Source organism: Oncorhynchus gorbuscha, linkage group LG01 (genome assembly GCF_021184085.1).
Source record: "Oncorhynchus gorbuscha isolate QuinsamMale2020 ecotype Even-year linkage group LG01, OgorEven_v1.0, whole genome shotgun sequence".
NCBI classification, from domain to species: Eukaryota; Metazoa; Chordata; class Actinopteri; order Salmoniformes; family Salmonidae; genus Oncorhynchus; species Oncorhynchus gorbuscha.
Genome location: NC_060173.1, coordinates 96,109,141 through 96,181,229, shown reverse-complemented (window position 1 = coordinate 96,181,229; position 72,089 = coordinate 96,109,141). Strand labels below are relative to the sequence as shown.

The window sequence follows — 72,089 nt, the reverse complement described above, 5'->3', positions numbered from 1 at the left end:
TTGTTTTATTGACGTGTCCCTTTCTGCGTATAGATAGTGGCATCCCCCTCTCCCTCTCACTCTCTCCTACACCCAGGTTCTGTTATCTCAGGCCATACATTCCTGGTGGAGATTCTCTCCTACACCCAGGTTGGGTGGAAGTAAACTGTTACAAATTTACGGTGCAGGTAACTAGTGCCAACGACCGGCAGTATTTCTGTTAGATTAATTTGATATAGGTATTTCAATACTTTCAATACCTATTTTTCAATTTGCATTTCACTGTCCTGAGCTGCAATACACTCCTATTTTGTAACAGTTAAATTTGAATAAATGTATCTCATATTTTCGAATACAAGTACAGTGGCTTGCGAAAGTATTCATCTCCCTTGGCATAAAATTGATTTTCTGGGGGTTTGCATCATTTGATTTACACAACATGCCTAACACTTTGAAGATTCAAAATATTGTTGTTGTGAAACAAACAAGAAAAAAAAACCCAGAAAACTTGAGTGTGCATAACTATTCAACCCCCCCCGCAAAGTCAATACTTTGTAGAGCTACCTTTTGCAACAATTACAGCCGCAAGTCTCTTGGGGTATGTCTCTATAAGCTTGGCACATCTAGCCACTGGGATTTTTGCCCATTCTTCAAGGCAAAACTGCTCCAGCTCTTTCAAGTGGATGGGTTCCGCTGGTGTACAGCAATCTTTAAGTCATACCAAAGATTCTCAATTGGATTGAGGTCTGGGCTTTGACTAGGCCATTCCAGGGCATTTAAATGTTTCCCCTTAAACCACTCGAGTGTTGCTTTAGGGTCATTGTCCTGCTGGAAGGTGAACCTCTGTCCCAGTCTCAAATCTCTGGAAGACTGAAACAGGTTTCCCTGAAGATTTTCCCTGTTTTTAGCGCCATCCATCGTTCCAATTCTGACCAGTTTCCCAGTCCCTGCTGATGGAAAAACATCCCCACGGCATGATGCTGCCACCACCATGCTTCTCTGTGGGGATGGTGTTCTTGGTGTGATGAGAGGTGTTGGGTTTGCGCCAGACATAGCATTTTCCTTGATGGCCAAAAAGTTAAATTTTAGTCTCATCTGACCAGAGTACCTTCTTCCATATGTTTGGGGAGTCTCCCACATGCCTTTTGCCAAACACCAAATAGTTTTGCTTATTTTTTTCTTTAAGCAATGGCTTTTTCTTTTCTTTTTTCTTATTTTACCCCCCTTTTCTCCCCAATTTCATGGTATCCAATTGGTAGTAGTTACTGTCTTGTCTCATCGCTGCAACTCCCGTACGGACTCGGGAGAGGCGAAGTTCGAGAGCCATGCGTCCTCCAAAACACAACCCAACCAAGCCGCACTGCTTCTTGACACAATGCACATCCAACCCGGAAGGCAGCCGCACCAATGTGTCGGAGGAAACACCGTTACACACACGACCTGGTCAGCGTGCACTGTGCCCGGCCCGCCACAGGAGTCGCTAGTGTGCGATGAGATAAGGATATCCCTACCGGCCAAACCCCCCCCTTACCCGGACGACGCTGGGCCAATTGTCCGCCGCCCCATGGGCCTCCCGGTCGCGGCTGGCTGCGTCAGAGCCTGGGCTCGAACCCAGAATCTCTGGTGGGCAATGGCTTTTTTTCTGGCCACTCTTCCTGTAAAGCCCAGCTCTGTGGAGTGTATGGCTTAAAGTGGTCTTATGGACAGATACGCCAATCTCCCCTTTGTAGCTCCTTCTGGGTTATCTTTGGTCTCTTTGTTTCCTCTCTGATTAATGCCCGCCTTGCCTGGTCCGTGAGTTTTGGTGGGCGGCCCACTCTTGGCAGGTTTGTTGTGGTGACATATTCTTTCCAATTTTTTATTTTTTATTTAACAGTGCTACTTGGGATGTTCAAAGTTTCTGACATTTTTTAAATAAACCAGCCCTGATCTGTCCTTCTCCACAACATTGTCCCTGACCTGTTTGGAGAGCTCCTTGGTCTTCATGGTGCCGATTGCTTGGTGGTGCCCCTTGCTTAGTGGTGTTGCAGACTCTGGGTGTAAGGGTTTCATAGGTGTGGTGGAGAGTCGGACCAAAATGCAGCGTGTAGATTGCGATCCATGTTTAATGGAAAAAACCACACGTAAACACGAATCAATACAAAACACTACAAAAACAATAAACGTAACAAAAACCGAAAACAGCCTATACTTGCGTCAACTAACACAGAACAAGGACATCAGGACACTAAGGACAATCATCCACGACAAACTCAAAGAATATGGCTGCCTAAATATGGTTCCCAATCAGAGACAACGATAAACACCTGCCTCTGATTGAGAACCACTCCAGACAGCTATAGACTTTGCTAGAACACCCCACTAGCTACAAATCCCAATATATACATACCAAAACCCCAAGACAAAACACACCACAATACAAAAACCCCATGCCACACCCTGGCCTGACCCAATACATAAAGATAAACACAAAATACTTCGACCAGGGCGTGACACTGGGGCCTTTCAGAACATGTGTATATATACTTATATCATGTGACAGATCATATAACACTTAGATTGCACACAGGTGGACTTTATTTAACAAATTATGTGACTTCTGAAGGTAATTGGTTGCGCCAGATCTTATTTAGGGGCTTCATAGCAAAGGGGGTGAATACATATGCACGCACCACTTTTCTGTTTTACATTTTCAAGTTATTTTTTTAAAATTAACTTCACAAATTTTGACTATTTTGTGTATGTCCATTACATGAAATCCAAATAAAAATCTATTTAAATTACAGGTTGTAATGCAACAAAATAGGAAAAACGCCAAGGGGGATGAATACTTTTGCAAGGCACTGTATATACTTGTAAGTAGCCCGCTTAACTACATCATTCTCGGTAACGGTAACATAATGTTTTTAGTTGCTATTGTGACGACCCTCCCACTCTGTCTGCCGTATTCTGTCTTTGTTCTTGTTTCCTTATTAGGATGCCGGTGGGCGGAGTTGAGAGGGTCGTCAGCTACATGGGAAACACCTGGGCCAGGTGTCTCCCAGGATAAATAGACCTCTTCCACATTCATGGAGAAGACTCTCTCCATGCAGACACCTTTTGTAGATTCTGTTGTGGTTCTTGGTGGCCTTTTGTTTGCTTGCTTTGGCACCTTTCATCACCCTGCATTATCACATTCATGCATGCAAAACACTCACTTACATTACTGATTACTGATTACACACACCATTGTATATTATACTTAGTTACTTATTTAATAAATATATATTTTGCTAATCCTTATCTCCACGTTGTCTCCCTTTGTTACGGGCTTTGAGCCGGTTCGTGACACTATGACTGTGGTATATTCTTGTTTACCTTTATTTTAATACACAATAAGTCACACTGGATAAGAGTGTCTGCTAAACGACTAAATGTTCATGTAAATGTCAAAATGAACACTTGCAAAACACACTGCTTGGATATTATTCTAATGACCTCTACCGCCAAACAAGCCCACATTTGATCAAAATATAAATCATTTGAGGGTGGAGCTCATTAGAATAATACCCAGCAATGTGCTTTGCAAATGTTAATTTTTAACATTTCCATTTTGGTAATTTAGCATATGTTCTTGTCCAGAGCAGCAGTCAGTGCCTTCATCAGAGCTTGATAGAAAAAACACATATCACAGGCATACCAAGTAAAACATTTCAATGTTTCAAACATTTCAAACAATATTGTTGTAGTTAAGGATACATTAATCTTCAAAATAACCTGAATTTGCAATAAAATACCTTTTGGATGTACTGTATTTTTAGCCAACTATTTTACTGTAATATTCGCAGAAACTTGTAATCAGCTTTCTGTAATTTGCTGGAAAATGCAGAGCAATGACACAATACTGTAAGAAACTGAATGCTACTGTAATCACATTATTATTTTTACTGTAATTGTACGGGATTATTGCAAGCAAATTGGCTGCTAGGTATTTGTATATTATAGCATATTTATTAATATTGGTGTTTTATGTCACTTGTACTTCTTTCTAGAGGCCTAAACAAAGGCTTCCAAACTGTCTGGGATTACAGGGCAAAACAGATCAAAAGGATATGGCTTAATATTAAACAATTAAAGGTTTAAGACTCAGTGTCACTTTGATATGTCCCTTATATACACAAATTTAAATAAGTTTTACCTCATTTCTACCAGCATGCCACATGGGCAACCAGAGGGAAAAAAACTCTAGAGCACCTTTACTCCGCACACAGATGCATATAAACCTTTCCCTCGCCTCCATTTGGAAAATCTGACCACAATTCTATCCTTCTGATTCCTGCTTACAAACAAAAACTAAAGCAGGAAGTACCAGTGACTGAAGTGGTCAGATGACACGGATGCTACGCTACAGGACTGTTTTGCTACTGTTTTTCTAGCACAGACTGGAATATGTTCTGGGATTCTTCGACGGAATTGAGTACACCACCTAAGTCAATGGCTCCATTAGTAAGTGCATTGACAATGACACCCCATAGTGACTGTACGTACATATCCCAAACTGAAGCAATGGTTTACAGACAACATTCGCACCGAGCTAGAGCTTCCGCTTTCAAGGAGTGGGTCACCAATCCAGACGCTTTTAACAATTCACGTTATGCCCACCGATAAACCATAAAACAGGCAAAGTGTCAATACAGGACTAAGATTGACTCCTACTACACCGGCTCTGACGCTCGTCGGATGTGGCAGGGCTTGCAAACTGTTACGGACTACAAAGGGAAACCCAGCCGCGAGCTGCTCAGTGATACGTGCCTACCAGATGGGCTAAAAAACTTTTACGCAAGCAACACTGAAGCATGCATGAGAGCACCAGCTGTTCCAGATGACTTTGTGATCATGCTCTCCATAGCCAATGTAAGAAAGACCTTTAAACAGGTCAACATTCACAAGGCCACGGGGCCAAACGGATTACCAGGACGTATACTCAGAGCATGCACGGGCCAACTGGCAAGTGTCTTCACTGACATTTTCAACCGATCGCCAACCGCGTCTGTAATACCTATATGTTTCAAGCAGACCACCATAGTCCCTGTGCCCAAGAAAGCGAAGGTAACCTGCCTAAATGACTACTGCCCCGTAGCATTCATGTCGTAGCCATAAAGTTATTTTAAAGACGGGTCATGGCTCACATCAACACCATCATCCCGGAAACCCTAGACCCACTCCAATTTGCATACCGCCCCAACAGATCCACAGATGACACAATCTCAATCGCACTCCATACTGCCCTTTTCCACCTAGACAAAAGCAACACCTATGTGGGAATGCTCTTCATTGACTACAGCTCAGCGTTCAACACCATAGTGCCCACAAAGCTCATCACTAACCTAAGGACCCTGGGACTAAACACTTCCCTCTGCAACTGGATCCTGAACTTCTTGACGGGCCGCCCCTAGGTTGTAAGGGTCGGCAACAACACATATTTTTATATATTTATTTATTTATTTAATATATTTAACCTTTATTTAACTAGGCAAGTCAGTTAAGAACAAATTCTTATTTATAATGATGGCCTACCAAAAGGCAAAAGGCTTCCTGCGGGGATGGGGGATGGTATTAATTGTTTTAAATAAATGAAATACAAATATAGGACAAAACACACATCACGACAAGAGAGACAACACAACTCTACATAAAGAGAGACCTAAGACAACAACATAGCATGGCAGCAACACTTAACAACACAGCATGGTAGCAGCATAACATGACATTACAACAACATTGTAGCAACACAACATGCTGATTCTCAACACTGGGTCCCCTCAGGGGTGCGTGCTTAGTTCCCTCCTGTACTCCTTGTTCACCCACGACTGCGTGGCCAAACAAAACTCCAACACCATCATTAAGTTTGCTGACGACACAACAGTGGTAGGCCTGATCACCAACAACGATGAGACAGCCTATAGGGAGGAGGTCAGAGACCTAGCAGTGTGGTGCCAGGACAACCTCGCCCTCAATGTGAACAGGACAAAGGAGCTGATCGTGGACAACAGGAAAATGTGGGCAGAACAGGCCCCCAGTAACATCGAGGGGGCTGTAGTGGAGCGTGTTGAGAGTTCCTTGGTGTCCACATCGACCAATGAACAATCATGGTCCAAAAACATCAAGACAATTGTGAAGAGGCCACGACAACACCTTTTACCCCTCAAGATATTCGGTATGGGTCCCCAGATCTTCAAAAAGTTCTACAGCTGCACCATCGAGAGCATTCTGACCGGTTACATCACCGCCTGGTATGGCAACTGCTCTGCATCTGACTGTAAGGTGCTACAGACGGTAGTGCGTACGGCCCAGTACATGGGGCCAAGCTTCCTGCCATCCAGGACCTATATACTAGGAGGTGTCAGGAAAGCCCAATACCCCCTGTATATAGCCTCGTTATTGTTATTTTATTGTGTTACTTTTTGGGATATTTTTTCTTTGGTTTATTTAGTAAATATTTTCTTAACTTGTACTGCACTGTTGGTTAAGGGCTTGTAAAGTAAGCATTTTGGCACATTTGACTAATAAAGTTTGATTTGATTTGAATTTGAGAGAAATAAGCTTTTTGTGCTGATAGAACATTTCTGGAATCTTTTATTTCAGCTCATGAAACATGGGACCAACACTTTACATATTATATTTTTGTTCAGTGTACATTAAATTGTCTGGGCACAACTACCACATATCACTTAAATTGGTACAGCACTCTCACTAATGGGTGCAACAAGTATAGCGTCTTACACCCCTTAAAATTTGTTAATGAGACATAATAATACCATGCACCCACAAAAGGTTTTTGACTCTCCAAAATTAAAGTATGGTACAGTATGTTTTGGGGCTGTACTGAATTGCAGTAAATTACTGGCATTACAGTAGCCATTAAGTTGCTGTAGATTTACAGGACAAAAATAAAATAAAATAATACAGTATGGTACTGTATTCTGAGGGGTACAGCATTCTCACTAATTGGTGCAACAAATATATCCTCTTACATGGCACGCCTCAAAATATGTTAATGAGCCAGAGATTATATCGCCACCCACAACATTTCCCCACAATGCACTATAATACACTGTACTTTACTGTAAAATGTTACAGCAGCATAGTGGAATGCCAGTGAGTCCCCATAATGCATTGCTCTTTATAATACTGTACAGTAATATAGAATGACGGTAGTACATTTACAGCAATTTCTTAGTGTAATGGTAAATGTCGGTCTGCTCCCAGAGCCCAGCGCTACTAAACTACCTGTCTGCTGTTTGTCAGGCCAGTTTATAATATATAATAATAATATATGCCATTTAGCAGACGCTTTTATCCAAAGCGACTTACAGTCATGTGTGCATACATTCTACATATGGGTGGTCCCGGGGATCGAACCCACTACCCTGGCGTTACAAGCGCCATGCTCTACCAACTGAGCTACAGAAGAAGTTTACAACATGATAGAGCAGCATTTAATCTGTTCTTATATAAAAACATGTTTATCCAAGAGACTCCAGGAGACCTGCATTGCATAAGCCAGTTAGCCCTCTCTCTCCAAATCTAGAGCTCAACTCTCATATTCATCAATGTCTATGGTCCCCAGTAAGCGAATGGGAAAGTCTTGATAGCAGCTGCGGGTTTTATAGTTATACTTTGGAAAAGGAGCTTGAAATCTGTTCCAACTCTGCTTGACTGTTGGTAAAAGCCTGTCTCACTCCTCTGCCAGGATCTAATGATAACAGTGAGAATATCTATATTGTAAACTCTGTACAGCCTGAGGCGGGTGGGCTTCCCAGAGCCTCATCTCTCGGCAACCCAGACTCACGCATATCCTAGAACAGCAAAGTGCCTCATTTTATGAAGTATGTTTGCTCACGCATAGAATATTTTATCGGTTTTATAACGATAACTCTCTTGCAGATTGGAGTGAAATAATGAACTACTTTAGCCATGATTGCTTTGGGAACCTCCACTGGATGCTAATAGAAGTAACAGTGGTGATAATAGAGGGTCCTAGCAACAGAGGTGATAATATCTCAGAGACAAGGTTTGATACTGGCAGGTGTCAAATCAAATCAAATTGCAATTGTCACATGCTTTGTAAAAAACAAGTGTGGACTAAGAGTGAAATGCTTACTTGTGGCCCTTCCCAACAATGCACAGAGACAGAAAGTAGATAAATAATATAAAAGTCAAACACATAATAATAAAGGTAATAACAGATACACAATGAGTAAGGATAACTTGATATTATACAAGCCGAACCATCCCCGAGTCAATGTGCAGGGGTTCGATGTTATTGAGGTAGATATGTACATATAACTAGGAATAAAGTGACACATAGTTAACAGTAGCAGCAGCATATGCGATGAGTCAAAAAAGTTTCTGCTAAAATGGTCAATGCAGATACAGTGCATTCGGAAAGTATTCAGACCCCTTGACAGTTTCCATATTTTGTTACATTACAGCCTTATTCTAAAATGATTTATTTTGATTTTTCAGACAATACCCCATAATGACAAACCAGAAAGCAGGTTTTTATAGATGTTTGCAAATGTATTAAACATTTTAAAAAACAGAAATACCTTATAAGTATTCAGACCATTTGTTATGAGACTCGGAAATGAGCACAGGTACATCCTGTTGCCATGAGGTCGAAGGAATTGTCCATAGAGTGCGGAGACAGGATTGTGTAGAGACATAGATCTGGGGAAGGGTACCAAAACATTTCTGCAGCTTTGAAGGTCCCCAAGAACACAGTGGCCTCCATCTTTCTTATACGGAAGAAGTGGTCACTCTGACAGAGCTCCAGAGTTCCTCTGTGGAGATGGGAGCACCTTCCTGTTAAAACGGCCAGCTTCAGTCAGCTGATTCTAGCCATCCTTTATGGTTATTTCCAGTCGTGCAGCTTAGTCTCCTATTCAGAGGACCCACAGTTTTGTTTGTGTCTTATTGGTCAAGGTCACGCCAAATAGTTACCATCACATCTTGTTCAGCCTATCAGCAGCCTTGATTCCCGGGATTTCAGTTTCAGTTGGTCTATGACCCCAGCATGCTGTGTGGTCTGAAACATGCTTTCCCCATCCTGATGAGCACTTCCACAGTTTTCCCTCCTGCTGAAGTTTTCCTCCTCGGCACTGAATCCCTGTATAACTGATGTTTTATTGTGCATGCATCTAAACGACCACATAGTCAATGTCAGTTCTCACTGGACATGATTCGCAGTTATCTAAACCATGAGTGTTCAGATGTGTGTGTAAATGTGGACATCTTCTTCCATTAAACTCCCATTAACCTGGACATTCTAAAGTGGTTGCTACCGGCCTTAAGTCAGCACCTAATGTTTCTTATTAAATTCATGGTTCTTCGATTCTCTACAACTCTACCACTATTTTTAACAACCATCTCTGTAGCACTCCACCAATCAGACCAGTAAAAGGCACATGACAGCCCACTTGGAGTTTTCTAAAAGGCACCTAAAGGCCCCAGATAATGAGAAACAAGATTATCTGGTCTGATGAAACCAAGATCGAACTCTTTGGCCTGTATGCCAAGATTAATGTCTGGACGAAGTCTGGCACCATCTTTACGGTGAAGCATAGTGGTGGCAGCATCATGCTGTGGGGATTCTTTTCAGCGGCAGGAACTGGGAGACTAGTCACAATTTAAGGAAAGATGAACGAAGTAAAGTACAGAGAGATCCTTGAAGAAAACCTGCTCCAGAGCGCTCCAGACCTCAGACTGGGGCGATGGTTCACCTTCCAACAGGAAAACAACCCTAAGCACACAGCCAAGACAACACAGGAGTGGCTTCGGGACAAGTTTCTGAATGTCCTTGAGTGGCCCAGCCAGAGCCCGGACTTGAACCCGATCTAACATCTCTGGAGAGACCTGTAAAATGCTGTACAGTAATACTCCCCATCCTACCTGACAGAGCTTGAGAGCATCTGCAGAAAAGAATAGGAGAAACTCCCTAAATACAGGTGTGCCAAGCTTGTAACGCAATAACCAAAGGAGACTGTAGTCTGTAATTGCTGCCAAAGGTGCTTCAACAAAGTACTAAGTAAAAGGTCTGAATACTTACGTAAATGTGATATTTCAATCAAATCAATCAATCAAATGTATTTATAAAGCCCTTCTTACATCAGCTGATGTCACAAATTGCTGTACAGAAACCCAGCCTAAAACCCCAAAGAAAAAGCATTGCAGATGTAGAAGCACCGTGGCTAGGAAAAACTTAGAGAGGAACCAGGCTCTGAGGGGTGGTCAGTCCTCTTCTGGCTCTGCCGAGTGGAGATTATAACAGAACATGGCCAAGATGTTCAAACGTTCATAGATGACCAGTAGGGTCAGACAATAATAATCACAGTGGTTGTAGAGGGTGTAACAGGTCAGCACGTCAGGAGAAAATGCCAGAGTTAGAGACAGCAGGTGCGGTAGAGAGAGTCTAAAACAGCAGGTCCGGGACAAGGTAGCACATCCAGTGAACAGGTTAGGGTTCCATAGCCGTAAGCAGAACAGTTGAAATTGGAGCAGCAGCATGACCAGGAGGACTGGGGACAGCAAGGAGTCATCAGGCCAGGTAGTCTGAGGCATGGTCCTAGGGATCAGGTCCTCCGAGAGAAGAGAGAGAGAAAGAGAGAGAAGGAGAAAGAGAGAAAGAGAGAGAGAATTAGAGGGAGCATACTTAAATTCACACAGGACACCGGATAAGACAGGAGAAATACTCCAGACTTAACATACTGACCCTAGGCCCCCCGACACAAACTATTGCAGCATAAATATTGGAGGCTGAGACAGGAGGGGTCGGGAGACACTGTGGCCCTGTCAGATGATACCCCGGACAGGGCCAAACAGGCAGAATATAACCCCACCCACTTTGCCAAAGCATAGGCCCCACACCACTAGAGGGGTATCTTCAACCACCAACCTACTACCCTGAGAAAAGGCAGAGTATAGCCCACGAAGATCTCCCCCACGGACCCGAGGGGAGCACCAACCCGGACAGGAAGATCACGTCAGTGACTCAACCATCTCAAGTGATGCACCCCTCCTAGGGACGGCATGGAAGAGCACCAGTAAGCCAGTGACTCAGCCCCCGTAGTAGGGTTACTTCATTAAAAAACATGTTTTGGGGGGGCTGTTTTAACTGTTTCATTATGGGGTACTGTGTGCAAATTGATGAGGGAAATCAATTTTAGAATAAGGCTGTAACGTAACAAAATGTGGAAAAATTCAAAGGGTCTGAATACTTTCCAAATACACTTTGGTCCGGGGAGCTACAGTATTTTATTTAACTATCTATTTAGCAGTCTTATGGCTTGCTTGGGGGTAGAAGTTGTTCAGTGTTCACCTCAGAGACACTATTTCAGTGTCCACCTCAAAGAACTGTCTGTGTTGGGTGAGTATGTATACGTTTTAGATTAGAGTCTGCAGCCTATAACCCAGAGAGGAAGTAGAGGTGGGACAAGGTCCAGGAGGAGAAAACAGAGGGATAGGCAGATCCTTCTATCATCCAACATCCAACCCACCTCACATACCCTCATCTATCTGGATGGTTTATCACTTACTGGAATTGCAGTAACAGCACTACTCTCCTAGAAAGATGCCTCGTATATTTTCTGCAGAGTCAAGTTAGCAGACCAATGATCTCTGAGACATTGTAAACTACTGAGGACAGTGTGCTAGATAGAGTATGATTCACTGACTGCAGAGGGAAATCATCAGTATGTGTTGAAATCTCCTGTACAGTATGAACACAAAAACATATGTTGGACGAATCAATCATCAGACAGTATCATTCCCATCTCTCCTCACTCCCTCTCATCTCTCCTCACTCCCTCTCATCTCCTCATTCCCTCTCCTACTTTCTCATTCCTCTCCTCTCCTGCCCCCCCTCTCTCTCAATGGGTCTGCTGTGTCTGCCAGAGAACTGAGCTGGTTTTACATCCAGTTGTAGGTGGGGCGCAACACACACACACACACACACACACACACACACACACACACGCAAGCATGCACACACTCACAAACACACATGCAAACACACACAGACAGAGTCAGCTGGTGTTCTGGTGTTAATTTAGTCAACAATAACTATAAAAATAAAATACCCGTCAACTACCGATTTTTCCTGAACCCCCCAAAATATGATGCTAACAAGACAAGATGAAAAAACGATAACTATTTCAAATAATTTCTCATTTTCAGTCAGGACAAATCAGGATTTGGACTTGTGGTTTTGACTTAACCCTTTTTAAAATTTTATTTTTATTTCACCTTTATTTCACCAGGTAGGCTAGTTGAGAACAAGTTCTCATTTACAACTGCGACCTGGCCAAGATAAAGCATAGCAGTGTGAACAGACAACAACACAGAGTTACACATGGAGTAAACAATAAACAAGTCAATAGCACAGAAAGAAAAAGTCTATATACATTGTGTGCAAAAGGCATGAGGAGGTAGGCGAATAATTACAATTTAGCAGATTAACACTAGAGTGATAAATTATCAGATGGTCATGTGCAGGTAGAGATACAGGTGTGCAAAAGAGCAGAAAAGTAAATAAATAAAAACAATATGGGGATGAGGTAGGTAAATTGGGTGGGCTATTTACCGATGGACTATGTACAGCTGCAGCGATCGGTTAGCTGCTCAGATAGCAGATGTTTAAAGTTGGTGAGGGAGATAAAAGTCTCCAACTTCAACGATTTTTGCAATTCGTTCCAGTCACTGGCAGCAGAGAACTGGAAGGAAAGGCGGCCAAATGAGGTGTTGGCTTTAGGGATGATCAGTGAGATACACCTGCTGGAGCGCGTGCTACGGGTGGGTGTTGCCATCGTGACCAGTGAACTGAGATAAGGCGGAGCTTTACCTAGCATGGACTTGTAGATGACCTGGAACCAGTGGGTCTGGCGACGAATATGTAGTGAGGGCCAGCCAACTAGAGCATGCAGGTGGGTGGCATAAGGTGCTAAAGTAACAAAACGGATGGCACTGTGATAAATTGCATCCAGTTTGCTGAGTAGAGTATTGGAAGCTATTTTGTAGATGACATCGTCAAAGTTAAGGATCGGTAGGATAGTCAGTTTTACTAGGGTAAGTTTGGCGGCGTGAGTGAAGGAGGCTTTGTTGCGGAATAGAAAGCCGATTCTAGATTTGATTTTAGATTGGAGATGTTTGATATGAGTCTGGAAGGAGAGTTTACAGTCTAGCCAGACACCCAGGTACTTATAGATGTCCACATATTCTAGGTCGGAACCATCCAGGGTGGTGATGCTAGTCGGGCGTGCGGGTGCAGGCAGCGAACGGTTGAAAAGCATGCATTTGGTTTTACTAGCATTTAAGAGTAGTTGGAGGCCACGGAAGGAGCGTTGTATGGCATTGAAGCTTGTTTGTAGGTTAGATAGCACAGTGAATAGTGTCGTCTGCGTAGAGGTGGATCAGGGAATCGCCCGCAGCAAGAGCAACATCATTGATATATACAGAGAAAAGAGTCGGTCCGAGAATTGAACCCTGTGGCACCCCCATAGAGACTGCCAGAGGACCGGACAACATGCCCTCCGATTTGACACACTGAACTCTGTCTGCAAAGTAGTTGGTGAACCAGGCAAGGCAGTCATTAGAAAAACCGAGCTACTGAGTCTGCCGATAAGAATATGGTGATTGACAGAGTCGTAAGCCTTGGCCAGGTCGAAGAAGACGGCTGCACAGTACTATCTTTTATCGATGGCGGTTATGATATCATTTAGTACCTTGAGCGTGGCTGAGGTGCACCCGTGACCGGCTCGGAAACCAGATTGCCTCAGCGGAGAAGGTACGGTGGGATTCGAGATGGTCAGTGATCTGTTTATTGACTTGGCTTTCTTGTGTTGTCTTAAGGGTATACATTACCCTCTACTATGTTTAACAGCAGAGAAAACTAGAGTTTTCATAACAATCGGGAATCAGTATTTTTGAACACCGATTTGGCCGTTTTAAATTCATTTATTCTTTACACCTCTTTTTAATCTTTATTTAACAAGGCAAGTCAGTTAAGAACACATTCTTATTTTCAATGACGGCCTAGAAATGGTGGGTTAACTGCCTCGTTCAGGGGCAGAACGACAGATTTGAACCTTGTCAGCTCGGGGGATTCAATCTTGCAACCTTACAGTTAACTAGTCCAATGCTCTAACCACCTGTTATGCCTGTTATGCGAATGCAGTAGAAGCCAAGGTAAGTTGATAGCTAGCATTAAACTTATCTTATATTAAACAATCAATCAGTCATAATCACTAGTTAACTACACATGGTTGGTGATAATACTAGTTGCATATAATCGATGCGGTGCGTACCGTTGCTCCAGTGTGTACATAACCATAAACATCAATGCCTTTCTTATTAAACTTCCTGACTGATGTCTTGAGATGTTGCTTCAATATAGCCACATCATTTTCCTTTCTGATGACGCCATCTATCTTGTAAAGTGCACCAGTCCCTCCTGTAGCAAAGCACCTCCACAACATGATGCTGCCACCCCCGTGCTCCATGGTTGGGATGGTGTTCTTCAGCTTGCAAGCCTACCATCATTTACAACTGCGACCTGGCCAAGATAAAGCAAAGCAGTGTGACACAAACAACAACCCAGAGTTACACATGGAGTAACCAAGCATACAGTCAATAACACAATAGGGAAACAAATCAAGTCTATATACAGTGTGTGCAAATGGCGCAAACATATTACCTGCAGCATGGTCAAGAGAGTTAATCGAGTTTTCGACAGTTTACTAAACATCTACTTATTTAGAACCACAGAGTTACAGGGCAAAATCAATCAACTCATAATTAGCACAGTATGCAAGTGTGTGTGCATGGACTTTGCAGATGTATTTCTCACATGTGCAGCACATAGTATTTGTTTTACAGTCCTTCTTTGGGGGGCAGAATTGGCATCTCCTCCTCTTGCCTGCCCCAGCTGCAGCCTCAGGTGGATCAGGACAAGATTCAACCCCCTGAACAGCTTTCACAAGCGCTGTAAAGGCTGCTGTGCGGGAGAGGCACTCCCTTCTTTGAATGTGTGGGGTTAGTGCCTTTCACAGCTGCTCCAGGAACACCCTCTTGTCCTCTTGTTCCACTTATCAGGCATCCAGATAGGGTTGATCTTGTTCCATATCACAAAGGATTTGTATGAGAATACATCAATGATGTTATGGAAGATGACCAGGGGCCAGCAGGCAGTCATCCTCCTGCAGCTGTAAATTCCAATCACCTTGTCCAGGTTGTCCACACCTCCTTTGTTTGTGCTTGTAGTCCAAGATGAAGGCTGGCTTCCTGTCCTCGCGATCACTGATCTTAGCCATTTTGTGCAGTGTGCTCAGGAGGACCACATTCTTGTTCCTCTTTGGGAGGTAAGAAACTCGAGTGGTGGTGGGGGCGAAGGCAAACTTTGATGAGAGGGCCTCTCTCCCCCTTGTTGCAAGGAGTGCAGGGGGGGAGCTCAGGCTTGTTCTTTCTAACTGTGCCAACCATGGTGATCCTCCTCTTCAGGAGCTGCTGGCTGAGTTCAATCAGTAGCACTCATAATCTCAATTTCTCAGTGTGTGTCTGTCTGTCTGTCTGTCTGTCTGTCTGTCTGTCTGTCTGTCTGTCTGTCTGTCTGTCTGTCTGTCTGTCTGTCTGTCTGTCTGTCTGTCTGTCTGTCTGTCTGTCTGTCTGTCTGTCTGTCTGTCTGTCTGTCTGTCTGTCTGTCTGTCTGTCTGTCTGTCTGTCTGTCTTTGTGGTTTTTGTGGTGTGTAAATTATTTTATAACTCCCGGGTAAAAAATGACCCTAAGACAATCTCTGTACCCTGGTGGTGTACAGCTTTCATGGAAATATGAACACAGGCGTTTCACTTTTTCTAATGTTCGGGTCACTCTAGGAAAAGTCGTCAAATTTAAAGTTGAAAAAATATCATTTAGGGGGTTTTCTATAGAGGTCGACCGAGTATGATTTTTCAACGGCGATATCGATACCGATTATTGGAGGACCAAAAAAATCCGATACCGATTAATCGTCCAATTTTTAAAATGTTTTTGTAATAATGACAATTACAACAATACTGAATGAACACTTATTTTAACTTAATATAATACATCAATAAAATCAATTTAGCCTCAAATAAATAATGAAACATGTTCAATTTGGTTGAAATAATGCAAAAACAAAGTGGAGAAGAAAGTAAAAGTACAATATATGCCATGTAAGAAAGCTAACGTTTCAGTTCCTTGCTCAGAACATGAGAACATATGAAAGCTGATGGTTCCTTTTAAAGCAACTAGATCCTATATGCACTTTGTAATCAAAATTCAAATCTTAACTGGAGCATTTCAAACTATCCTTTTGTGAGGCGCACCTGGGAACTAGTTCTATACGATGGAGAGTGGTGGGCTCGATAAACCAGAATTGGAGGATCCTGCATCATCTTTTAAATCTCCGGTTTGGGTCAATTTTGGCTTCACAGTAGACTGCACCAGCGATGGACAGAGATTTGGATACATTTTGGCTTCACAGTAGACTGCACCAGCGATGGACAGAGATTTGGGTACATTTTGGCTTCACAGTAGACTACACCAGCGATGGACAGAGGTTTGGGTACATTTTGGCTTCACAGTAGACTGCACCAGCGATGGACAGAGGTTTGGGTACATTTTGGCTTCACAGCAGACTGCACCAGCGATGGACAGAGATTTGGGTACATTTTGGCTTCACAGTAGACTGCACCAGCGATGGACAGAGGTTGGGGTACATTTGGATTCACAGCAGACTGCACCAGCGATGGACAGAGGTTTGGGTACATTTTGGCTTCACAGTAGACTGCACCAGCGATGGACAGAGATTTGTGGATAAAATGTTAACAGTATGTTCGCCACTGCTCAACGAGAAAGGCCTTTGTGTGGTGTGTGTAGTCATCAACTTGGCACTACAATCATAGAGCCTGCATGTGTGGCAAAGTAAAATAGGAAATGACTGGATTATCTAATCAATGGAAAATGAAAATAAATGAGAATGACGAAGAGCCAACAGGTATGATGTTACTTAACCATCTGAATGGAGGTGTTGTTTTTTTGGTACTGTATCACAGGGAGAAGGCACATGCAGCCTCGATTATCCTAGCTAGCTATTTTTTGTTAAAAAAAATGTTTACCCCGTTTTCGTGGTATCCAATTGTTTTTAGTAGCAACCAGCTTGTCTCATCGCTACAATTCCCGTACGGGCTCGGGACAGACGAAGGTTGAAAGTCATGCGTCCTCCGATACACAACCCAACCAAGCCGCACTGCTTCTTTAACACAGCACGCATCCAACCCGGAAGCCAGCCGCACCAATGTGTCGGGAGGAAACACACCTGGCAACCTTGGTTAGTGTGTTCTGTGCCCGGCCAGCCACAGGAGTCGCTGGTGCGCGATGAGACAAGGACATCCCTACCGGCCAAACCCTCCCTAACCCGGGCGACGCTAGGCCAATTGTGCGTCGCCCCTCGGACCTCCCGATCGCGGCCGGTTACGACAGAGCCAAGGCGACAGAGCCCATAGTCTCTGATGGCATAGCTGGCGCTGCAGTACAGCACCCTTAACCACTGCCTACCTAGCTAGCTATTTTAGTTAAACTGCTGCTCTCGGTTTGATGCGGTCAAGACAGGCACTACATCAGGAGTTCCTAAATGTTTTTCACCCACGACCCCATTTTGATATATATATTTTTTAAATCACAAAACAGGAGACCAACACCTGTCCAGTGAAGTCTACAAAGCAAATATTGCATGTAACAAACAGTTACAGTTGAAGTCGGAGGTTTACATACCCCTTACATACAGCCAAATACATTTAAACTCAGTTTTTCACAATTCCTGACATTTAATCCTCGTAAAAATTCCCTGTCTTAGGTCAGTTAGGATCACCACTTTATTTTAAGAATGTGAAATGTCAGAATAATAGTAAATAGAATGATTTATTTAATATTTTATTTCTTTCATCACATTTCCAGTGGGTCAGAAGTTGGCATACTCTCAATTAGCATTTGGTAGCATTGCCTTTAAATTGTTTAACTTGGGTCAAACGCTTCGGTTAGCCTCCCACAAGCTTCCCACAATAAGTTGGGTGATTTTTGGCCCATTCCTCCTGACAGAGCTGGGGTAACTGAGTCGGGTTTGTAGGCCTCCTTGCTCGCTTACGGTTTTTCAGTTCTGCCCACAAATTCTCTATAGGATTGAGGTCAGGGCTTTGTGATGGCCACTCCAATACTTTGACTTTGTTGTCCTTAAACCATTTTGCCACAACTTTGGAAGTATACTTGAGGTCATTGTCCATTTGGAAGACCCATTTGCATCCAAGCTTAATAAGGATTTAGCCCTTTTTTTCAAATTTCACCTAAAATTACATACCCAAATCGAACTGCCTGGAGCTCAGGCCCTGAAGCAAGGATATGCATATTCTTGGTACAATTTGAAAGGAAACACTTTTGAGTTTATGGAAATGTGAAAGGAATGTAGTATAATGTACCACAATAGATCTGGTAAAAGATAATACAAAGAAAAAAACAACAGTTATTTTGTTTTTCTTTAGCATTTTGTCTTTGAAATGCAAGAGAAAGGCCATAATGTATTATTCCAGCTCAGGTGCCATTTAGATTTTGGCCACTAGATGGCATCAGTGTATGTGCAAAGTTTTAGTTTGATCTAATAAATCGTTGGATTTCTGTTCAAAATTGTGTATCAAGACTGCCCAAATGTGCCAAATTTGTTTATTAATAACTTCTCATGTTCAAAATTGTGCACTCTCCTCAAACAATAGAATTGTATTTTTTCACTGTAATAGCTACTGTAAATTGGACAGTGCAGTTAGATTAACAAGAATTTAAGCTTTCTGCCCATATCAGATATGTCTATGTCCTTGGAAATTGTCTTGTTACTTACAACCCTATGCTAATCACATTAGCCTACGTTAGCTCAACCATCCCATGGAAGGGACACCAATCCCAAAGAAGTTAACAGAATAGCCTACAATGTTTTTTCAGCTCAAATTTACTCAAGAGGCAATGGCATACAACGTAGAAGAGTAGGCCAAGTGTTTTCTTTTATATACAGTATATATATATATATTTTACATATTCATTCGGGTTCACGGTGCGGACTGAACCGAGGTTCCCATACCGAACGGTTCATTACAAATACAAATACGTGTAAAGATACATCCCTACATAACCTTAATTGTAACCCTGACCCAAATTGTAACCCATACCCTAAACCTAACCCCTAAACTTAATATAGCTGTTGTCCTCATGGGGATTTCAGGTCCCCACAAGGATAGAAGAACAAGACCACCTAACCACACGCACACACACACACACACAGAAACTCTGCCTAATGGAACAGCTGGGTAAAGGTTGGAGAACCCACACCTGCTTATCCTTGGGATTGAAGCTCATTCTCACACTTCATATCTTCTCTGACGCCAACCTGCTGTTAGCCTGAACCTTGTATGGTTAGCCACATAGGGCTCTAGCCAAAAGTAATGCACTCTATAGAGGGAATGAGGTGCCATGTCGGTGTCTGCCTCTGCATGTTTACCCTGTAAGGTCCATTAGGGGTTTGGGGGTTAGGGTTTAAGGTTAGGGGTTAAGGTTAGATTCTGCTCCTTCATGCATCTTTGAGTGTTTTTGTCCATGGCAGCCTGCCATTAGCATGCAGAACCCACCTTTTTCTGCTTGCTAATGTGTTGCTGAACATGCCTCTCTGTGCTTGTTGCTTGTTACTGTGTTTACTATGTGTTTTTACTGTGTTCCACCTTTCAATCAGGCCAAGCCCTGGAGCCCTACCATGGCACCCTGATGTGACAGACGGAACATTACCTCCCCAGATCACTGCTTCACCTTGTCACACACACGCACGCATGCACACACACACGCACGCACGCACACACGCACACATACCCATGTAACATCTCCAACTCGTTACCCTAATCAACAAATAACCTTCAATTCATTGCATTTTCATCCCTTTTGAAAATGAAAAGGTACCAGTAAATACACTTACACAATAAAATTTTATTTTTCAAATTATCTTTCTCTAACATTTTGGAGACTCCACTGCAGTCTCATAGGGTTGCGACAACAACTTTGAATACCACTGGCCTAACCTTATCCTTGTCTCTGGAAAGCTGTGGCTGCGTTTGATATGTGTTTTCCACTCCACAGTGTTCCAGCTTTTACAGCCTCCTGGCTCCATGGAATAGACTTGTTATGCCCACTGACCAGTCTAATGGGATGGACAGTAGTATGCAAAGATCTAGAGCAGGAAGCACATTCAGACTGGAGAAATCATGTGCAGTTATAAGGAGTCGGTTAAGGAATCAACTGTATTTAACAGTCCCCTGGAGGAAGTTGAGCCTAAAGTATGACAGTATTGGTTCCTATTGCTTTGTTCTCCATATCTGTGATAGGCTGGCTGGTGTTTCCAACAGATCTCTTTGTGAGGCTTCCTGTTGTTCCTGGTGTAATGACGACCATGTGGAGTCATCAGTTCTGTCAGCAGCTCCATCTGGACACTAGCTGGGACCGGGACCGGGACTGGGACACATGGTGCCTGTCCCAATTACTGTTATTACTGTATTGTTACTATATTACTGCTATCACAATAGAGACAGAAGATGTTGTTTTGAAGCATCATGTAATAATTTCAGTAAGGCCATTAAACAGAACTTTAATAGGTTATTTATTAGACTGGAATAGCTTGACTAGAATCTCTTTCTCTCTCTGTCAGTGTTGTTGTCCTCTGTTGTCATTAAGTTCTTCCTCTCAGTGTTTCAGGGAGGACAGTCTCTGTTTCAGCCTCTGGGAAATCATTCCGCTGTTTCCCATTTTCCCAGAAGTCATAATTCTCTGTTTATAGAGCCACAATATAAAGGCCTCCAATTAGTTAATAGAGCTGGAATCCCTTTCATGTTAAAAAGGAAATACTTAGGAAATTCAATGTGTTTAATTATATCAAGACTGGAGCACAATGTGTCCGTGACAATGAACTTCTGTCCTATAGGCTGAATCCATGCTACAGACTACATTTGTAGGCTACTACAGAGCCCAGAATAACGTATTGGTTTGTTATTGCTCTTTAGACCGCGCTTCTGTCACGTGTCCTTGTTAGTAGCTTTACTGACTGGATCGCTAAACGACACACATTAAAGTAGCCTTATTCACAGCATTCTGTTCAAACTGATTAAATTGAAGTGTTGACTCACTGAATGTTAATGTTAATGTTCTTGAAACCTGGAAGGCAGGGCTGTAGTCAGGCATACCAACATAGACAGACAGCGGAGCCAACAGAGCTGCTCCCTAGTTGTTCTCCCTGCTGTATAACTGTGACCAATGGCGTACTGTCACAACAGTATTGTCAGTATAGAGCAATGTGTCTGCTGTAGCCCTGAAGCCTCTCTGTTATGTGTAACTAGTTGTTGTCATGCTGATTTAAGACTGTGTGAAGAGGGAGGTCATGGCTAAAGGAAGCCTGACATCCATGGAGGCAGCGGCCCCCAGGCAGACCTCCAACCTAACCCCCCTACTTCTACCCCTGTCCCAGTCTGGCCTCCCCTACTCCTAACCCAGGCCCAGCCTATTCCACCTACTTCTACCCCTGTCCCAGCCTGTCCCCCCTACTCCTAACCCAGGCCCAGCCTACCTCCCTACTTCTACCCCTGTCCCAGCCTGGTCCCCCCTTCTCCTAACCCAGGACCAGCCTAACCCACCTACTTATACCCCTGTCCCAGCCTGGTCCCCCCTTCTCCTAACCCAGGCCCAGCCTAACCCCCCTACTTCTACCCCTGTCCCAGCCTGGCCTCCCCTACTCCTAACCCAGGCCCAGCCTAACCCCCCTACTTCTACCCCTGTCCCAGCCTGGCCTCCCTACTCCTAACCCAGGCCCAGCCTACCTCCCTACTTCTACCCCTGTCCCAGCCTGGCCCCCCTACACCTAACCCAGGCCCAGCCTAACCCCCCATTCTCCTAACCCAGGCCCAGCCTAACCCCCCTACTCCTAACCCAGGCCCAGCCTACCTCCCTACTCCTAACCCAGGCCTGGCCCCCATACTCCTATCCCAGGCCCAGCCTAACCTCCCTACTCCTAACTCAGGCCCAGCCTGCCCCCCCCTACTCCTAACCCAGGCCCAGCCTACCTCCCTACTTCTACCCCTGTCCCAGTCTGGCCTCCCCTACTCCTAACCCAGGCCCAGCCTACCTCCCTACTTCTACCCCTGTCCCAGCCTGGCCCCCCCTACACCTAACCCAGGCCCAGCCTAACCCCACTACTCCTAACCCAGGCCCAGCCTACCTCCCTACCCCTAACCCAGGCACAGCCTACCTCCCTACTCCTAACCCAGGCCTAGCCTGGCCCCCCATACTCCTATCCCAGGCCCAGCCTAACCTCCCTACTCCTAACTCAGGCCAAGCCTGCCCCCCCTACTCCTAACTCAGGCCCAGTCTACCTCCCTACTTCTACCCCTGTCCCAGTCTGGCCTCCCCTACTCCTAACCCAGGCCCAGCCTACCTCCCTACTTCTACCCCTGTCCCAGCCTGGCCCCCCCTACACCTAACCCAGGCCCAGCCTAACCCCACTACTCCTAACCCAGGCCTAGCCTGGCCCCCCATTCTCCTAACCCAGGCCTAGCCTGGCCCCCCATTCTCCTAACCCAGGCCCAGCCTAACCCCCTACTCCTAACCCAGGCCCAGCCTACCTCCCTACTCCTAACCCAGGCCTAGCCTGGCCCCCATACTGCTATCCCAGGCCCAGCCTAACCTCCCTACTCCTAACCCAGGCCCAGCCTACCTCCCTACTCCTAACCCAGGCCCAGCCTGGCCCCCCCCTACCCCTAACCCAGGCACAGCCTACCTCCCTACTCCTAACTCAGGCCCAGCCTGGACCCCCCTACTCCTAACCCAGGCCCAGCCTGACCCCCCTACTCCTAACCCAGGCCCAGCCTAACCCCCTACTCCTAACCCAGGCCCAGCCTAACCCCCTACTCCTGACCCAGGCCCAGCCTGGCCCCACCTACTCCTGACCCAGGCCCAGCCTGGCCCCACCTACTCCTGACCCAGGCCAAGCCTAACCCCCTACTTCTAACCCAGGCCCTGCCTACCTCCCTTGCCCCAGACTAACCTTCACTCCCTGCCCCAGCCACAAAGACCACTGACCCAGCCTTACACCCGCAGTCAATCAACCACCCCTCATTACTTTCAAACGCTCGCTAAAACACTTCAGCAAGCAGGCCTTTCTAATATACCTGGCTCGGGTATCGTGGAAGGATATTGACCTCATTCCGTCAGTAGAGGATGACTGGTTGCTCTTTAAAAGTGCTTTCCTCACCATCTTAAATAAGCATGCCCCATTCAAAAAATGTAGAACTAAGAACAGATATAGCCCTTGGTTCACTCCAGACTTGACTGCCCTTGACCAGCACACAAACATCCTGTGGCGTTCTGCATTAGCATCAAATAGTCCCCGCAATATGCAACCTTTTAGGGAAGTCAGGAACCAATATACACAGTCAGTTTGGAAAGCTAAGGCTTTCCACCTGGCTACCCCTACCAACAGCTCTGCACCCACCGCAGAAACTTGCCCAAGTCCCCCCCCCGTTTCTCCTTCACCCAAATCCAGACAGCTGTTGTTCTGAAAGAGCTGCAAAATCTGGATCCCAACAAAGGTACAAAGCAGCTTGGCTAGACAATCTGGACCCTCTCTCTCTAAAATTATCCGCCTAAATTGTGCAACCCCTATTACTAGCCTGTTCAAACTCCCTTTCGTGTCGTCTGAGATCCCCAAAGATTGTAAAGCTGCCATAGTCATCCCCCTCTTCAAAGGGGGAGACACTTTAGACCCAAACTGTTATAGACGTACATCCATCCTGCCCTGCCTTTCTAAAATCTTTGAAAGCCAAGTTAACAAACTATGCAATATGGTTTCCGAGCTGGTCGTGGGTGCACCTCAGCCACGCTCAAGGTCCTAAACTATATCATGACCGCCATCAATAAAATACAGTACTGTGCAGCCGTCTTCATCGACCTGGCCAAGGCTTTCGACTCTGTCAATCACCGCATTCTTATCGGCAGACTCAATAGCCTTGGTTTCTCAAATGACTGCCTCGCCTAGTTCACCAACTACTTCTCAGACAGAGTTCAGTGTGTTAAATTGGAGGGCCTGTTGTCCGGACCTCTAGCAGTCTCTATGGGGGTGCCACAGGGTTCAATTCTCAGGCCGACTCTTCTCTGTATATATCAATGATTTTGCTCTTGCGGTTGGTGATTCTCTGATTCACCTCTACGCAGACAACACCATTCTGTATACATCAGGCCCTTCTTTGGACACTGTGTTAACAAACCTCTAAACATGCTTCAATGCGATACAACACTCCTTCCGTGGCCTCCAACTGCATTTAAATGCTATTAAAACTAAATGCATGCTCTTCAACCGATTGCTGCCCACACCCGCACCCGTCCGCCCGACTAGCATCACCTCTCTGGACGGTTCTGACTTAGAATATGTGGACAACTACAAATAACAAGGTGTCTGGTTAGACTGTAAACTTTCCTTCCAGACTCACATTAAGCATCTCGGCTTTCTATTTTGCAACAAAGCCTCCTTCACTCATGCTGCCAAACATACCCTCGTAAAACTGACTACCCTACTGATCCTTGACTTCGGCGATGTCATTTACAAAATAGCCTCCAACACTCTACTAAGCAAATTGGATGTAGTCTATCACAGTGCCATCCGTTTCATTACCAAAGCCCCATATACTACCCACCACTGTGACCTGTATGCTGTAGGCTGGCTCTCGCTACATATTCGTCGCCAAACCCACTGGCTCCAGGTCATCTATAAGTCTTTGCTAGGTAAAGCCCCGCCTTATCTCAGCTCACTGGTCACCATAGCAGCACCCACCCGTAGCAGGCGCTCCAAGCAGGTATATTTCACTGGTCATCCCCAAAGCCAACACCTCCTTTGGCCACCTTTTCTTCCAGTTCTCTGCTGCCAATGACTGGAACGAATTGCAAACATATCTGAATCTGGACTCTTATATCTATCTCCCTGTCTAAGCATCAGCTGTCAGAGCAGCTTACTGATCACTGTACCTGTCTGTACCCATCTTTAAATAGCACACCCAACTACCTCATCCCCATATTGTTATTTATACCTTTTCTTTGCTCTTTTGCACCCCAGTATCTCTACTTGCACATCATCATCTGCACATCTATCACTCCAGTGTTAATGATAAATTGTAATTGTTTCGCCTCTATGGCCTATTTATTGCCTTACGGCCCTAATCTTACTACATTTTCACACATTGTACATAGATATTTCTATTGTGTTATTGGCTGTACATTTGTTTATCCCATGTGTAACTCTGTGTTGTTGTTTTTGTCACACGTCTTTGCTTTATCTTGGCCAGGTTGCAGTTGTAAATGAGAAGTTGTTTTCAACTGGCTTACCTGGTTCAAAAAGGTGAAATATAAATAGAAAAAAATAAACACCCTCCTGGAACCAGGCCTCTGACCCCTGCCTTTCACCTTTACAGCCAGGCAGACTCCCAGCCCTGACCCCGTGGAGCTCCAAACCCTGACTAACAGCCCTGACCCCATATTCGGACCATGAACTATCACAAACTACAGATTCAGACGATACCCAGAAACCCCTCAGAGTGAAATGAGACCATACTTTCTGTGCCAGAGCTCTGCTCTGTTCTGTTGACATCATGCCATTACAGCACACAGGCCAGACAGTCAGACACTAATAAGAATTCCAGCAGCATTTTGATGGTAACCTCATATTATAATGGTGGCTGTGTTGGACCAAGTGGGACTGGGTCGCTGCTTGGCTGTTATGTAACAGTGTGGAACTGAGGGACTGTCTAAATGGGTTTGGGCCTAATGCTTTCTACAGCCTGACTGGATGAATTACACAAGAACAGGAAAACAGCTACAGAACTCCAGGTATCTACAACAGAGACATCTCAGACAGAAAGAAAGAAAGAGAGTCAGAGCTGGGACAGAGAAATCAAGGATCCCCCAGATCCAGGGCTAGGGTGGGTAACAGGTGAAAGTCTCACTTTCCATTGCAGATATCATTTTAGAGCTCCTTACATTAATTTGGATATACATTCATTTGGATGTTATTGATACATTGCGAAAGTCACTCAAAATATTACATGTTTTTAACGTTTCTAAAAGAATGAAAGGCTACACACAGTTAATTAGGTTTTAGGAGTCTGATTCTCAGTTTCTTGTCTCCAGCGCCGCCCCTCCTCAGCTCTCCTACTCTCCTCTCCAAGCGTCACCCACTCAGACACTCTCCTCCCCAAATAGTTTTTACCATCCATTATGTCTGATTCCTTCCCTTCCTTTCAGCTGCACAGGGGAACAATATCTGCTCTGTCGGAATAGCAAGAACATTTGAATCTATCCGTTATTTTATCCATCCAAACAAATATTTTTTTTCTCACAAAAGCAAGGATATTTTTTTGTTGTTGATTGTTTTCACCTCTCTTATATTCATTGCATAAAGTTGTAGATTATTGAAACGTTAGTAACGTTTTGAATGCCAATATTATATTATTAAACATACCTGGAATTACATGAATGCGTTGCCGAATCGTCATTTGGATAAAAATGAGACTTGAAGGGATTTTGGCTGTAACGAAATGAAGAATCTTGATATCTTCGGTTTGAAGGATTGCAAGGTAAATTGACAGTAATCATTCTGAGCTCCCAAATGAAATGCTTATCCTACTATTCATAATATGACGGGGGGGATTGCTGTCAAATTGCCACCAGATGCTAAAACTTTTTTCAACTATGTATTTCCATGCAATGTAAAGGTGTAAAGTTGTGTCCTACATATAGATGCATTTACCTACCGAGGAAAAATAATGATTGTCTTCAATTTCATCACTCTCTGTGACAGCGTTTAGCAGTGCGTCAAAGAATAGAGAGGTCAGTATCCGTTTCGACTTTAGAGGTAGGTCAGTATCCGTATAGAGGTCAGAGGATGATCGTTAACTGCTCGCCTGTGGAATGATTAGAGGACAGGTTCTTTGATGCAGACTCGCGCGTAAAACAATAGGAAACAGTTGGAGCTGCTGCTCGGATTTGATGCGTTAAATTCGGCCTATTAGATACCGAGGTTTCAATCTGTATATTTGACGGATATTCGCGCTTTCAAACCTCAATAGCTTTCAAACCACTTGAGCCAGTCTCCAAATAAGTGTCATTTACGTTGGAAAAATTGCGCACAACATTGCCCATGTCTTATTTTCACGATTCGGACATTAATTAGCTTTCCAAAGCTAATAAACATGTGGAAATGTGAGCAGCATTTGTATTCCTAGTTTAATTAGTTAGGGAGCGTAAACAAAATACAAACTTTTTACATTCGAATTTCAATAGCTCATTGGTCATGTGACCTAGTTGACTCAAACAAGGTCCAGAATGTCCACTGACTACCTTTCTATATTGCACACCCTTTAGTTTGTCCATTTGAAACTGACAAGATTTTACATGAATTCTTCTCAATTTAAAATTTCAATAGCTCTTTGGTCATGTGACCTAGTGACGTCAAATATGGTGCAGAATGTACCCTTCTATATTGCAGACTCTTGTTTAATAATAATAATATATGCCATTTAGCAGACGCTTTTATCCAAAGCGACTTACAGTCATGTGTGCATACATTCTACGTATGGGTGGTCCCGGGGATCGAACCCACTATTTGTGTACTGTAAAATCACACGGTGTAACGTACATTTTTCATAGTTTTACATTTCAACAGATCCTTGGTCATGTCAATTACACACCTAAGAAGCGTGCAGTGGATATACACCCATATTGCATAACCTCTAGTTATGTCTCTTCTATGTTGTTGTACATTAATATTAGTTTGACAATTAGGGGGTTCAGTCCAGTGTTGTGTTTACCCTTTTTTTAGTATTTATCTATAATGATTGGTAGTTCTAAGTACTTATTGTCCCTGTTTTTTATTTTTCTACACTATTTAACAGCGGTACACAATAGGAGAGAGACATATAATATCTCCTTTTGTCGTTAATATCAACCATGAAGGAAAAGGGCAAAGTATGAAAGTCATGCCATTAATTGTCCAAAGCAGGGATGGAGAGTGAGCTAGTGAGGTAGGCTGCAGTGGGCTTGCTGGTCAATACATATACTGAACATGTAACCACAGTAATGGTGGCCAGAAAATCAATGAATAAAAATTGAATATTGACAAATTAAACTAATTGTAGACCTTTAATCTTTTCCAACATGTCATATACTTTAACTTCAAATAAGTCTGAAACAATTCACAGTGTTAACTTTCTCTTTATCCCTGGTTGATGTACATTTCAGAGCCTCTTTAATGTGTATGGGGTATAGCATACATTTTCAACAACAAAGACTACACTTCCAGTTTGTCTTCATTCCTAGTTACAGCACATGGAACCACCGTTGGCATGCCAAACATTCTAAAACAAAACGAAGCATAACGCGCTTTAAATAATATCAAATATCAATGCAGTATGACGAATGACGAATTAGTCATCCATTGTGGTATATCATAAATTGTCTTACATGCCGTCACTGTTGTCAAAAGATTATAAACATGTTAAATAAAGTTACTAACCCAGGCTGTCTTTGTGCCACATCCAGGTTCTTTATCAGTGGCACACATGAAGCAGTTGTTGGCTTTGTTGAACTCTGAAATCATAAGCATGCACTGAACATATGGCTGTCTCACACGACTACATAAAAATAAAGAATATACATTTACTTTGAATTAAATGTCATTACATACCAGACATTTTTAGTATATCCTCAGCCATTTCTTTTTGCAGTTGCTCCATGTGTTTTTGAAGGTTCCATATGAATTTGAGAAGGGATGTTGGGGAAGTTCTGTGCAACTTCCTTGGCCATCTACACCAAAAAATTAAATAGAGTTTTTGACTTAATTGTCACATAACAGCTAACCATTCATTATTGAAAATATAACTATCAAACCTGCATTACAAAGACCCAGCAGCTGAAGGTGTCCTGCTGCATGGTGTGAGTTGTTTCCCCTCATTTCCACTTTATGTCCACGCAGTCGTCTTTTCCATGGTAGGATCTTCTCATTTTGAAGTATTCTCTTTTTTATGTAAACATAATGGAATTATGATTAGTTATAGGCAAATGAATGCCGTTTTCCTTATCACTTTAATCTATTAGTAATTTAGTAGTAGAGGTCATTTCCTTTATGCCCCATTCTACACACAGCCTAAATTATAGGCACTGAACCAATTTACATGACAATAATGAAAGTAGCATATAGGATCCGACCCTATCACAGAGCGAATAAATGTAGAGCTTAAGAAAAAAATAATTAAGTGACAGTTTCATTAGTACGTGCTTAAAGAAAGTCATATCACAAAGATCACAGATGACAGTGCCCATCAGATCTATGACAATAGAGAATGAATTGTAAGAACCAAAGTGTGTTTGTCAAAATAATATCTGAAAATGTCAGTTGTTGAACATAATACTTCTATTTGCAATAGCAATTTATGATATATGCAGTTGAGGAATATTCCATGTACCAACACTACATGTAGGACAGACATATGACATTCCCACATACAGTATTTATTTTTTTGAAATGATTTTTTTATTTCACCTTTATTCAACCAGGTAGGCCAGTTGAGAACAAGTTCTCATTTACAACTGCGACCTGGCCAAGATAAAGCAAAGCAGTGTGACACAAACAACAACACAGAGTTACACATGGGATAAACAAGTGTACAGTCAATAACACATTAGAAAAGTCTATATACAAGTGTGTGCAAATGAAGTAAGATTATGGAGGTAAGGCAATAAATAGGCCGTAGTGGCAAAATAATTACAATTTCACAAATAAACACGGGAGTGATATATGTGCAGAAGATGAATGTGCAAGTAGAGATACTGTGGTGCAAATGAGCAAAAAAAAATATATATATATATATAAATAAAATAAATAACAATGATGAGGTAGTTGGATGGGCTATTTACAGATAGTCTATGTACAGATGCAATGATCTGTAAGCTGCTCTGATAGCTGATGCTTAAAGATAGTGAGGGAGATATGAGTCTCCAGCTTCAGTGATTTTTGCAATTCGTTCCAGTCATTGGCAGCAGAGAATTGGAAGGAAAGGCGGCCAAAGTAGGAATTGGCTTTGGGGGTGACCAGTGAAATATACCTGATGGAGCGCGTGCTATGGGTGGGTGCTGCTATGGTGACCAGTGAGCTGAGATAAGGCGGGGCTATACCTAGCAAGGACCTATAGATGACCTGGAGCCAGTGAGGCCAACATGAGCATACAGGTCGCAGCGGTGGGTAGTATATGGGGCTTTGGTGACGAAACGAATGGCAATGTGGTAGACTGCATCCAATTTGTTGAGTAGAGTGTTGGAGGCTATTTTGTAAATGACATCGCCGAAGTCAAGGATCGGTAGGATAGTCAGTTTTACAAGGGTATGTTTGGCAGCATGAGTGAAGGAGGCTTTGTTGCGAAATAGGAAGCCGATTCTAGATTTAATTTTGGATTGGAGATGCGAGCCTGGAAGGAAAGTTTACAGTCTAACAAGACACCTTGGTATTTGTACACATATACCAAAAATGTACCTAAATCAATTTTGGAAGAAGGATTTTACTCACAATAGATGTAGGAATTTATTTTTCCAGTTAGAAGTAGTAGGCCATGCATCAAATAACTATTTTCATCAGAAAAATTAACCCTCAAATACACTTGCATTTTGTAAGTTGTCTGCAGGTGGCTTGTTTTGAATGCACTCAAATATCAAGTCATTATCAGGTTATGGAAACTGTGTTCTAATACTCAACGTAGAAGGATTTGTCTTAATGTACAGTATATGAAAGTGATGCTATGAAAAGGATTCTTTCACCTTATCAAGATCACTCTGACTGACAAATCACTGCCTATTGCTGTGATTAAAAGAGCATAGGAAACATTGTTTTTCAAGAGGCCTACCTGTGCTGGACAAACTAAAGTGTGTGCAATGTGTAGGCCCACTGAGTGGACATTCTGAACCTTGATTGAAGTCTCTAGGTCACATGACCAATGAGCTATTGAAATTCAAAAATGTAAGTAAATAATTTAAAGTAGTGCAAGATGTAAATAGACAAAAAAACTAATGTGTGCAATGTGTGTCTATGCCATCGGGTTAGCTTGAACCAGTTTTGAAAGTTTTAGGAGTAATGGATAAATAGCTATTGAAATTTGAATAAATTAGATTTGTCACTATGTTAACGGTCCCTAACTGCTATTGGTGGATGTAAGGAAAACTACAGGCGAATATCCATTGAATATCCAACCTGAAACTGTCTTTACCTCGGTACATTAGATAGCTCATTCTTCTCCTTTGTGAACAACTGTTGACATTTTTTCACATACCTTGAAATGTCAGAACAATGTCAAAAATAGCGTGGTTGTTTTCAATGGGGGAGGCAGGGTAGCCTAGTGGTTAGAGCGTTGGACTAGTAATCAAGTTCAAATCCCCGAGCTGACAAGGTACAAATCTGTCATTCTGCCCCTGAACAGGCAGATAACCCACTGTTCCTAGGCTGTCATTGAAAATAAGAATTTGTTCTTAACTGACTTGCCTAGTAAAATAAAGGTAAAACAAACAAATGCTGGTCAGGACGATAGAATAACCAGACTGAGACTGTAGGCTTATTTCCATGGGAATGCCAGCACAAGCATTGAGAATGTGTATGTCAGTGGCATCAAGCCCTCTAGTACACTGGACAATAACCACCATTTGCATTGATGACAGCTTTGCACACTTGTCATTGGTTTGATGAGTGTTATTTCATAGTTTTGATGTTTTCACTTTTATTCTACAATGTAGAAAATAGTAAAAAATAAAGAAAAAACGTTGAATGAGTAGGTGTCCAAAATTTTGACTGGTACTGTAAATATTTCTATATTGGCAGTGAGGGTCCCTCCTATTGAAGATGGCTCCCAGTGTGTGTGGTGTGTCTCTGGCTGTGGTGGTGGTGTTAGTGACCCTGGTGTCTCCTGGTGGTGCCTGCCCTCGGCCCTGCTCCTGCTACCAGCCCACTGAACTACACTGCACCTTCAGGTCCCTGCTCACCATACCACAGCTTCTACCGCAACATACACTACACATCAACCTAGGGTAAGGCTTGTGCAAATAAATAAATATATATATATACACACCCCCCCCCCCCACCCATTGGCTGATGCTTGTTTCTCTCTGGTATTTGAAAGGTTCAACAGTATCAGCAGGATCCCAGACAGCTCATTAGCTGGTCTGTGGAGGCTGGAGCAGCTGATGCTTCATGGGAATGACATCCGTGAGATTCCTGACCGAGCGTTCCAAGATCTGTCCTCACTTCAGGTACTGAGGCTTATAGAGTTGACATGGAGAGGAGAGGGGTCAAATGAGCTAATGATTGGATGCAAATGTCCATAGTTCCATTGAACTTAGGCACAGTCTGCTATTGTATTTTTGTGTTCATTTGACTCACATTGATGCATATGTATTGTTGTTTATAACTGGAGGGGTTTATACCATGTATTTTCAATTATCATTCATTCATTCATTCATTGCTCCATCCATCCATTTCTTTCCCCCAGGTCCTGAAGCTAAGTTATAACAAGCTGAGGGAGATCTCAGCAGAGAACTTCTCAGGCCTGTCCTCACTACTGCGCCTCCACCTGGATCACAACCAGCTGCAGTTCCTGCACCCCCAGGCCCTGCTCCGCCTCCCCAACCTCAGACTGATCCGACTGCAGGGGAACCAGCTCCACCAGCTGCACCCGCAGGCCTTCTGCACTCTGTCCCTACTGCAGACATTCTGCTACTCCACCCTCAGGTGGGTTTTCGTGTGCCTTAATTGTGCATTTATTAATCTAGTCACTCTTAGTCTTAGGTCACACCTAACAGTAGTGCACTAGAGTAGTGCACTGCTTAGGGAATAGGGTGTCATTTGTGACTGGACTATCCCCCTCCTCTCCCAAGGCATCTGGATGTGTCCAACAACAGTCTAACTATCCTGCCTAGGGACACACTGAGGACTGCCCCTCTTCTGGAGTCCCTGGCTCTGCAGGCCAACCCTTGGACCTGCGATTGCAGCATGGCTTGGATGCAGGCCTGGAGCATCTCTCACCCAGGTGCCTATGACACTACACTAACCCCTAATCCTATACAGAGTCATAAGGATGAAACATTCACAAATATACATCGGTCCCCGGTCATATCAGCCCGTGGGAAGATGCTTGAGATTGGGGGTGCTACAGACTTCAATATTGATGCACTACAGATGGCTATATTGGTCCGCTAACATAGGACTAGTGAAAGCCAGCAAGTATTTAAGTGTTTTTAAAATATATATATATACTGCTCAAAAAAATTAAGGGAACACTTAAACAACACAATGTAACTCCAAGTCAATCACACTTCTGTGAAATCAAAATGTCCACTTAGGAAGCAACACTGATTGACAATACATTTCACATGCTGTTGTGCAAATGGTATAGACAAGAGTTGGAAATTATAGGCAATTAGCAAGACACCCCCAATAAAGGAGTGGTTCTGCAGGTGATTACCACAGACCACTTCTCAGTTCCTATGTTTCCTGGCTGATGTTTTGGTCCCTTTTGAATGCTGGCGGTGCTTTCACTCTAGTGGTAGCATGAGACGGAGTCTACAACCCACACAAGTGGCTCAGGTAGTGCAGCTTATCCAGGATGGAACATCAATGCGAGCTGTGGCAAGAAGGTTTGCTGTGTCTGTCAGCGTAGTGTCCAGTGCATGGAGGCGCGACCAGGAGACAGGCCAGTACGTCAGGAGACATGGAGGAGGCCGAGCGATGCAAAATGACCTCCAGCAGGCCACAAATGTTTATGTGTCTGCTCAAACGGTCAGAAACAGACTCCATGAGGGTGGTATGAGGGCCCGATGTCCACAGGTGGGGTTTGTGCTTACAGCCCAACACCGTACAGGACGTTTGGCATTTGCCAGAGAACACCAAGATTGGCAAATTCGCCACTGGCGCCCTGTGCTCTTCACAGATGAAAACAGGTTCACACTGAGCACATGTGACAGACGTGACAGTCTGGAGACGCCGTGGAGAACGTTCTGCTGCCTGCAACATCCTCCAGCATGACCGGTTTGGCGGTGGGTCAGTCATGGTGTGGGGTGGCATTTCTTTGGGGAGCCGCACAGCCCTCCATGTGCTCGCCAGAGGTAGCCTGACTGCCATTAGGTACAGAGATGAGATCCTCAGACGCCTTGTGAGACCATATACTGGTGCGGTTGGCCCTGGGTTCCTCCTAATGCAAGACAATGTTAGACCTCATGTGGCTGGAGCGTGTCAGCAGTTCCTGCAAGAGGAAGGAATTGATGCTATGGACTGGCCCGCCCGTTCCCCAGACCTGAATCCAATTGAGCACATCTGGGATATCATGTCTCTCTCCATCCACCAACGCCACATTGCACCACAGACTGTCCAGGAGTTGGCGGATCCTTTAGTCCAGGTCTGGGAGGAGATCCCTCAGGAGACCATCCGCCACCTCATCAGGAGCATGCCCAGGTGTTGTAGGGAGGTAATACAGGCACGTGGAGGCCACACACAATACTGAGCCTAATTTTGACTTGTTTTAAGGACATTATATCAAAGTTGGATCAGCCTGTAGTGTGGTTTTCCACTTTAAGTTTGAGTGTGACTCCAAATCCAGACCTCCATGGGTTGATAAATTGATAATTTTTGTGTGATTTTGTTGTCACCACATTAAACTGTAAAGAAAAAAGTATTTAATAAGAATATTTCGTTCATTCAGATCTAGGATGTGTTATTTTAGTTACTTTATTTTGTTACTTGATTTTTTTGAGCAGTTTTTATATACACAGTTGTAGTTGGAAGTTGTTCATACACCTTAGCCAAATACGTTAAACTCAGTTTTTCACAATTCCTGACATTTAATACTAGTAAAAATTCCCTGTCTTAGGTCAGTTAGGATCACCACTATTAAAGATTGTGAAATCTCAGAATAAGAGCATTGTATTTCTTTCATCACATTCCCAGTGGGTCAGAAGTGTACATACGCTCAATTAGTATATGGTAGCATTGCCTTTAAATTGTTTAACTTGAGTCAAACACTTTAGGTAGCCTTCCACAAGCTTCCCACAATAAGTTGGGTGAATTTTGGTCCATTCCTCCTGACAGAGCTGGTGTAACTGAGTCAGGTTTGTAGGCCTCCTTGCTCACACAAGCTTTTTCAGTTCTGCCCAAAAATGTTCTATTGGATTGAGGTCAGGGTTTTGTGATGAACTTTGGAAGTATGCTTGGGGTCATTGTCCATTTGGAAGACCCATTTGCGACCAAGCTTTAACTTCCTGACTGATGTCTTGAAATGTTGCTTCAATATATCCACGTAATTTTCCATCCTCGTCATGCCATTTATTTTGTGAAGTGCACCAGTCTCTCCTGCAGCAAAGCACCTCCAAAACATGATGCTGCCACCCTCGTGATTCACGGTTGGGATGGTGTTCTTCGGCTTGCAAGCATCCCCCTTTTGCCTCCAAACATAACAATGGTCATTATGGCCAAACAGTTCTATTTTTGTTTCATCAGACCAGAGGACATTTCTCCAAAAAGTACAATCTTTGTCCTATGTGCAGTTGCAAACTGTAGTCTGGCTTTTTTATGGCAGTTTTGGAGCAGTGGCTTCTTCCTTGCTGAGCGGCCTTTCAGGTTATGTCGAAATAGGACTTGTTTTACTGTGGAAATAGATACTTTTGTACCAGTTGCCTCCAGCATCTTCACAAGGTCCTTTGCTGTTGTTCTGGGATTGATTTGCACTTTTCGCACCAAAGTACCTTCATCTCTAGAGACAGAACGTGTCTCCTTCCTGAGCGGTATGATGGCTGCATGGTCCTATGGTGTTTATACTTGGGTACTATTGTTTTTACAGATGAACGTGGTACCTTCAGGTGTTTGGAAATGTCTCCCAAGGATGAACCAGACTTGTGGAGGTCTCCAATTTTTTTCTTAGGTCTTGGCTGATTTCTTTTGATTTTCCCATTATGTCAAGCAAAGAGGCACTGAGTTTGAAGGTAGTCCTTGAAATACATCCACAGATACGCTTTCAATTGACTCAAATTATGTCAATTAGCCTATCAGAAGCCTTTTTTGTAATTTTTTTTGTAATTTTCCAAGCTGTTTAAAGGCACAGTCAACTTAGTGTATGTAAACTTCTGACCCACTGGAATTGTGATACAGTGAATGTTAAGTGAAATAATCTGTCTGTAAACAATTGTTGGAAAAATGACTTGTGTCATGCACAAAGTAGATGTCCTAACCGACTTGCCAAAACTATGGTTTGTTAACAAGAAATTTGTGGAGTGGTTTTAAAATGAGTTTAAATGACTCCAACCAGTGTATGTAAAATGTACCATATCAGAGCCCATGTATCCACATATGTGTAACGTATACGCAGGAAGCAGGTGCAGAAGGTGGGTTTAATAATCATTCAGATAAACAAAACAGGAGAAGCGTACTGAATGTAACCAATACTGCCTGATTACAGAGGCTACTGAGGACTATATGAAGGGAAAGTAATCAGGATGGTGATGGAGTCCAGGTGTGCGCAATGTGGGTTGACCGGGGATGTGGAGCGCCAGAGGGAGGGAGCAGGAGTAGGTGTGACAATACTATTGAATCTTCATGAAAGGGAAAGAAGCACATTCCTACCTACCAGTGACGGTTGGTGCCGTTTAAGATGAGAAATGACTTTTTTTTTAAATTCATGACTATGGCCTTATTTCTATTACAACATATTGAATGACTGTCTTTCATATTCCATTCACCCAGTTCAATGTAACAGCGATAGGTTTAGGCTACTGCATGATACTCAAATTCTCCCTTTACCCATCATGAGGTTGGTACAACTTAGCCTATGAATGAAAGTTTACAACATAGCACACAGTGACACATGGACTGACAGTGACATATTCAATACCGCCTTGCACACTCTTGCCTGCATCTAGCTGATCAAGGTTGAAATCATTAGTCCAACAGTTGCAAACGAGAGTTTCTATTGGACAAATTCAGGTATGTTTATCCCCATTTCGTTCCGTTTGCTTCAGTTTAAGAAACGTTTTGCAACCGAATCGTTGGAATGTCCTTTTTGTATTGTGTTATTGACTGTATGTCTGTTTGTCCCATGTGTAACTCTGTGTTGTTGTTTTTGTTGCGCTGCTTTGCTTTATCTTGGCTAGGTCGCAGTTGTAAATGAGAACTTGTTCTCAACTAGCCTACCTGGTTAAATAAAATTAAATAAAACTGTCATGTTTTGTCTTATATTGTCTTGTCATTATGCTTTCCCTTCTGTTCGTTTCCCCCTGCTGGTCTTATTAGGTTCGTTCCCTTTTTCTATCCCTCTCTCTCCCCCTCCCTCTCTCTCCTCTCTCTATCGTTCCGTTCCTGCTCCCAGCTGTTCCTCATTCTCCTAACTCACTCATTTAGTCTTTTCACACCTGTCCCCTATTTTGTCCTCTGATTAGAGTCCCTATTTCTCCCCTTGTTTTCCGCTTCTGTCCTTGTCGGATCCTTGTATGATGTTCGCTGTGCTGTGTCATTGTCTCGCCCTGTCGTGTCTTGTCTCCTTCAGATGCTGCGTGTGAGCAGGTGTCTGAGTCTGCTACGGTCGGTGCCTTCCCGAGGCAACCTGCAGTCAATGGTCGAGTCTCCAGTCTGTCCTCGTCACTACGAGTGGATTTACGTTTTTTCATGTTTTGTTTTCTGCTTTGATTGTCCAGGAGTATTGCTTTTATCCTATACTGGAATAAAGACTCTGTTTTCGCCAAGTCGCTTTTGGGTCCTCATTCACCTGCATAACAGAAGGATCCGACCGAGAATGGACCCAGCGACTACGGATTCTCGTAACACTGCCGTCGAGATCCAGGGAGCTATGCTCGGCAGACACGAGCAGGAATTGTCTGCTGCCCGTCATGCCATTGAGACCCTGGCCGCTCAGGTTTCCGACCTCTCTGGACAGTTCCAGAGTCTTCGTCTCGTGCCACCAGCTACTTCCTGGTCTGCCGAGTCTCCGGAACCTAGGGTTAATAACCCACCTTGTTACTCCGGGCAGCCCACTGAGTGCCGCTCCTTTCTCACCCAGTGTGATATTGTGTTCTCTCTCCAACCCAACACATACTCAAGAGAGAGAGCTCGGGTGGCTTACGTCATATCACTCCTTACTGGCCGGGCTCGAGAGTGGGGCACAGCTATCTGGGAGGCAAGGGCTGATTGTTCTAACAATTACCTGAACTTTAAAGAGGAGATGACACGGGTTTTTGATCGTTCAGTTTTTGGTAGGGAGGCTTCTAGGGCCCTGGCTTCCCTATGTCAAGGTGATCGATCCATAACGGATTACTCTATAGAGTTTCGCACTCTTGCTGCCTCTAGTGACTGGAACGAGCCGGCGCTGCTCGCTCGTTTTCTGGAGGGACTCCACGCAGAGGTTAAGGATGAGATTCTCTCCCTGGAGGTTCCTTCCAGTGTGGACTGTTTGATTGCACTCGCCATCCTCATAGAACGACGGGTAGATCTTCGTCACCGAGCTTGTGGAAGAGAGCTCGCGTTAACAGTGTTTCCCCTCTCCGCATCGCAACCATCTCCTTCCTCCGGCTCAGAGTCTGAGCCCATGCAGCTGGGAGGTATTCGCATCTCGACTAAGGAGAGGGAACGGAGGATCACCAACCGCCTGTGCCTCTATTGCGGATTTGCTGGACATTTTGTCAATTCATGTCCAGTAAAAGCCAGAGCTCATCAGTAAGCGGAGGGCTACTGGTGAGCGCTACTACTCAGGTCTCTCCATCAAGATCCTGTACTACTATGTCGGTCCATCTACGCTGGACCGGTTCGGCTGCTACATGCAGTGCCTTGATAGACTCTGGGGCTGAGGGTTGTTTTATGGACGAAGCATGGGCTCGGAAACATGACATTCCTCTCAGACAGTTAGGGAAGCCCACGCCCATGTTCGCCTTAGATGGTAGTCATCTCCCCAGTATCAGATATGAGACACTACCTTTAACCCTCACAGTATCTGGTAACCACAGTGAGACTATTTCCTTTTTGATTTTTCGTTCACCTTTTACACCTGTTGTTTTGGGTCATCCCTGGCTAGTATGTCATAATCCTTCTATTAATTGGTCTAGTAATTCTATCCTATCCTGGAACGTTTCTTGTCATGTGAAGTGTTTAATGTCTGCTATCCCTCCTGTTTCTTCTGTCCCCTCTTCACAGGAGGAACCTGGTGATTTGACAGGAGTGCCGGAGGAATATCATGATCTGCGCACGGTCTTCAGTCGGTCCAGAGCCAACTCCCTTCCTCCTCACCGGTCGTATGATAGTAGTATTGATCTCCTTCCGGGGACCACTCCCCCTCGGGGTAGACTATACTCTCTGTTGGCTCCCGAACGTAAGGCTCTCGAGGATTATTTGTCTGTTTCTCTTGACGCCGGCACCGTAGTGCCTTCTTCCTCTCCTGCCGGGGCGGGGTTTTTTTTTGTTAAGAAGAAAGACGGTACTCTGCGCCCCTGCGTGGATTATCGAGGGCTGAATGACATAACGGTTAAGAATCGTTATCCGCTTCCCCTTATGTCATCAGCCTTCGAGATTCTGCAGGGAGCCAGGTTCTTTACTAAGTTGGACCTTCGTAATGCTTACCATCTCGTGCGCATCAGAGAGGGGGACGAGTGGAAAACGGCGTTTAACACTCCGTTAGGGCATTTTGAGTACCGGGTTCTGCCGTTTGGTCTCGCTAATGCTCCAGCTGTTTTTCAGGCATTAGTTAATGATGTACTGAGAGACATGCTGAACATCTTTGTTTTTGTCTACCTTGACGATATCCTGATTTTTTCACCGTCACTCGAGATTCATGTTCAGCAAGTTTGACGTGTACTCCAGCGCCTTTTAGAGAATTGTCTCTACGTGAAGGCTGAGAAGTGCGCCTTTCATGTCTCCTCCGTCACTTTTCTAGGTTCTGTTATTTCCGCTGAAGGCATTCAGATGGATCCCGCTAAGGTCCAGGCTGTCAGTGATTGGCCCGTTCCAAGGTCACGTGTCGAGTTGCAGCGCTTTCTAGGTTTCGCTAATTTCTATCGGCGTTTCATTCGTAATTTCGGTCAAGTTGCTGCCCCTCTCACAGCTCTTACTTCTGTCAAGACGTGCTTTAAGTGGTCCGGTTCCGCCCAGGGAGCTTTTGATCTCCTCAAAAAGCGTTTTACGTCCGCTCCTATCCTCGTTACTCCTGACGTCACTAAACAATTCATTGTCGAGGTTGACGCTTCAGAGGTGGGCGTGGGAGCCATTCTATCCCAGCGCTTCCAGTCTGACGATAAGGTTCATCCTTGCGCTTATTTTTCTCATCGCCTGTCGCCATCGGAACGCAACTATGATGTGGGTAACCGCGAACTGCTCGCCATCCGCTTAGCCCTAGGCGAATGGCGACAGTGGTTGGAGGGGGCGACCGTTCCTTTGTCGTTTGGACTGACCATAGGAACCTTGAGTACATCCGTTCTGCCAAACGACTTAATGCACGTCAAGCTCGTTGGGCGTTGTTTTTCGCTCGTTTCGAGTTTGTGATTTCTTATCGCCCGGGTAATAAGAACACCAAGCCTGATGCCTTATCCCGTCTCTTTAGTTCTTCTGTGGCTTCTACTGATCCCGAGGGGATTCTTCCTTATGGGCGTGTTGTCGGGTTGACAGTCTGGGGAATTGAGAGACAGGTTAAGCAAGCACTCACTCACACTGCGTCGCCGCGCGCTGTCCTAGTAACCTTCTTTTCGTTCCTGTTTCTACTCGTCTGGCTGTTCTTCAGTGGGCTCACTCTGCCAAGTTAGCTGGCCATCCCGGCGTTCGAGGTACTCTTGCTTCTATTCGCCAGCGCTTTTGGTGGCCTACTCAGGAGCGTGACACGCGCCGTTTCGTGGCTGCTTGTTCGGACTGCGCGCAGACTAAGTCAGGTAACTCTCCTCCTGCCGGTCGTCTCAGACCGCTTCCCATTCCTTCTCGACCATGGTCTCACATCGCCTTAGACTTCATTACCGGTCTGCCTTCGTCTGCGGGGAAGACTGTGATTCTTACGGTTGTCGATAGGTTCTCTAAGGCGGCACATTTCATTCCCCTCGCTAAGCTTCCTTCCGCTACGGAGACGGCACAAATCATCATCGAGAATGTGTTCAGAATTCATGGCCTCCCGTTAGACGCCGTTTCAGACAGAGGTCCGCAATTCACGTCACAGTTTTGGAGGGAGTTCTGTCGTTTGATTGGTGCTTCCGTCAGTCTCTCTTCCGGTTTTCATCCCCAGTCTAACGGTCAAGCAGAAAGGGCCAATCAGACGATTGGTCGCATACTACGCAGCCTTTCTTTTAGAAACCCTGCGTCTTGGGCAGAACAGCTCCCCTGGGCAGAATACGCTCACAACTCGCTTCCTTCGTCTGCTACCGGGCTATCTCAGTTTCAGAGTAGTCTGGGTTACCAGCCTCCTCTGTTCTCGTCCCAGCTCGCCGAGTCCAGCGTTCCCTCCGCTCAGGCGTTTGTCCAACGTTGTGAGCGCACCTGGAGGAGGGTGAGGTCTGCACTTTGCCGTTACAGGGCGCAGACTGTGAGAGCCGCCAATAAACGTAGGATTAAGAGTCCTAGGTATTGTCGCGGCCAGAGAGTGTGGCTTTCCACTCGTAACCTTCCCCTTACGACAGCTTCTCGTAAGTTGACTCCGCGGTTCATTGGTCCGTTCCGTGTCTCCCAGGTCGTCAATCCTGTCGCTGTCCGACTGCTTCTTCCGCGACATCTTCGTCGCGTCCATCCTGTCTTCCATGTCTCCTGTGTCAAGCCCTTTCTTCGCACCCCCGTTTGTCTTCCCCCCGTCCTTGTCGAGGGCGCACCTATTTACAAGGTACGTAGGATCATGGACATGCGTTCTCGGGGACGTGGTCACCAGTACTTAGTGGATTGGGAGGGTTACGGTCCTGAGGAGAGGAGTTGGGTTCCATCTCGGGACGTGCTGGACCGTTCGCTGATTGATGATTTCCTCCGTTGCCGCCAGGATTCCTCCTCGAGTGCGCCAGGAGGCGCTCGGTGAGTGGGGGGGTACTGTCATGTTTTGTCTTATATTGTCTTGTCATTATGCTTTCCCTTCTGTTCGTTTCCCCCTGCTGGTCTTATTAGGTTCGTTCCCTTTTTCTATCCCTCTCTCTCCCCCTCCCTCTCTCTCCTCTCTCTATCGTTCCGTTCCTGCTCCCAGCTGTTCCTCATTCTCCTAACTCACTCATTTAGTCTTTTCACACCTGTCCCCTATTTTGTCCTCTGATTAGAGTCCCTATTTCTCCCCTTGTTTTCCGCTTCTGTCCTTGTCGGATCCTTGTATGATGTTCGCTGTGCTGTGTCATTGTCTCGCCCTGTCGTGTCTTGTCTCCTTCAGATGCTGCGTGTGAGCAGGTGTCTGAGTCTGCTACGGTCGGTGCCTTCCCGAGGCAACCTGCAGTCAATGGTCGAGTCTCCAGTCTGTCCTCGTCACTACGAGTGGATTTACGTTTTTTCATGTTTTGTTTTCTGCTTTGATTGTCCAGGAGTATTGCTTTTATCCTATACTGGAATAAAGACTCTGTTTTCGCCAAGTCGCTTTTGGGTCCTCATTCACCTGCATAACAAAAACAAGGAACACACCCCTGATCACATGTAAACACAGTTCACTTTCATAGCAGCCTCGTTGTATTCCTTCTCGCATCTATGCACCCTCCTCCTCTCACCCTTTCCCTTTGCTTGTGGACTTCAATGCACAACACATCAGCTATATGTGACCAGATGAAAAAACCTTTCCAAGCCAAACCGAATCATAACCGCTACAGACAACCTACATCGTTGTCCCCATATTACCTAAAGAAACGCCATAGTCAACATAGCTAATAGACCTAACACATTAGTAAACACGCTACAATCATGCAGTAACGTTACAGTTTACAGTCAGTAAGCAGTTTCGCACTTACACCGGCGGGCCCCAGTGCAATAAATTAGTAAAACCAAAAGCTTACCGTGACTTGGAAGAGTTCCAGTGTTGTGTTTGATAAGCATAGCCAGCTAGCTAACATAGCATCCTTCTGTTTGAGTAGGGTGTTGGAGTAGGCTAAACTAGCTATCTGCATTTTCTAGCTAAGTGAAACAAAGTAATAAAAAATAAAAAAATCTCTCTCTCTCTCTTGCTTCTCCTTAATCTTGGAATAAATTAATTTGTCTTTGTCAACTAATGTCTTTGTCTCTCTTTGAGTCAACTACTCGCCACTTTTTATGCACTGCAAGGCTAGCTAGCTGTAGCTTATGCTTTCAGTACTAGATTAATTATCTGATCCTTTGATTGGATGGACAACATGTCAGTTCATGCTGCAAGAGTTCTGATAGGTTGGAGGATGTCCTCTGGAAGTTGTCATAATTACAGTGTTGGTCTATGGAAAGGGGTGAGAACTATGAGCCTCCTAGGTTTTGTATTGAAGTCAATGTACCCAGAGGAGGATGGAAGCTAGCTGTCCTCCAACTACACCATGGTGTTACCCTAGAGAGTGCTGTTGAGGCTACTGTAGACCTTCTTTGCAAAACAGTGTGTTAATAAATTATTTGGTGACGTGAATATATTGAGTATAGTTTTATCTAAAACTGATAACTTTTTAAATGTTTTACCATTTTAATATTTATGGTCCGCCTCTTCTTCCTCTGAGGAGCCTCCACTGCTACCTACTGAGTCTCAATCAGATTCAGTGGAATTGGGATGCTTATTTGGGTGAGGAAATTCTGATTCTTCTCTTCTCTCTCAGGGGTGTTGAAATGTCCGGGGCCGCATTGCCTGGTCTGTGCCTCACCCAAACACATGAAGGGTCATGGCCTTTTGCAGCAGAAAGACCTATCCTGCACCTCGCCTGTCATCTCCATCAATCCTAGAACCTCATCTCAGGAGGATGGCGAAGTTCAACCAATAGAAACCTTTAGAGAGGCTTTAGGCAACGCCTCCCTGGGGATGTCTGACCAACAGGGGAATGCTGTTGATCTGAAGTGTAACATCACACACTCCTCACAGACTCCTGACATTACCCCACCACACCTTTCCTCCTCCTCCATCCCCATCTCCCTCTCCCTGGACTGTGGGGTGGATGGGCATGGCTATGAGAGGCTGTGGAGGCTGCTGGCCTACTACAGTGAGACTCCTGTCAGGCTTCAAAGAGAAATAATGTTGAGTAAAGCCCCAAGACTTGCCTACAGGTACGAAAATACAGAAACACACAAGACACATTCCTGTGTTATTTTCCTCTTTACTTGTACAATTTTGTTGTAACCCCAACACATAGATCAAATCTGTCCTTTCTTGTCCTTCAGGTACAGACAGACAGCAGAGAAGGAGGGCTACTACCATACAGGGGTCAAGGCCAGTATTCAAGCCCAGCCTGCCTGGTTACTGCAGCCCCATGTCAGTCTAGAGCTCAACAGAGCTCAGTCCAGCGCCCACAGGGTTAAACTGACCCTGTCCACCCTGGTGTCTGCTCCCCCAGACCCCCCATCCCCACACTCCTGGGTCCTCATCCAGACCAACCACACCCACACAGCTTTTACTGCAGCTGCAGAGAGACAGATCCACCTGCCCTGCCCTGTCCTCAGCTCTATTGGAGACCTAAGCTCTGGAGACCACAGGCTCCAATGGGTTTTCCCAGATGGTTCAACAGTCTCCTCTCCCTACCGCAGCTCAGATGGTAGGGTCCGGGTGTCTGGCCAGGGGCTGGTCCTGCAGAGAGTGTATCACTCTGATGCTGGACTGTACTATTGCGTGGCCCGGGCGGGGGGAGATGTTGATGTCCTCCCCCTCCGTCTGGCGGTGGTAGAATCATCCAATCCTTTCCCAGGGGAGGAGCTAGGCCCGGCTGTGACTGGATTGGTTGGAGACCCTGTCAGTCTGCCGTGTGAGGCCTCTGGTACACCGAAGGTTGAGGTGAACTGGGTTCTTCCTGGCGGGAGAGTGGTAGGGAGTAGGAACGAGGGGAGGAGAAAGGACGAGGCAGGGGTTACTGTCTTGGCCAACGGTACCCTGTCTCTCCCCATCCCTGCGCTGGGAGATGCAGGCCTGTACCGGTGTGTAGCGGTGAACCAGTACGGTGCTGACTCTCTCTCCACCAGACTGACGCTCACCCCGCGTCCTTCTGACACCTCATCACGAATTAGATATCCCATGAGGCCACAATCTGCGGCCGGAGTGTCCAACAGGGTACGAGCCCCTCTAGGCGGTGAGGAGATTGAAGAGGGGGGGTCAGGAGATGATGAGGGGGAGAACATACTGCACACTAGGGCAGGTTACAACAGGACATGGCGTACCCCCATCAGATCCCACATGGTGAGGGTGGAGGGAAGCAGACCACCCCAAAAGGGCAAGAAGCCCTTGAGGAGAGGCTTCCCTGTGGAGCAGAGGAGGAACAGGTTGGAGGGTCGGCGGAGCTTTAACCTGGCCAAGCACAAAATAGACCCTCAGAAATGGACCGACCTGCTGACTAAGATACGTGAAAGGACTGCCCCTAAAATCACAGACTCCCTGAATGTACCACCCCCAACAAGAGCACATTCTACCACCTCAGCCCCAACTGAAGCACAGACAACCACCTCAACCCCAAATGAAGCACAGACAACCACCTCAGCCCCAACTGAAGCACAGACAACCACCTCAACCCCAATTGAAGCACAGACAACCACCTCAACCCCAACTGAAGCACAGACAACTACCTCAGCCCCAACTGAAGCACAGACAACCACCTCAACCCCAACTGAAGCACAGACAACCACCTCAACCCCAATTGAAGCACAAACAACCACCTCAATCCCAACTAGAGCACAGTCAACCAGAATACAGACAAATAGCAGACATACAGAAAGCAATCACACAACCAGAACAAATCCTGGCAGCACACAGCCAGACAGCAGACATAAAACCAGAAGAAAGCCAGGCTACACACAGCCAAGTAGCACACAGCCAGACATAATACAGACAGAGAGAATACAGACAACTAAAACACAGACAACCAGAATACATACAGACACGACATTACCAAACAGCACACCAGAGGTAAGCGTGGGAAGAAACTCTGATCAACATCTTGTATTGGACTCAGGGGCTGATACCTCAAAGAGTTCTTCCATAGATGTCCTCAGTCTACAGGAAGAGTGGTTAAACCTCATCCATACATCACTAATCCCAGATCTGCTAACAAAGGATAGAGTGGCCCCAGAGACACCAAACACTTCAGATCCGAGCAATAACTTCCCCCAGAGCACAAAGCCAACCTCCAATGTCAATTGCACTAACATAGAGGAAAGGAGACAGAGTGTTATCCCTGTAAGGACTACAGGTGAGGGTGAGAGGACTGGAACAACAAACTCTGGAAAGGTAATGTTCTCCAACTCTGTTCCGTCGCGACCCAGAAGCCCCTGGAATGCCAGCAATAGGCCTGGCCAGAGGAGACGCATCAACAGACTCAGAGGACGACCCATGCCCCCAGGTCCAACCTCCCCTCTCCAGAATAATTTAAGTCCCACTACCACCAGAGCAGCACTTACAAACCCCAGGAAACTGACAGCACCTGCTACAACCATTACTATAAGAACTACTACTACTACTACTACTACTACTCCATCCTTAACTAGGATCACTGCTCCATCAAGCACATCTGTCTCCCCCCCTGTCTTCCTTTCTGCCTCGCCCCCTTCGCCCCAGACATACACAGACAGGGTGACTCACTTAACAAACACTGCTGCTCGGCTCCCAGACAGGTCCCAAGCGACTATCACACACACACGCACACACACAGGCAAACATACACCCACAGTCACTCACAGTCACACAGAAAAACAGAGTTATGCTATAACAGAGGGTCAGGTCGGGGCCACTCTAAAAGAACAGGATCCATCTGTCTTCAACCAACACAACCCAGAGGATATCAAAGCAACTACCACTCGGTCTGGAACCACACCAGGTGGAACAACACCTACTGGTACTGAGAAAGAACCCAGTGAGATAGAACCACTCTACCCAGAAACCAAGGAAGAACTAAGTGAGATAGGACCACCAGCAACTGAAAAAGAACCCAGTGAGATAGAACCGTCAGCAACTGATGAAGAAGAACCCAGTGAGATAGAACCATCAGCAACTGATCAAGAACCCAGTGAGATAGAACCATCATCAACTGATGAAGAACCCAGTGAGATAGAAGCACCAGCAACTGATGAAGAACCCAGTGAGATAGAACCACCAGCAACTGATGAAGAACCCAGTGAGATAGAAGCACCAGCAACTGATGAAGAACCCAGTGAGATAGAACCACCAGCAACTGATGAAGAACCCAGTGAGATAGAAGCACCAGCAACTGATGAAGAACCCAGTGAGATAGAACCACCAGCAACTGATGAAGAACCCAGTGAGATAGAAGCACCAGCAACTGATGAAGAACCCAGTGAGATAGAACCACCAGCAACTGATGAAGAACCCAGTGAGATAGAACCACTTTACCCAATCACTGAAGAAGAACCCAATAAGATAAAACCAGTCGATCTAGCACCTGATGAACCAGAGGAGAGACAGCCAGAGTCAGAAATAGACAGCTCTTTTTCATCTACAAAACAGCTACTGCCCCCAACTACAGCTAATATAGCAGCTATCACTGCTTCAGCCATCACCTCCTCTACAGTCATCACCTTTATTAGAAGAACTACCACTATAACTATTCCTACATCTACTACTACTATTCCTACAACTACTGCTACTATTCCTACAACTACTGCTACTATTCCTACAACTACTACCACTATTTCTACAACTACTACCACTATTCCTACAACTACTACCACTATTCCTACAACTACTACCACTATACCTACATCTACTACCACTATTCCTACAACTACTACCACTATACCTACAACTACTACCACTATTCCTACATCTACTACCACTATTCCTACAACTACTACCACTATACCTACAACTACTACCACTATTCCTACAACTACTACCACTATTTCTACAACTACTACTACTATACCTTCAACTACTACCACCATACCTACAACTACTACCACTATACATACAACTACTACCACTATTCCTACAACTACTACTACTATTACTACAACTACTACCACTATTCCCACAACTACTACCACTATACCTACAACTACTGCTACTATTCCTACAACTACTACCACCATACCTACAACTACTACCACTATACCTACAACTACTACCACTATTCCTACAACTACTACTACTATACCTACAACTACTACCACTATTCCCACAACTACTACCACTATACCTACAACTACTGCTACTATTCCTACAACTACTACCACTATTCCCACAACTACTACTACTATACCTACAACTACTACCACTATTCCTACAACTACTACTACTATACCTACAACTACTACAACTATTCCTACAACTACTACCACTATTCCTACTACAACTACTACTACTATTCCCACTACTACTACCACTCTTACTAGTACAATAGTGTGGAGGAACCCAGGAGTAAACTCCATCCCAGACTCACATGGTAGTCGCTACCGCCCCCCATCTTACCCCACCTACTCACAACACTCCAGCAGGCGGCACCCCTATGTCATCACTAGGCCTGACCCAGTAAGAACTCCACTTCAAACACCACCCCCTATAAAACACACACCCTCTCTACTACACCCTATCAAGCCCAAACTTCTTCTCCCAGATATTTTAGGGATCCCTTCCTCTGTAGTCCCCACCACCAGAGCTCCCTTCAGCTCCCCAAAGACCGCCCCACCCACCACAGACAGTCAGGCTGGACTCAACCCTGAGTCCACCCTTCCTCATTCCCCTCCCGCGTCTCCAGCCCATAGTGTGATTGCCCAACGCCCACCTCAGACCTCCGTCTTGCGTGTCCGGCCCCGTATCGCTCCCCCTCACATGCGCCCAATGTCTGTCCCAGCTGAGATTGATGCCCTCCTGCCCTGTGAGGCCATTGGACAGCCTCCTCCAACAATCACCTGGACCAAGGTCTCCACAGGTACGCTACACACACTACTCTCAGTTATACACACAATGCATTCTACTGTCACTCACATATACACAAAATGTACTTTGTCATACCCACACTTTACTCAATACATTCACTATTGCCACTCTTACACACAATATGCCACTCAATATGTATTCCTGTCTGTCCCAGGAGCTGTGATGTCACTGGACTACAAGGCAGAGCGTTTCCAGGTCCTACCCAACGGAACCTTTCTCATCCGGAGCGTGCAGGTCCAGGACCGGGGGACATATATCTGCAGGGCACAGAACTCTGTGGGCCTGGACCGTGCCATGGTGACCCTGGAAGTCTGGTCCCACCCACCCCGGATTCAGCTACCCAACCACAGAGATGCAACGGTGCACCAGGGGGGTGAGGTGAGGTTAGAGTGTCGGGTTCAGGGGGTGCCGGTTCCTCTGCTGTCCTGGGTGCTACCTGACCTCTCCGTCCTAACCCCTGACCCTAACCCCAACCCTGCCCTTGGAACTCATCCCCGGGTGTCTATATTCCCTAATGGTACTCTGCGTATCTTGGTGGCCGGCCCAGCAGACAGAGGACTGTATCGCTGTGTAGCCTCCAACCTAGCAGGGGCTGGCAGTCTGTCAGTCCGACTCCATGTGTCCTCTCTTCCTCCAGCCATCCAGGAGCCCAGAGAGGAGAAGGTAACCCGGCCCGCTGGTTTGCCTCTCTACGCCCAATGCTCTGCCCGGGGAGCTCCCCCTCCCTTCATCCGCTGGAGGACACCTGACGGCACCTTTCTGCTCCCCTCTCAATTCCTCAACGGGAACCTGTTTGTCCTCCCCAATGCCACCTTGTTGATACGCAAGCTAGCCACTAAGGACTCTGGGAGCTACGAGTGCCTGGCGACTAATGCGGTGGGCGGGGATAAGAGGACGGTGAGGGTGGAGGTGACTGGAGATGGAGAAGTTGTCTCCATGGATAAAATGACCTTCTCTTCCATCAACAGTAAATTTGATATTCCCCCCTCCTCCCCCGTCCTTAACCCTCCCCTCCAACCCTCCTCCCCCCTCAGTAAGGCTAGGATCCTCTTCACCTCTCCATCCAGTTCTATAGTCATATATGGTGAATCTCTGCTCCTTTACTGTTCAGCAACCGGCAACCCAGAGCCTAGAGTGGTCTGGAGGGTACCTGGCAAGAAACTAGTGGATGCCCGTTACAGGTGCGTGTTTGTCCTTAATGATTACCAATCTTTTTAATCGAGTCCAGGACCGCCCCCCTTATAGTGGAATGCACAAGGTGCAATTTCGAAATTTGGTTGTGCATTACCAGTTTTTCTCTTGTTATGTCAGTCACTGACAGTCACTCAATTAGCTCATGTCAACAAAATATTTGTAGATTGGTAAATTAGTCTAGCCTGATATCTAAACTTGTAGTTTACATACAGTGCCTTGCGAAAGTATTCGGCCCCCTTGAACTTTGCGACCTTTTGACACATTTCAGGCTTCAAACATAAAGATATAAAATTGTATTTTTTTGTGAAGAATCATCAACAAGTGGGACACAATCATGAAGTGGAACGACATTTATTGGATATTTCAAACTTTTTTAACAAATCAAAAACTGAAAAATTGGGCGTGCAAAATTATTCAGTCCCTTTACTTTCAGTGCAGCAAACTCTCTCCAGAAGTTCAGTGAGGATCTCTGAATGATCCAATGTTGACCTAAATGACTAATGATGATAAATACAATCCACCTGTGTGTAATCAAGTCTCCGTATAAATGCACCTGCACTGTGATAGTCTCAGAGGTCCGTTAAAAGCGCAGAGAGCATCATGAAGAACAAGGAACGCACCAGGCAGGTCCTAGATACTGTTGTGAAGAAGTTTAAAGACGGATTTGGATACAAAAAGATTTCCCAAGCTTTAAACATCCCAAGGAGCACTGTGCAAGCGATAATATTGAAATGGAAGGAGTATCAGACCACTGCAAATCTACCAAGACCTGGCCGTCCCTCTAAACTTTCAGCTCATACAAGGAGAAGACTGATCAGAGATGCAGCCAAGAGGCCCATGATCACTCTGGATGAACTGCAGAGATCTACAGCTGAGGTGGGAGACTCTGTCCATAGGAAAACAATCAGTCGTATATTGCACAAATCTGGCCTTTATGGAAGAGTGGCAAGAAGAAAGCCATTTCTTAAAGATATCCATAAAAAGTGTTGTTTAAAGTTTGCCACAAGCCACCTGGGAGACACACCAAACATGTGGAAGAAGGTGCTCTGGTCAGATGAAACCAAAATTGAACTTTTTGGCAACAATGCAAAATGTTATGTTTGGCGTAAAAGCAACACAGCTCATCACCCTGAACCCACCATCCCCACTGTCAAACATGGTGGTGGCAGCATCATGGTTTGGGCCTGCTTTTCTTCAGCAGGGACAGGGAAGATGGTTAAAATTGATCGGAAGATTGATGGAGCCAAATACAGGACCATTCTGGAAGAAAACCTGATGGAGTCTGCAAAACACCTAAGACTGGGACGGAGATTTGTCTTCCAAGAAGACAATGATCCAAAACATAAAGCAAAATATACAATGGAATGGTTCAAAAATAAACATATCCAGGTGTTAGAATGGCCAAGTCAAAGTCCAGACCTGAATCCAATCGAGAATCTAATAATAATAATAATAATAATATATGCCATTTAGCAGACGCTTTTATCCAAAGCGACTTACAGTCATGTGTGCATACATTCTACGTATGGGTGGTCCCGGGGATCGAACCCATTACCCTGGCGTTACAAGCGCCATGCTCTACCAACTGAGCTACAGAAGGACCAATCTGTGGAAAGAACTGAAAACTGCTGTTCACAAATGCTCTCCATCCAACCTCACTGAGCTCGAGCTGTTTTGCAAGGAGGAATGGGAAAAAATGTCAGTCTCTCGATGTGCAAAACTGATAGAGACATACCCCAAGCGACTTACAGCTGTAATTGCAGCAAAAGGTGGCGCTACAAAGTATTAACTTTTAAGGGGGGTTGAATAATTTTGCACGCCCAATTTTTCCGTTTTTGATTTGTTAAAAAAAGCTTGAAATATCCAATAAATGTCGTTCCACTTCATGATTGTGTCCCACTTGTTGTTGATTCTTCACAAAAAAATACAGTTTTATATCTTTATGTTTGAAGCCTGAAATGTGGCAAAAGGTCGCAAAGTTCAAGGGGGCCGAATACTTTCGCAAGGCACTGTAGTTAAATTTCCAACCGTGGCCCCCATTGATTTTTTTAGTCACTCTCACCTAGATATAATATAAAATACTGCTAACATTTATGTCCGCCCTATGGCAAAATTGGGTAGAATTGCAGGAAATTAGCTGTAAAACAGAAACATTTTCTCTACGCCTCATGGAAAAATGTGTATAATTGCAGGAAATTAGTTATTAAATTGCTAAATCTTCTCTCCACCTCATGGCAAAATGTGTAGAATTGCAGCACACTTGCTTTAAAACTGCAATAATTTCTCCCACACATGCCCCAGGGCAAAATGGGTGGAATTGCAGGAAATGAACTCCAAAACTTCTCTCCGCTGTCAAAAGGCTAGGGCCATCTCTGACTGCATGTCAGACTTGCGAGCCACTGCGGTCCCTCATGAGGAGTTCAGTTTTTTTGTGGCCCCCACCCCCATCAAAGTCGCCCATTCCTGGTCTAGTTTGTACAAAACATTAGGAACACCTCCCTAATACTGAGTTGCACACGCTTTTGCCCTCAGAACAGCCTCAATTCCAATGCTTCCCACAGTTGTGTCAAGTTGGCTGGATGTTCTTTGGGTGGTGGACCATTTGGGAAACTGTTGAGTGTGAAAAAACAGCAGCGTTGCAGTACTTGACACACTCAAACCGGTGCGCATGGCACCTACTACCATACCCTGTTCAAAGGCACTTAAATCTGTTCTTGCCTATTCACACTCTGAATGGCAAACATACACAATGCATGTCTCAATTGTCTCAAGGCTTAAAAATCCTTCTTTAACCTGTCTCCTCCCCTTCATCTACACTAACTGAAGTGGATTTAACAAGTGACATCAATAAGGGATCATAGTTTTCACCTGGATTCACCTGGTCAGTCTATAACCAAGTTTCCATCCACAATTTTCATGTAAGTAAAGTAAAGTCATATAAAAACTCAATCACTCAATCACGACAGCTGTGATGGAAAGGAGTTTTGGTGTAATTGTATAAATGCAGACAGATCATTTGTTCATTGGACATGGTGGTGTCTTTTTGTGTCTGTAAAAGTAATTGTGCAGGAAATGGTGGTAATGGTGGTAGAATAACCATCACATTGAGGTACATTTGGAGTCATACAATATATATGCCATTTAGCAGACGCTTTTATCCAAAGCGACTTACAGTCATGTGTGCATACATTCTACGTATGGGTGGTCCCGGGGATCGAACCCACTATCCTGGCGTTACAAGCGCCATGCTCTACCAACTGAGCTACAGAAGGATCACACCACAATGATATGGTGTGAGGTCCTCCCACTACGGCTCTGGAAGCCTTGCAGTTTATTAGGCTACAGATTAAATATCTTATGAACTTCACAGGTCAAATTGCACGGTGATCTTGACGCTCCTTTCCAATAAATATCGAGGTTCTTATTCTGGTGACAAGATGATCGATTTTTGACTGACCAACCAACACACAATACCGACACTGTATCTGCGAACTGTTGGCTGGAGCGTATGTGATGAGACCAGAGTTGACACATTTGCTATTTAAGGCAACAGTTTTTGTGACAAAGAGTTGAAAATGCGATGGAAACACATTGAACTTTAGATTTTGATTTGGTACATGAAAACTTAAGTGAAAAAGTACATTTTGTGTGAACTATGTCATCACCCACTGATTTCTATCCACAACAAGTCCATTTGGTGGGAACATGCCACTGGTGGGAAAATTTAGATTTTCTTAATGCAGATTCTAGAATAATTGCATGAATAATATAATATAATATATGCCATTTAGCAGACGCTTTTATCCAAAGCGACTTACAGTCATGTGTGCATACATTCTACGTATGGGTGGTCCCGGGAACTGAACCCACTACCCTGGCGTTACAAGCGCCATGCTCTACCAACTGAGCTACATGTGTTGCTGTGACAGAAGGAAACCTAGCTACTGTCATGGAAAGAGCAGTTGTTCCTAATGTTTTGTCCACTCAGTTTCTGTGTCTTGTGCTTATCTAACCTTATCCTCTCTGTGTTGTATTTCCAGTTTTGACAAGAGGATAAAGGTGCACAGTAATGGAACGCTGTATATCCAGTCCGTGACGGAGAAAGACGGGGGGGACTATTTATGTGTCGCGCGAAATAAGTTGGCTGACGACTTCCGCCTCCTCCAGGTCACCGTGGCAACAAAGCCTGCTAAAATTGTGCCAAAGCAGCCATCAAATCAGAAGGTGGTATCGTACGGAGCAGCTCTAAAGGTAGACTGTCTGGCGACCGGCCAGCCCGACCCCGTGGTAAGATGGAGCCTCCCGGATGGAACCTCAGTGAAAAGTGTCCTGTTGCAGGTGGAAGAGAGTGGGAGGCGCAGCCGGCGACTGGTGGTTTTTGACAATGGAACACTGTTCCTCCCCTCGGTGGGGATGGAGGAGGAGGGGGAGTATGTTTGCCACGCTGAGAACCATGGGGGGAGGGACACTATGAGTGTGATGGTCAAAGTCCTCGCCTCACCTCCCTCCTTCCCCAGTACCAAATATGAGGTCATCAAGGTGCAACAAGGGGGCGCAGTGGCTCTGAACTGTGGGGCTAAAGGAGAGCCTGTCCCTACGATCACATGGCTCTCTCCAATGAATCGTGTCCTCCCAGTGGAAGCATCAGGTCCGGTTGTGGTGCAGCAAGACGGGTCCTTGGTGATCCAGGGGGCTAGAGGGGCTGACGGAGGAAACTACACCTGCCGAGCCAGCAATGCTGCTGGGGAGAGGAGCAAGGTGATGGGGGTGGAGGTGATGGTGACACCACCCAGCTTCACTCTCAATGGGGCTGGGGGTGGGATAAATGGGGCAGACAGACAGATAGCTGTTGTTAGTGGTAGTGGACTGAGTGCTGTGATCTCCATCAGTCAGTCTGCAGGGAGGGATCATAGGGTCAGTGCAGGTAATTGTGTCAGTAATAATGGAGACTGTAAAGTAGGGGACCAAAGGGTCTCAGCAGTTAGAGGCCAGACAGTTCTTCTGCCATGTCCATCCCAGGGCTTCCCTCTCCCCAGCCTGGCCTGGTTGTTGCCCGGTATCGGGGTTCTCCCTGTGCCCTACTATGGCAGCAGACTCACCGTGCACCGCAATGGAACCCTGGAGCTGAGGGGGGTGAAGGCAAGTGACTCCGGCATGCTGGTGTGTGTCAATCGTGGCGAGAGGGGTGAGGCTCGGATAATGGTACACCTGGAGGTCTCAGACACAATGGACACACCTCACTCCAGAGGCCCAGTGACCACAGAGAAACGTTTCTCAGTAAACCCAGTTAGCAAAGAGCAACCTCGCCCAGTAGGCCCAGAACAACCTCATCCAGTAGTCCCAGTCAGCAGAGAGAAACTTCGCTCAGGAGGCCCAGACGGAGAGGACACACCTCGCCCCAGAGGCCCAGTGACCACAGAGAAATCTCGCCAGGAGACACCTCGCCCTACAAGCCCAGTCACCAATGAGAAACCTCACTTAGGAGGCCCAGTCAGCACAGAGAACCCTCTGCTAGGAGTCCCAGTCCAAGGGGGCACACCTCACCCAAGAGGCTCAGTGCCAGAGGCAGGGAGGAGTGTTGTCCTGGAAAGGAAGCCTGTGGTCACCAGCATATCAGGCTCTCTGGTCAGCATCATCAACGGAGACAATCTACAGCTACCCTGCCCCCAGACAGACAGCCCCAGTCAGGGTTCCAGCCAGACAGAGTCTCTGACCTGGAAGTTGCCAAGCGGGGTGGTCGTGTCTCGGGGCCAGGCGGCAGGGACGGGTCGGTACTCAGTCCTGGATGACGGGACTCTGACGGTGCAGCAGGTATCTGTGTTTGACAGGGGGACCTACTCCTGCCGATCCACCAATCAGGACACATCATCTATCCTGACAGTTCCAGTGATTGTCATTGCCTACCCCCCTCGCATCACCAACGGACCCCCTCCCCTCACCTACACCCGTCCTGGTGTTGCCGTTCAGCTAACCTGCTACGTCATAGCAACCCCCAGAGCGACCATCACCTGGGAGATGCCGGACCAATCCCAGCTCAGGGTCACAGGTCAGGCCCGTCTCTATGGCAACCGGTACCTGAGTCCTCAGGGTTCCCTGGTGATCCAGAACCCGACTAGCAGAGACACAGGTTTCTACCGTTGTTCTGCACGGAACGTCATCGGAACTGACACCAAGGCCTCTTATCTACATGTGATCTAACAGAACACACACATCATTTTTGCCCAAAGAAACTGCAAAGTTGAGTGTAGAAGATACTGTTCAACTAAAGACTGAGGTGTTGATTAAAGATTGTTAATAGAGATAAAAACAAACAAATGCATCTTACAGCCAGAGTGTGTTAAAGATGTACATGAAATCAGCAGCTGAGAAGCACCAGCATCATCAATAAATAAAGTGTCAACACAAACTATACCAGGCTTTAAGAGCATCAGCTCTCAAAACACGTCATGCAATACAACACATTCAGCTCTGTATCACGACCTGTATGTTTATGTCAACCTGCCCTATTTAAAACACGTCATGCAATACAACACATTCAGCTCTGTATCACGACCTGTATGTTTTTGTCAACCTGCCCTATTTAAAACACGTCATGCAATACAACACATTCAGCTCTGTATCACGACCTGTATGTTGATGTCAACCTGCCCTATTTATCTTGTTGTATAGTTGTGTACTGTTGAGCAGAGCAAATGTTTGATAGTGGTCACAGAACTGCTCCAGTGATAGTTCTGTGGAGCCTCAGGGGTCTGCAGCTCTCTGTGTTTGCAGCTCTCTGTGTCTGCAGCTCTCTGTGTCTGCAGCTCTCTGTATCTGCAGCTCTGTGTCTGCAGCTCTCTGTGTCTGCAGCTCTCTGTGTCTGCAGCTCTCTGTATCTGCAGCTCTCTGTGTCTGCAGCTCTCTGTGTCTGCAGCTCTCTGTATCTGCAGCTCTCTGTGTCTGCAGCTCTCTGTGTCTGCAGCTCTCTGTGTCTGCAGCTCTCTGTATCTGCAGCTCTCTGTGTCTGCAGCTCTCTGTGTCTGCAGCTCTCTGTGTCTGCAGCTCTCTGTGTCTGCAGCTCTCAAACCCTGCAACCTCGACCACTCTTCCAGTCATAGGCTATACATACGTCCCAGATCATGTCAAATAAACACAACAGTTACCAAGTCTTTGAAGATGGTATTTGTAGTAATTACATATGTTTCATATAGAGTAGCATAGATTGTTGTGTGGCTCCAGTGTTACATTAAGTATGTGTAATATCCATGTGAAAGCTGATATCATTCATGTTTTCATTTCATTTAAATTATTTGTCTGTAAAGACTGTGATGTAAAGTTGTTATGTTGTGCCTCTTGTCATAAAGAGAGAGATGTACTGTATATCTAATCTCTCAATAGCCTTTTTAAGTTATGCTTTATTTTCAACTGCTTTATTTGATAAATAAAAGAGAAGAGGAATTCAGTCTGCTCATCAAAACGTGGTTGTGTGGATGTATGTTTGTGTGTGTGTGTGTGTGTTTGTGTGTGTGTGTCCTGGGGGGGACAGAAACTGGGTTTGTTTAGGAACATCAGGCTTTGTATCCCATGACTCTCAGCAGAAAAACCAGGAAAGGACAGATAAGTCATGCTTATAACATCATCACACTAACACTTCCCAGGGAGTCCATTTTTCAAACAGTTGCTTCCTCCATTACTGTCTTATTAGACGGGTATCAACTTCATTGCTCGCTTATTAGACATTTATAGTTTAGTTTAGTTTAGTTTGTTTTATTTTTACAGGGACAGTGCACATTAATCAACGTTTCAGTAAAAGTGCCGGTTTTAGCCAGCCGGCTAATTTTCAACCGCAGTCCCTGGGCAGGTTATTAAAAACAATTACAATATAGACAATAGCACCATAGAACAAGCAAGACATAGCAACATAGGACAAGCAAGACATAGCATACAGACAGAGCAACATAGAACAAAAAGCAGCAAAACAAAATTCATAAAAGCAACAAAGTGTTTCCACACCTCACAAGCTACAGACAACAGACAACATGGAAAGCGGCAACACACAGCTAGGGACCATGTTCACAAATCTGATTGACCTTTAGCCAGGTCTTCAAGCATTTTGTGAAAGTGTGATATGTGGTGCAGTTATGTGTGTCTGATGGCAGTGTATTCCAGACATGGGAAGCTCTCACAGAGAATGCAGATTTACTAAAGGTGCTTTTCCTTAGGGGAACTATACAGTCACCTCTCATGGCAGACCTTGTGGATCTGCTGCCATATGTCTGGGTTTTCTGTTTAACAAAAATATTGAGTGGAGGGGGAGCCAGGCCATTTAGGATCTTGAATACAAGACATGCGTTGATGTATTGCACAAGATTTTCCCAACTCAAGAGCTCATGCTTTCTAAGGATGTGACAATGATGATGGCTATTGGGCTTCCTATCAAGCACTTTGAGAGCCTGTTTGTAGACAGACTGAATAGGTTTTAATGTTGTACAGCAAGCTTGGGCCCAACTAGTCAAGCAGTATGTTAAGTGGGGGAGTATCATAGAATTGAAGTACAGTTTTGCTACCTCTGTAGTCAAACAATTTAGTATAAATCGGAAATTAGCTAGGTTGAATTTGGTTATTTGAATTACCTTTTTCACATGCTTTTTAAAAGAGAGGTTGGAATCAAGTATGATGCCAAGGTACTTAAAATCGGATACCACCTGGAGCTTCTCCCCTGACACATAGACATCTGGCTCAGTAGCATCTGTTGCCCTCTTTGTGAAGAACATGCAAACAGTTTTTTTCACATTGAGATGCAAACATGAGTCACTGAGCCACTTTGTAACCTGGACCATTACAGTAGTGAGTTCTTGTGCAGCTTGTTGTTTGCTCTTTGCATGCACATATATCACTGTATCATCTGCATACATTTGAACTTCAGACCCAGTACAGGCAGAAGGCAGATCATTAATGTACAGGCTGAACAGGAGGGGCCCCAGTATTGACCCTTGGGGCACGCCCACATCATAGCTACGAGTGGGCGACAGCTCATTGCTCACTCTGACACACTGAGTTCTGCCTTCAAGGTATGATTTCATCCATCTCAAGGCATCAGGGGTAAAGTTGAACTTGGACAATTTTGTGATGAGAATCTCATGGTTAACAGTATCAAAAGCCTTCCTTAGGTCCAGAAACACAGCCCCAACAGCACCCCCTTTGTCCATCTTGGACTTCACATTTTCCAGAAGAAAGCAGTTGGCCGTTTCTGTGGAGTGTTTCGCTCTGAAGCCAAACTGCATGGAGTGTAATGTGAAGGGGCTGTTGTTGAGGTGGGCAATCAGTTGTTCTGCTACACACTTTTCAACAACCTTTGACACCACAGGTAGTATACTAATGGGCCTGTAGTTACTCATGTCAGCAGGGTCGCCTGATTTAAAGATGGCCGTTATTATGGCCGACTTCCATACCCTTGGAAACACACCGAGACCAATAGATGTGTTGGTGACCTTAGTAATGGGGCCAATGAGTGACTCTTTGTAGTTTTTAAGAAAGGTAGGTATAAACTCCATTACTCTCTTATTAGACATGTATCAACTCCATTACGCTCTTATTAGACATGTATCAACTCCATTACTCTCTTATTAGACATTTATCAACTCCATTACTCTCTTATTAGACATTTATCAACTCCATTACTCTCTTATTAGACATGTATTAATTAAATTACTCTCTTATTAGACAGGTATCAACTTCATTACGCTCTTATTAGACAGGTGTCAACTCCATTACTCTCTTATTAGACATGTATCAACTCCATTACGCTCTTATTAGACATTTATCAACTCCATTACTCTCTTATTAGACATGTATTAATTAAATGACTCTCTTATTAGACAGGTATCAACTCCATTACTCTCTTATTAGACATGTATCAACACAATTACTGTCTTATTAGACAGGAATCAACTCCATTACTCTCTTATTAGACATGTATTAATTAAATTACTCTCTTATTAGACATGTATTAATTAAATGACTCTCTTATTAGACAGGTACTAATTCCATCACACTAGTATTATAGAGACATTTTCTTTATTACAAATAGTCTAAAATCTTTATCAAAAATCGCTATCTGTATTCCTTTCACAGGATATTGCAGCTGCATTATAATAATAGAGCAATGTTACTTCACCTATGGACAATATGTCTCACTTATCTACATATCTGATAGGAAGGGTCTGTAGACATGACTAATGCAGATGTAAGAAAATCAATTCAGGTGGATGAAAGTTTTTCATCTGTTTTGATCATTTCAGTCAGCAAGTGGTTTCAGACAGTTGGTCCACTAGACATGACTCATGACATGATGATTAAAACATACCAAAGTCTATTGAATCCCATATAGCACTGATACCAAAACAGAGGAGTGAGAGGGTTGGAGGTGGGGGAGCGGGAGTGGGGGGGCTTAGGGGAAACGCTGAGTCATGAAGTGCAGTGCCCAGTGAGACCTGGTCCAATTGTGTCTGATTGAGGTGGATGATTCCGTACCCTCCCTGACCCCAATGTCTCCCAGTGCTGGACTGTGTGGAGTGTGGTGGGTACGTCCATGTGAGCGTATGTCTGTGTGCATGCACATTGTTCTGGTATGGGGAGAGCAGCACACTGGGTTCTTACTAAATGGGCCAGACAACACCATCTCCACCACCTAAACTTCTAACACTTAGTTTAGGAAGAGATGGGTTAGTGAGGAGGAAATGGGTTAGTTTAGGAGGGGATGGGTTAGTTAGGAGGAGATGGGTTAGTTTAGGAGGAAATTGGTTAGTTTAGGAGGAGGTGGGTTAGTTAGGAGGAGATGGGTTAGTTTAGGAATAGATGGGTTAGTTTGGGAGGAGATGGGTTAGTTTAGGAGGAGACGGGTTAGTTCGGAGAATATGGGTTCATTTTGAAAGAGATGGGATAGTTAGTAGGATATGGGTTAGTTTAGGAGGAAATGGATTAGTTTAGGAGATGTAGTTAAAAGGAGATGGGTTAGTTTAAGGGGAGATGGTGAGTTAGGGGATTCCTTTTCAGTCTAGTGGAAGAGGGATAGGTATGTGACTGGGCTGTAGGATGAGGACGTAGATGGATGAGGTCCATTTGTGACTCAGCTAGTGGCTAAAGCGAGATCTGGGTCAGTCCCTACCCACCCACACACCCACACACAGGGATAGTTTAGTATGTGGGTCAGGCAGGGGTGGGGTGTTACAGTTGGACAGGCAGATAGAACCGATTCAGGCAAGGCTCTGGGAGTTATTACTGTATTAATAAAGTGTTTGTGTGTGCGTATGTGTGCCTTAGCTCTGCTAGTTATTACTGTGTTATTACCGTGTGTGTGTTTGCGTGCGTGTGCGTGTGCGTGTGCGTGTGTGTGTGTGTGTGTGTGTGTGTGTGTGTGTGTGTGTGTGTGTGTGTGTGTGTGTGTGTGTGTGTGTGTGTGTGTGTGTGTGTGTGTGTGTGTGTGTGTGTGTGTCATGGATCTGCTAGTTATTACTGTATCACTGTTGTCCCCTCTGCTCCATAGAAACATCTGGAGACAACTGGAGAAACTTCCCCCCTGGACAGAGGGCCGAGGTTACTAGATACAGCCTGCAGCTTTTACACTATAATACTGGATTACAGATGGAATACTGCACGTCTCTGACATTACCACTGGACAACTTAAAACATCTATTGATCTAAATGTGCATTTGATAATCATTTATGACATTTTAGACAATATAGATCTCTTGAAAATGGGTGAGTAACCAACATATTTCATCTACTGCAAAAAACCATGGACCATATCACCCCCATAACATACATTATGATTTCACTGTGAAGAGTATACAGTAACCCATAGTCATCTCTCCACTCTTAGAGACAGTAACCCATAGTTATCTCTCCACTTTCAGAGACAGTAACCCATAGTCATCTCTCCACTCTTAGAGACAGTAACCCATAGTCATCTCTACACTCTTAGAGACAGTAACCCATAGTCATCTCTTCACTCTTAAAGACAGTAACCCATAGTCACCTCTTCACTCTCAGAGACAGTAACCCATAGTCATCTCTCCACTCTCAGAGACAGTAACCCATAGTCATCTCTCCACTCTCAGAGACAGTAACCCATAGTCATCTCTCCACTCTTAGAGACAGTAACCCATAGTCATCTCTCCACTCTTAGAGACAGTAACCCATAGTCATCTCTCCACTCTTAGAGACAGTAACCCATAGTCATATCTCCGCTCTCAGAGACAGTAACCCATAGTCATCTCTCCACTCTTAAAGACAGTAACCCATAGTCACCTCTTCACTCTCAGAGACAGTAACCCATAGTCATCTCTCCACTCTCAGAGACAGTAACCCATAGTCATCTCTCCACTCTTAGAGACAGTAACCCATAGTCATCTCTCCACTCTTAGAGACAGTAACCCATAGTCATCTCTCCACTCTTAGAGACAGTAACCCATAGTCATATCTCCACTCTTAGAGACAGTAACCCATAGTCATCTCTCCACTCTTAAAGACAGTAACCCATAGTCACCTCTTCACTCTCAGAGACAGTAACCCATAGTCATCTCTCCACTCTTAGAGACAGTAACCCATAGTCATATCTCCACTCTTAGAGACAGTAACCCATAGTCATCTCTCCACTCTTAAAGACAGTAACCCATAGTCACCTCTTCACTCTCAGAGACAGTAACCCATAGTCATCTCTCCACTCTCAGAGACAGTAACCCATAGTCATCTCTCCACTCTTAGAGACAGTAACCCATAGTCATCTCTCCACTCTTAGAGACAGTAACCCATAGTCATCTCTCCACTCTTAGAGACAGTAACCCATAGTCATCTCTCCGCTCTCAGAGACAGTAACCCATAGTCATCTCTCCACTCTCAGAGACAGTAACCCATAGTCATCTCTCCGCTCTCAGAGACAGTAACCCATAGTCATCTCTCCGCTCTCAGAGACAGTAACCCATAGTCATCTCTCCACTCTCAGAGACAGTAACCCATAGTCATCTCTCCACTCTCAGAGACAGTAACCCATAGTCATCTCTCCACTCTCAGAGACAGTAACCCATAGTCATCTCTCCACTCTCAGAGACAGTAACCCATAGTCATCTCTCCACTCTCAGAGACAGTAACCCATATGTTACGGATACAGTTATCCTGTGTGTGTGTATCCTGTGTGTGTGTTTCTTTTCTCTCCTTCTCCCCTCACAGGTGAAAACCATCACTCTCCAATCAGTCAACAATCAATCATCAATCAGAAGACACACCTCCTCCTATTTCCTGACCTATCACAGTTCCTTCCCCATGGTTTAAAAACCCCATCATTTGTTTGTTCTAAAGCTCAGCTCAGCTCAAATCTCTAGCTCAATCTCTCTGTAAATGCCATGTCTGTAGGTCTCTGTGTTTCACTCTCGTTTTGTGTCTTAAACCTCTCTTTTGTTTAAAGCACCTCCATAGCATTTGTCATCACCTGTGAGTATTGTTTTTGGTTATGGTGTTTGTTTGTTTGCTGGTGGGAAAAGGGGAAACCAAGACAAGTCGACCATGGGCATACACTACCCGTAGGTGAACTTTGTTAAATACACTAGTTAGAACTGGGCGGACCACCCACTGTATTTTTGGTTAGTTAGTTAGCTGTTAAAGTAGGCTAGTCTAGCTTAGGGGTGTGTTTTTGTATATTTATTGTTTCTTTCCTTGGGTCCAGCTCAGCCCCAGCTCAGCCCCTTTTCCTGCTCCCCCCATTACCGTGTGTTTATAAATAAACCTAGAGTTTGACGGTAGATTTCTGTTGTCGTGGTTATTTCGTGCATAGTCATCTCTCCACTCTCAGACTGTAACCCATAGTCATCTCTCCGCTCTCAGACTGTAACCCATAGTCATCTCTCCGCTCTCAGACAGTAACCCATAGTCTTCTCTCCACTCTCAGAGACAGTAACCCATAGTCTTCACTCCACTCTCAGACAGTAACCCATAGTCATCTCTCCACTCTCAGAGACAGTAACCCATAGTCATCTCTCCGCTCTCAGACTGTAACCCATAGTCATCTCTCCGCTCTCAGACAGTAACCCATAGTCTTCTCTCCACTCTCAGAGACAGTAACCCATAGTCTTCACTCCACTCTCAGACAGTAACCCATAGTCATCTCTCCACTCTCAGACAGTAACCCATAGTCATCTCTCCGCTCTCAGAGACAGTAACCCATAGTCATCTCTCCGCTCTCAGAGACAATAACCCATAGTCATCTCTCCGCTCTCAGAGACAGTAACCCATAGTCATCTCTCCGCTCTCAGAGACAGTAACCCATAGTCATCTCTCCGCTCTCAGAGACAGTAACCCATAGTCATCTCTCCGCTCTCAGAGACAATAACCCATAGTCATCTCTCCACTCTCAGAGACAGTAACCCATAGTCTATCTCCGCTCTCAGAGACAGTAACCCATAGTCATCTCTCCGCTCTCAGAGACAGTAACCCATAGTCATCTCTCCGCTCTCAGAGACAGTAACCCATAGTCATCTCTCCGCTCTCAGAGACAGTAACCCATAGTCATCTCTCCGCTCTCAGAGACAGTAACCCATAGTCATCTCTCCGCTCTCAGAGACAATAACCCATAGTCATCTCTCCGCTCTTAGAGACAGTAACCCATAGTCATCTCTCCGCTCTCAGAGACAGTAACCCATAGTCATCTCTCCGCTCTCAGAGACAGTAACCCATAGTCATCTCTCCGCTCTCAGAGACAGTAACCCATAGTCATCTCTCCGCTCTCAGAGACAGTAACCCATAGTCATCTCTCCGCTCTCAGAGACAGTAACCCATAGTCATCTCTCCGCTCTCAGAGACAGTAACCCATAGTCATCTCTCCGCTCTCAGAGACAGTAACCCATAGTCATCTCTCCGCTCTCAGAGACAGTAACCCATAGTCATCTCTCCGCTCTCAGAGACAGTAACCCATAGTCATCTCTCCGCTCTCAGAGACAGTAACCCATAGTCATCTCTCCGCTCTCAGAGACAGTAACCCATAGTCATCTCTCCGCTCTCAGAGACAGTAACCCATAGTCATCTCTCCGCTCTCAGAGACAGTAACCCATAGTCATCTCTCCGCTCTCAGAGACAGTAACCCATAGTCATCTCTCCACTCTCAGAGACAGTAACCCATAGTCATCTCTCCGCTCTCAGAGACAGTAACCCATAGTCATCTCTCCGCTCTCAGAGACAGTAACCCATAGTCATCTCTCCACTCTCAGAGACAGTAACCCATAGTCATCTCTCCACTCTCAGAGACAGTAGAGGCGGACCAAAACGCAGCGTGGTTATAGTTCATGTTTCTTTAATAAGAGACACTACACATGAACACAACTACAAAACAAGAAACGTGAAAACCGAAAACAGTCCCGTGTGGCACAAACACTGACACAAGAAACAATCATCCACAAAATACCCAAAGAATATGGCTGCCTAAATATGGCTCCCAATCAGAGACAACGATAAACACCTGTCTGATTGAGAACCAATCCAGGCAACCATAGACTTACCTAGACACCTAAAAAACACAACCCCATAAATCTACAAAAGCCCCTAGACAAGACAAAACACACAAATCACCCATGTCACATCCTGGCCAAACCAAAATAATAAAGAAAACAAAGATAACTAAGGCGAGGGCGTGACACTCAGAGACAGTAACCCATGGACACATCTCCACTCTCAGAGACAGTAACCTCTCCCTTCCTAGAGAGATTATATTTGGGCCTGGGGCAGAGCCTTGGTTGGCTTGGTGGAATATCAAGGTCCATGTTTATGTTACCTATCAATTCAATTAATCTACCATTTCTGAAGCAGATCCCATGTGAAGACATCCAACCCCAGGAATAATATTAAGACAGGGGACCACAACCTTATAGCAACTCCTGAGTAATAAGTAGCTGCTGTATAATCCTCTTGGAGAGGAGAGGAGTGGAGAAAGTACAGTCAGGAGAGGAGACAGTACAGCCAGGAGAGGAGAGGAGAGAGTACAGTCAGGAGAGGAGACAGTACAGTCAGGAGAGGAGGCAGTACAGTCAGGAGAGGAGCGCAGAGAGTAGATTCAGGAGAGGAGAGGAGACAGTACAGTCAGGAGTGGAGACAGTACAGTCAGGAGAGGAGCCAGTACAGTCAGGAGAGAAGATGAGACAGTACAGTACAGTCAGGAGAGGAGAGGAGACAGTACAGTCAGGAGAGGAGTCAGTACAGTCAGGAGAGGAGATGAGACAGTACAGTCAGGAGAGGAGAGAAGACAGTACAGTCAGGAGAGAAGATGAGACAGTACAGTCAGGAGAGGAGATGAGACAGTACAGTCAGGAGAGGAGAGAAGACAGTACAGTCAGGAGAGAAGATGAGACAGTACAGTCAGGAGAGGAGTCAGTACAGTCAGGAGAGGAGATGAGACAGTACAGTCAGGAGAGGAGAGAAGACAGTACAGTCAGGAGAGAAGATGAGACAGTACAGTCAGGAGAGGAGAGGAGACAGTACAGTCAGGAGAGAAGATGAGACAGTACAGTCAGGAGAGGAGAGGAGACAGTACAGTCAGGAGAGAAGATGAGACAGTACAGTCAGGAGAGGAGATGAGACAGTACAGTCAGGAGAGGAGGCAGTAAAGTCAGGAGAGGAGACAGTACAGTCAGGATAGGATACACTAAAGTCAGGAGAGGATACAGCACAGTCAGGATAGGAGGCAGTAAAGTCAGGAGAGGAGACAGTACAGTCAGGAGAGGAGGCAGTACAGTGAGGAGAGGAGAGGAGTCAGTACAGTCAGGAGAGGAGGCAGTACAGTCAGGAGAGGAGGCAGTAAAGTCAGGATAGGATACACTAAAGTCAGGAGAGGATACAGCACAGTCAGAAGATGAGAGGAGTCAGTACAGTCAGGATAGGAGTTAGTAAAGTCAGGAGAGGAGACAGTACAGTCAGGAGAGGAGACGACGGTACTGTCAAGAGAGGAGACGAGCCAGTACAGTCAGGAGATGATAGGAGACTGTACAGTCAGGAGAGGAGACAGTACGGTCAGTAGGGGAGTGAGTACAGTGAGGAGAGGAGACAGTGCAGTCAGGAAAGGACTCAGTACAGTCAGGAGAGGAGAGGACGCAGTCAGGAGAGGAGACAGTCAGGAGAGGAGGCAGTACAGTCAGGAGAGGAGTCAGTACAGTCAGGAGAGGAGACAGTACAGTCAGTGGAGGAGGAAGTACAGTCAGGAGAGGAGACAGTACAGTCAGTGGAGGAGGCAGGACAGTCAGGAGAGGAGACATTACAGTCAGGAGAGGAGACAGTACAGTCAGGAGAGGAGTCAGTACAGTCAGGAGATGATAGGAGACATTACAGTCAGGAGAGGAGACAGTACAGTCCGGAGAGGAGACGGTACTGTCAAGAGAGGAGACAGTACAGTCAGGAGAGGAGACGGTACTGTCAAGAGAGGAGACAGTACAGTCAGGAGAGGAGACGGTACTGTCAAGAGAGGAGAGGAGCCAGTACAGTCAGGAGATGAGACAGCACAGTCAGGAGACGAGAGGAGACAGTACAGTCAGGAGATGATAGGAGACATTAGAGTCAGGAGACGAGAGGAGACAGTACAGTCAGGAGAGGAGAGAGTGCAGTCAGGAGAGGAGACCGTACAGTCAGGAGATGAGATGAGAGGGGAAAGTACAGTCAGGAGAGGAGACAGTACAGTCAGTGGAGGAGGCAGTACAGTCAGGAGAGGAGACAGTACAGTCAGGAGTGGAGAGAGTACAGTCAGGAGATTTGACAGTACAGTCAGGAGAGGAGAGAGTATAGTCAGGAGAGGAGAGAGTACAGTCAGGAGAGGAGAGAGTACAGTCAGGAGATTTGACAGTACAGTCAGGAGAGGAGAGAGTATAGTCAGGAGAGGAGAGAGTACAGTCAGGAGAGGAGACAGTACAGTCAGGAAATGAGAAAGTACAGTCAGGAGAGGAGAGGAGTCAGTACAGTACAGTCAGTAGAGGAGGCAAATAAAGTCAGGACAGGAGACACTAAAGTCAGGCAGGAGAGGAGAGGAGACAGTACAAACAAGAGAGGAGACAGTACAGTCAGGAGAGAAGAGGAGACAGTACAGTCAGGAGAGGAGGGGAGGCAGTACAGTCAGGAGAGAAGATGAGACAGTACAGTCAGGAGAGGAGACAGTACAGTCAGGAGAGGAGATGAGACAGTAGAGTCAGGAGAGGAGAGGAGACTGTACAGTCAGGAGACGAGAGGAGACAGTACAGTCAGGAGAGGAGATGAGACAGTAGAGTCAGGAGAGGAGAGGAGACAGTACAGTCAGGAGAGGAGACAGTACAGTCAGGAGAGGAGAGGAGACAGTACAGTCAGGAGAGAAGATGAGACAGTACAGTCAGGAGAGGAGAGAGTACAGTCAGGAGCGGAAAGGAGACAGTAGAGTAAGGAGTGGAGACAGTACAGTCAGGAGAGAAGATGAGACAGTACAGTCAGGAGAGGAGAGGAGACAGTACAGTCAGGAGAGGAGACAGTAGAGTAAGGAGTGGAGAGGAGCCAGTACAGTCAGGAGAGGAGAGGAGCCAGTACAGTCAGGAGAGGAGAGGAGGCAGTAAAGTCAGGAGAGGAGACAGTGCAGTCAGGAGAGGAGACAGTACAGTCATGAGAGGAGACAGTAGAGTAAGGAGTGGAGAGGAGCCAGTACAGTCAGGAGAGGAGAGGAGGCAGTAAAGTCAGGAGAGGAGACAGTGCAGTCAGGAGAGGAGACAGTACAGTCAGGAGAGGAGACAGTAGAGTAAGGAGTGGAGAGGAGCCAGTACAGTCAGGAGAGGAGAGGAGGCAGTACAGTCAGGAGAGGAGAGGAGGCAGTGCAGTCAGGAGAGGAGACAGTGCAGTCAGGAGAGGAGACAGTACAGTCATGAGAGGAGAGGAGACAGTCAGGAGAGGAGAAAGTACAGTCAGGAGATGAGAGGAGACAGTAATGTCAGTAGAGGAGAGAGTACAGCGAGGAGAGGAGCCGGTACAGTCAGGAGAGGAGACAGTACAGTCAGGAAAGGAGAGAGTACAGTCAGGAGACGAGAGGACGCAGTCAGGAGAGGAGAGAGTACAGTCAGGAGAGGAGAGAGTACAGTCAGGAGAGGACTCAGTACAGTCAGGAGAGGTGACAGTACAGTCAGGAGAGGAGGCAGTACAGTCAGTGGAGGAGGCAGTACAGTCAGGAGAGGAGACAATACAGTCAGGAGAGGAGACAGTACAGTCAGGAGAGGAGGCAGTACAGTCAGTGGAGGAGGCAGTACAGTCAGGAGAGGAGACAGTACAGTCAGGAGAGGAGTCAGTACAGTCAGGAGAGGAGTCAGTACAGTCAGGAGAGGAGACAGTACAGTCAGGAGAGGAGACAGTACAGTCATGAGAGGAGAGAGTACAGTCAGGAGAGGAGACAGTACAGTCATGAGAGGAGTCAGTACAGTCATGAGAGGAGTCAGTACAGTCAGGAGAGGAGTCAGTACAGTCAGTACAGTCATGAGAGGAGAGAGTACAGTCAGGAGAGGAGTCAGTACAGTCAGTGGAGGAGGCAGTACAGTCAGTGGAGGAGGCAGTACAGTCAGGAGAGGAGACAGTACAGTCAGGAGAGGAGTCAGTACAGTCAGGAGATGATAGGAGACATTACAGTCAGGAGACGAGAGGAGACAGTACAGTCAGGAGAGGAGACGGTACTGTCAAGAGAGGAGAGGAGCCAGTACAGTCAGGAGATGAGACAGCACAGTCAGGAGACGAGAGGAGACAGTACAGTCAGGAGATGATAGGAGACATTAGAGTCAGGAGACGAGAGGAGACAGTACAGTCAGGAGAGGAGACGGTACTATCAAGAGAGGAGAGGAGCCAGTACAGTCAGGAGATGAGACAGCACAGTCAGGAGACGAGAGGAGACAGTACAGTCAGGAGATGATAGGAGACATTAGAGTCAGGAGACGACAGGAGTACAGTCAGGAGAGGAGAGAGTGCAGTCAGGAGACGAGTGGAGACAGTACAGTCGGGAGAGGAGAGATTGCAGTCAGGAGAGGAGACAGTACAGTCAGGAGAGGAGAGAGTGCAGTCAGGAGAGGAAACAGTACAGTCAGGAGATGAGATGAGAGGGGAAAGTACAGTCAGGAGAGGAGACAGTACAGTCAGTCAGTGGAGGAGGCAGTACAGTCAGGAGAGGAGACATTTACATTTACATTTAAGTCATATAGCAGACGCTCTTATCCAGAACGACTTACAAATTGGTGCATTCACCTTATGACATCCAGTGGAACAGTCACTTTACAATAGTGCATCTAAATCTTAAAGGGGGGAGAGGGAATACTTATCCTATCCTAGGTATTCCTTAAAGAGGTGGGGTTTCAGGTGTCTCCGGAAGGTGGTGATTGACTCCGCTGTCCTGGAGTCGTGAGGGAGTTTGTTCCACCATTGGGGGGCCAGAGCAGCGAACAGTTTTGACTGGGCTGAGCGGGAGCTGTACTTCCTCAGTGGTAGGGAGGCGAGCAGGCCAGAGGTGGATGAACGCAGTGCCCTTGTTTGGGTGTAGGGCCTGATCAGAGCCTGGAGGTACTGAGGTGCCGTTCCCCTCACAGCTCCGTAGGCAAGCACCATGGTCTTGTAGCGGATGCGAGCTTCAACTGGAAGCCAGTGGAGAGAACGGAGGAGCGGGGTGACGTGAGAGAACTTGGGAAGGTTGAACACCAGACGGGCTGCGGCGTTCTGGATGAGTTGAAGGGGTTTAATGGCACAGGCAGGGAGCCCAGCCAACAGCGAGTTGCAGTAATCCAGACGGGAGATGACAAGTGCCTGGATTAGGACCTGCGCCGCTTCCTGTGTGAGGCAGGGTCGTACTCTGCGGATGTTGTAGAGCATGAACCTACAGGAACGGGCCACCGCCTTGATGTTGGTTGAGAACGACAGGGTGTTGTCCAGGATCACGCCAAGGTTCTTAGCGCTCTGGGAGGAGAGGACACAATGGAGTTGTCAACCGTGATGGCGAGATCATGGAACGGGCAGTCCTTCCCCGGGAGGAAGAGCAGCTCCGTCTTGCCGAGGTTCAGCTTGAGGTGGTGATCCGTCATCCACACTGATATGTCTGCCAGACATGCAGAGATGCGATTCGCCACCTGGTCATCAGAAGGGGGAAAGGAGAAGATTAGTTGTGTGTCGTCTGCATAGCAATGATAGGAGAGACCATGTGAGGTTATGACAGAGCCAAGTGACTTGGTGTATAGCGAGAATAGGAGAGGGCCTAGAACAGAGCCCTGGGGGACACCAGTGGTGAGAGCGCGTGGTGAGGAGACAGATTCTCGCCACGCCACCTGGTAGGAGCGACCTGTCAGGTAGGACGCAATCCAAGCGTGGGCCGCGCCGGAGATGCCCAACTCGGAGAGGGTGGAGAGGAGGATCTGATGGTTCACAGTATCGAAGGCAGCCGATAGATCTAGAAGGATGAGAGCAGAGGAGAGAGAGTTAGCTTTAGCAGTGCGGAGCGCCTCCGTGATACAGAGGAGAGCAGTCTCAGTTGAATGACTAGTCTTGAAACCTGACTGATTTGGATCAAGAAGGTCATTCAGAGAGAGATAGCGGGCGAGATGGCCAAGGACGGCACGTTCAAGAGTTTTGGAGAGAAAAGAAAGAAGGGATACTGGTCTGTAATTGTTGACATCGGAGGGATCGAGTGTAGGTTTTTTCAGAAGGGGTGCAACTCTCGCTCTCTTGAAGAC

At 45.6% G+C, this 72,089-nt stretch overlaps 1 protein-coding gene across 1 annotated transcript; it reads left to right on the top strand.

Moving 5' to 3' along the window:
* Positions 1 to 26,374: 26,374 nt before the first annotated feature.
* LOC123989577 (matrix-remodeling-associated protein 5-like) lies at positions 26,375 to 57,230 on the top strand. Its single transcript, XM_046290727.1, has 10 exons — positions 26,375 to 26,724; positions 32,007 to 32,212; positions 32,305 to 32,434; positions 32,674 to 32,912; positions 33,059 to 33,210; positions 43,910 to 44,351; positions 44,466 to 47,934; positions 48,532 to 49,171; positions 49,334 to 50,360; positions 54,414 to 57,230. The coding sequence occupies exons 2-10, from the start codon at positions 32,028 to 32,030 to the stop codon at positions 56,569 to 56,571; spliced, it is 8,442 nt and encodes a 2,813-aa protein (XP_046146683.1). The 5' UTR covers positions 26,375 to 26,724; positions 32,007 to 32,027; the 3' UTR covers positions 56,572 to 57,230.
* Positions 57,231 to 72,089: the final 14,859 nt, after the last annotated feature.

What these genes read in the sequence shown, in the direction of transcription:
- LOC123989577 (XM_046290727.1), top strand. Translation starts at nt 32,028, where the DNA reads ATGGCTCCCAGTGTGTGTGGTGTGTCTCTGGCTGTGGTGGTGGTGTTA. An exon ending in ACACTACACATCAACCTAGG is followed by an intron (nt 32,213 to 32,304) that starts GTAAGGCTTGTG and finishes GGTATTTGAAAG; the next exon opens with GTTCAACAGTATCAGCAGGA. An exon ending in GCCCCAAGACTTGCCTACAG is followed by an intron (nt 44,352 to 44,465) that starts GTACGAAAATAC and finishes CTTGTCCTTCAG; the next exon opens with GTACAGACAGACAGCAGAGA.